Raw genomic sequence first — 72,089 nt, forward strand, 5'->3', positions numbered from 1 at the left:
CCATCCACATCTCTACAAATGACCCAAGTTCATTCATTTTTATGACTGAGTAATATTCCATTGCATGTATGTATCACATCTTCTTTATCCATTCATCTGTCGATGGGCATTTAGGTTGATTCCATGAGCTGGCTATTGTAAATAATGCTGCAATGAACATTGGGGTGCATGTGTCCTTTTGAATTATGGTTTTCTCTGGGTATATGCCCTGGAGTGGGATTGCTGGGTCATATGGTAGTTCTATTTTCAGTTTTTTAAGGAACCTCCATACTGTTCTCCATAGTGGCTGTATCAATTTACATTCCCACCAGCAGTGCAAGAGGGTTCCCTTTTCTCCACACCCTCTCCAGCATTTGTTGAAAAAACAGGATTTTATGAAATATGGTATCAGGCAAAAGATGATTTTGATTAAATGGACTTTCTATTACATTTTAAGAAATTATTATATTTTACCCCAAAGCTGTTTAGGCAACATTATATTTGAAAAGTGAATACTACCATTGAAAGAAGATGTGGTACATATATAAATGGAATATTACTCAGCCATAAAAAAGAACAAAATAATGCCATTTGCAGCAACATAGATGGACCTAGAGATTGTCATACTGAGTCAAGTAAGCCAGAGAAAGACAAATATCATATGATATCACTTATATCTGGAATCTAAAAATAAAGGGTACAAATGAACTTATTTACAAAACAGAAGTATATTCACAGATGTAGAAAACAAACTTATAATACCAGGGTATGGGGGGAGGGATAAATTGGAAGATTGTGATTGATATATACACACTACTGTATGTAAAATAGACAACTAATAGTAACCTGATGTATAGCACAGGGAACTCTACATTACTCTGTTATGGCCTATATGGGAAAAGAATCTTAAAAAAAAAAAGAGTGAATGTATGTATATGATGTATAACTGATTCACTCTGCTGTATAGCTGAAGTTAACACAACATTGTAAATCAACTATACTCCAATAAAAATTTTAAAAAGAAAAAAAGAAATTCTAATTGAAAAGAAAAAAAAAGAAATTCTAGTTGACAAACATAGTTCCCAAGCATCATTTTGAAACCTGAAAATCTATCTTAATTATTTGAAGAAATGTACAATGTTTCAATAATGTCGGAGATACATTTGGCCCAGTGAAGAAAAATGATGATTTATTTTCCAATTTAAAAAGAAAATAAACATTTTATTTTTCTTTTGTAATACTGAAAGTTTCACTAATGTCCTTGCACCACTTCTAGCATCTTATGTTATGCAAGAGAAAGTCAGTGATAAAAGGAGACACAGGAACAATGATAGACATTATGTAATATGTCTTAAAAATAGTTGACACACAGTCACTAACAAAGAAATAAAAATTGACTGGTTGAAAGAGGCTGAAAACCTATTTCTCCCTGAAGTTTAATATAATCTAAACTAGAAGCACGAGGGAAAGCTGGGTTTTTCATCATATCCATACAAACATGACTACTTTCAATGTTTGAAGATAACAAACTACATAACTGTCAGTGTTTGTGGGGTCAGAGGAAATTTGGGTTCAGCAACTATAAAATCAGAGAGGAAGCTTCTCTCCCCATTATGAAATTTCCTAATAGCTATATTTTGATTGAAAATACAAATTTTATATTAATATCTTTGTCAAAACTCATTTAACTGTACTCTTAAATAGATCTAATTTGTTTTAAGTAGATTCTATTTTAATAAAATTCATTATATATTTAAAACTAAAAAGGAAAAAAAAGAGAAATAGTCTCTGCTGTGTGCTAGTTTACTCTGTCCATGATTGGGGCTTCCTGTTTCCATCAATACTTCACCCATCAGCTGAAAATTGAAGGAATGAAGAATGAGTGCATGAATCTCTTGACTTCTCTGATACTGTCCACACACTTTTTCAAGATATTCCCTACTGCAAATCTAGGGCATCTGTAAAAGCAAAAATGAGCCCTAGCTGAAAAGATATAGGAGTTGAAGATGGAGCACCAAACTTAACCTTGGTATGTTTTACAGATACATCTACAGCACCTTCATATATGATAACAAAAGGAAGCATAAAATCTACACAGTTTCTGCCCGTAAAACAGTCATACATTTTCTGGAAAGACCAAAGTAATACATACTAAAGGAGAAGTTCATAAATAAATGCCAAATACATTTATATACCATAGTAACTTGCCACCTTATTGCCAGCAACATAACCAATAACTAGTTATATTGAATTAGAAGGAAGTGTTTTACAAGAGTTTATGAATATATATTATATCTATCTTTCATAAGCAAGATTCAGGAAACATGTTTCTCTAGACAAGATTTATTTTTAAACCCTTCGTCTTATGGAGGAGTGAAAACAAAACAAAAAATAGGATATTTATTTTCATATTTTACATCATGCCATGTAATCAGGTCATATTTATTCAATTAAATAAATATGAGTGAGACATAGCATTTAAAATAGAACAAGAGTTCCATTTTAAAGGTCCATAAATTGACCATGGAATCCTGGAGTAGGGGCAAATCACCTCAGTTATGAGGGACTCATTTTGACACTAAATCAAGATATTTATGATGTCTGAAGTAAATTAGTGAGATACAGCATGCTACATTGGCTGTGGTTTTCCCCACCCATAACTGAGTGGGTATAAAAGGCACTTTGCAGACGGTGACATTCAGACTAAAGATACCTACTTTTTGTTCTTCAATTGAACCTCCCACTCCCAACACCATGTGTTACTATGGCAACGATTATGGTGTCTGATTTATGGTTAGAGTTGCCTGGGCTGTGGCTGTGACTGTGGTTATTGTGGCTATGGTTACAGCCTCTGTTGCCCATTGTGCTGTGGAAGATACTTATCCTATGGCCTCTGCTAAAGAATATTTAGGCTGTTGGCTATATCTTCCTCTTCTATTGTCACTATCTCCAGGTTTCCTTTGCATGAGAAATTTTTAAATGTCTTCACAAATACTAACCTTATAGTAAACTGAGGTAAATAAATGAAATTCAGCATGCCCATTTTGATTCATTATTATCTATTGGATTGTATCAGAGCTTATGGAAACATTTTTCCTTTGATATTGTATTACCTTTATAATGTTATGAAAAATTTAATTAAATTTTATTATAAATTTTACTTTAAAATATGTATCTATTACTAAATAAACTGTATTTCATAGAAAAATATTGCTTTGTTACATTTATACTGAATTGTCTTCTCCAGTTTAGCTTGTATGTTTGTGTATTTGTGTGTGATTATTCACATGTGTGTTGTTGTGGTGAGGGAGCAAGAGAGAATGAGAGAGAGGAAGAATTCTCTCTTTTTTTCTTAATAGATCTTTATTGGAGTAAAATTTCTTCACAATACTGTGTTAGTTTCTGTTATCCCCTCCCGCTTAAGTCTCCCTCCCACTCTCCCTATCCCACTCCTCTAGGTCATCGCAAAACACCGAGCTGATCTCCCTGTGCCATGCTACTTCTTCCCACTAGCTATTTTACATTCGGTAGTGCATGTATGTCAATGCTACTCTCAGTTTGCCCCAGCTTCCCCCTCCCACCCCGTGTCCTCAAGTCCATTCTCTATGCCTACGTCTTTATTCCTGCCCTTCAACTAAGTTCATCAGTACCATTATTTTTCTTTTTCTTTTTTTTTTTTTAGATTCTGTGTATACTTGTTAGCATATGGTATTTGTTTTTCTCTTTCTGACTTACTTCACTCTGTATGACAGACTCTAGGTCCATTCACCTCACTACAAATAACTCAATTTCATTTCTTTTTATGGCTGAGTAATATTCCATTGTATATATGTACCACATCTTCTTTATCCATTCATCTGTCAATGGACATTTATGTTGGTTCCATGTCCTGGCTATTGTAAATAGAGATGCAATGAACATTGTGGTGCATGTCTCTTTTTTAATTATGGTTTTCTCATGGTATATGCCCAGTAGTGGAATTGCTGGGTCATATGGTATTTCTATTTTTAGTTTTTTAAGGAACCTCCATACTGTTCTCCATAGTGGTTGTATCAATTTACATTTCCACCAACAGTGCAGGAGGGTTCCCTTTTCACCACACCCTTTCCAGCATTTATTGTTTCTAGATTTTGAGAGTGGCCATTCTGACCAGTGTGAGGTGATAACTCATTGTAGTTTTGACTTGCATTTCTCTAATAATTAATGATGTTGAACATCTTTTCATGTGCCTCTTGGTCATCTGTATGTCTTCCTTGATGAAATGTCTATCTAGGTCTTCTGCCCATTTTTTAATTGGATTCTTCATTTTTTTGATATTGAGCTCCATGAGCTCTTTGTATATTTTGGAGATTAATCCTTTGTCCATTGTTTCATTTGTAAACATTTTCTCCCATTCTGAGGGTTGTCTTTTCATCTTGTTTATGGTTTCCTTTGTTGTGCAAAAGATTTTAAGTTTAATTAAGTCCCATTTGTTTATTTTTGTTTTTCTTTCCATTACTCTAGGCGGTGAGTTAAAAAAGATCTTGCTGTGGTTTATGTCATAGTGTGTTCTGCCTATCTTTTCCTCTGAGAGTTTTATGGTGTCTAGTCTTACATTTAGGTCTCTAATACATTTGGAGTTTATTTTTGTGTATGGTGTTTGGGAGTGTTCTAATTTCATTCTTTTACATGTAGCTGTCCAGTTTTCCCAGTACCACTTATGGAAGAGAAACTATACTTCAATTAAAAAAAAATAAAAGACCCTGAACCATGCAGTTGCTGATATGCAATCTGAGGACAGATTTGTATGTTCTTGCCTCCTTTGTCGTAAATTAGGTGACCATATGTGCATGGGTTTATCTCTGGACATTCTATCCTGTACCATTGATCTATATTTCTATTTTTGTGCCAGTACCTTATTGTCTTGATTACTGTAGCTTTGTGGTATAGTTTGAAGTCAGGGAGCCTGATTCCTCCAGCTCCGTTTTTCTTTCTCAAGATTGCTTTGACTATTCGGGGTCTTTTGTGTTTCCATATGAATTGTAAAATTTTTTGTTCTAATTCTGTGAAGAATGCCACTGGTAGTTTGATAAGGATTGCACTGAACCTGTATATTGCTTTTGGTAGTATAGTCATTTTCAGAATATTAATTCTTCCAATCCAAGAACATGGTATATCTCTCCATCTGTTTATGTCATTTTTGATTTCCTTCACCAGTGTTTTAAAGTTTTCTGAGTATAAGTCTTTCACCTCCTTAGGCAGGTTTATTCTTAGGTATTTTATTCTCTTTGTAGTGATGGTAAATGGGATTGTTTCCTTTATTTCTCTTTCTAATTTTTCATTGTTGGTGTGTAGGAATGCAAGAGATTTCTGTGCACTCATTTTGTATCCTGCAAACTTACCAAAGTCATTGATTGGTTCTAGTAGTTTTCTGGTGGCATCTTTAGGATTTTCTGTGTATAATATCATGTCATCTGCAAAGAGTGACAGTTTTACTTCTTCTTTCCCAATTTGTATTCCTTTTATTATTTTTTCTTCTCTGATTGCCATGGCTAAGACTTTCAAAACTATTTGAATAAGAGTGGCAAGAGTGGACATCCTTGTCTTGTTCCTGATCTTACTGGAAGTGCTTTTAGTTTTTCACCACTGAGTATGATGTTTTCTGTGAGTTTGTCATATATGGCCTTTTTTGTGTTGAGGTAGGTTCCCTCTATGCCCATTTTCTGGAGAGTTTTTATCATAAATTGGTGTTGAATTTTGTCAAAAGCTTTTTCTGCATCTATTGAGATGATCATATGTTTTTTATTCTTTAATTTGTTATTGTTGTGTATCACATTGATTGATTTGTGTATATTGAAGAATTCTTGCATCCCTGGGCTAAATCCCACTTGATTCTCTTTTGTGGTCACTATATACCTAAAAAGGAAGAGGGCAAAAATATCAATGCTTTCCAACAATGTTCATAATAAGTCCATTTTTAAATATGTCTCTAGAATTTCTTCTACCATATCTGTTAGCTAATACTTTAAGTTTTTTAAATGGTTATTATTTATAATAGTTGTATTAAAACTATTTAATACACATCAGGGCATTAAAACTCACATGTATTTGTAAGTTTTGTGTCTCTTGCAACAATGATGGTTGGATTATATCAGCTTGAGCTCTGCCTCTATGAAATGTTTCTCAAATAAAAAAATATTTTGCCTGTAGAATGAGCATAGGCATTCAAATTTAAACTGTCAGCACTAATAATTACATTCTACCTTACCAACATGGTGGCCAAATAGTACTTTAAAATATTCCAATTTATGATAAATATTTTAGAAAAAAATCATACAATGTGTATAACAAGATAAATTCTTCAAAATAATGAGATATTTTCTCAGTATCAAATTAATATTAGGTTATTTCATGTCTACCTAGGAGTCTGGCCTTTATCAAATATATATGCCTCTATGTATTAACTTTCTCCAGAATCAAATTCATTTTCCACATTTGAAGTAGTTCTGTTTTACTTTGGAAACTCAAACTAGCGGCATCAAGCACAATGGAGAGCTGGTGAAAAACAAAGCAAAACAAATCCAAGAATAAAGGGACCAATATTCTGAAGATTTAGAAACTCTGAAAAAGTGAGCTGAAAAATCTTCAGTTCTTAATTCTAGATGCAAGGCAAGAGACTTCTGAGGGGAAAAATAACAAGCAGAATTTTAGGTGCCCTATCTTTTTTTTCCAAGACTGGCTAAACGCAATTGGACACATAAGATTCTGATAAAAATGTACCAGTAGAACCCTGAGCTTAACACACAGCCACATTTCTCCTTGAGATATTTTCTAAATTCTGAAGTTGCAAAGGTCAATTTCCTAAGATACCAAGCAGGTGTGTTTGAAAATCAGATAGAATTTTTTTGTCCATATTGAAGTGATGAAAAGATAGTCAATACAGTTCAGGAATTTTCAAGAAGAAGTACCTTTAACTGAAAGATTTAAAGGAATACTCCTTTAGCCTGAAGATAAACAGAGGTAGACAAGCCCTTACTAAAATTCCAGGCACCTCATTTTATGTTAGTCTTTGTTTGGATTAAGCCCACCAGATTTTTCCTAATAGCCAGGACAAAATTAAAAAAAAAAAAAAAAAAACTCTTTGTGGTGAAATGCAATATCATTCTGGATCGTCTACAATTTTTATACAAAATGTTGAGCTCATGGAATGTTATGAAACAACACAAAAGAATCAACCAAAACATAAGGTGACCAGAAGGTGAACCATATATTAGATTTGGAAACAAGAAATTTTAAAAGTCATAATTAATTCAGACAAGAAACTTAATGGAAATTTGAAAAATATGTGGTATAATTGCACAGATTCACCAAAGAATCAATTTTAAATTCTAAATCTTAAAAAGAAAGCAAAGGCATGCTATTAAGAACTCACTAGACTAGTTACAGGAAATCTGAATTAGTAAACTTCAAGATAGGTTGATGAAAACTATTTGAGTGAAGTAAAGATGGAAAACTTGTAATGTTATATACAGAAGAGAGTATAAAGAACATGTCAGACCTCATGAAATAATAAAACCTTCATGTAACTGAAGCTCAGCTGAAGAAGAAAAACATAAAGCAGAAGCCATTTTTGGAGAAAAGGTAATCCATAATTTTCCAAAACCGATTAACGATACCAAGTCACATTTTCTAAAAGTTCTGCACTGCCAAGAGGGAAAATTACAATTAAAATCACATCGGCATAACCCAAGAGCTGAAAATTAAATGCAAAGTCAAAATCAGAATAGCTTGAGAAACAGACAAAATACCCGCAAAATGTATCAGTAAATAGAATCTTCAACAGAAACAAAGGAAGCCAAAGGAAAATGTGATGATATTTTAAGGAAGGATGGATTTAAAATAGCTATTTAGAATCTCATGCAGTCAAAAGTGTCTTACGAAAAAATAAAAATAAAAGTTTCTGGACAAATAAATAGTAAGAAAATTTACTTTTATCAAGTATTAATTATAAAAAATAATAGAGTTATTTAGGCAGAAGGAAAAAGATCCAGACAAAAACATGGACACACACAAAAATAAAATGAATCGAAAAATATAAAAAAATATTGATTGTGCACAACTGTTAATAATAATTTCTTTTGAGATTTAAATATCTAGAAAATGAGCTACATGGCGAGTATACTGTAAAAGACTGAATATAAAAATAACTAACTCTAAGGTCCTAGACTTATTAGGAAAGAAGTAAAAGAAACATATTTCAATAGGGTGTAATAAGTCAATGAAGCTGAAGAGGAAAAATGCAAAGCGAGTAGTGGAAAAACTGCAGGTGAAAGAAAAAATTTCGGAAAACTATTTGGTGGTCTCTTTTATAACTCAGCAATTCTGGTTCTAGATATATTCCAAATTGATACGCCTATTTGGATAGATTAATCAGGGTTAGGAAAACTTCTTCTGTAAAGAGTAAAATATTTCAGATTTTGCAGGCCATATGATCTATGTTCCACTACTCAACTCTGTCATTGTAACATGAAAACAGCCGTAGACCATACACAAATGAATGGATGTGGGCGTTTTCCAATAAAACTTTACCAAAGCAGATGGTGATCAAGACTTTGTGGATCCTTGGGTTAGATTATTATTCTGCAGAATATGTTCTTTTCTTTCTCACCTTTAGGGCAGGATTATCCATCCCTTCTCTTTTAAGATTGTCTACGAAAGTCACTCAGTCTGGCTTTACTATGAACAGAGCATATTTTCCTGATCCTTGCCTTTGGGTTTAACCATGCTATTTGCATTGGCCAGTGGGATGTTGGAGACATGCCTTGAACATGGGTATATGCATGCATGTCTAAGCTTTCTTTGTGCTCTACCCTTTTCACCTGAAGAAGATGCTCCCAGTCCAGGGAGAATGAGAGAGGAATGGGGAAGGCTTTAAACCAGCAAACAATCTGAGCCAAAACCACATTATGTTAGCCAAATCCCAGCTGACCTACAAACATATTAACAAGACATAAATATTAAAGTTATACAACACTGAGATTTAAAGGATTTTTAAAGCAACATTTTTACAGCAATAATTAGCTTGTCAGATATACTCATAAGTGTACCAAGAGACATGTACAAGATTGTTTGTGGCAGCACTATTTGTAAAATATTGTTAAACATTCAAAACAATACCAATGACCATCAAGAGTAGAGATAAAGAAATTGTGGTATATTTGCACATTGAAATTTTATACAGCAGTGAGAACTAACACAAAAACAAAATGTATGAATAAAAAAAAAGAAAGTGTGAATCAAAAGAAGCCAGATTAAAAGTCTTATTTGTGTGATTTAATTTGCATAAGTTTCAGAAACTGGTAAAAAAATTCATGGTTTTGGATATCAGGAATGGTTATGCTTAGGAACTTGTACTGAATGGAAAGGGGCATAAGGAGAGTCATCGGAGATGCTAGTGTTATATGATTTTTAAGTACTGATTAAACAGGTATGCTTTGAATATTCATCGAGTTCTACTTTTACGATTTATGCACACTCTGGATGTTATAAAATATACACAAATAAAGGTTTTTCTTCTTATTAAGGAGCATAAAAACAAGTTGAGTCAGTCATGGAAAATATTTTGTAGAAAATATCATCTAGTAGAAAAGGTATGCTTTCATCTGAGAACAGGTGGAGAATTGGGCAGAATTCCAGCATCAAGTAATTTCCCTTTCAAGTTGCCCACACACCCACTAAAAGCAATATAAAATTTCAGATTGTATAATGAGATTTTATAAATATATATATATTATAATATAAAATATATAACTATATGCAATTTTAAATAGAATGGAATTATAATTATAATAAATATGTAAATGTTATAATTTATAATAAATATAAACATTTGAAGAAATCCACAGTTGAATAGAACAAATATTCAAAAAAACACAACTTAGAGGAATGCTTGTGTGTCCCTATGTCATCTCAAGTAATATGGTAATATTTATCAACTGACCAAATCTAGAGCGAGAAAAGGCTTTGAAATAAACAAATACTTCTTTTAAAAGAGTGAATAGAGTACTTGTTGATCAGTTTTAGATTTACAAAAATATTTAGCAGAAAGTAAGAGAGTTCCCATATATACCCTCATCTACCTGTCTCCAGTACCTGCTGTTATTAATTTCTTGTGTTAGTGTGGTATATTGGTTAGAATTGATGAGCCAATAGTGATACACAATTATTAACTAAAGACCATAGTTTATTAGTGTACATTGTATTGTGCATTCTATGAGTTTTGACAGGTGTATAATAATATGCATTCACCATTACTGTATCATGGAGGATAGGTTCGCTGTGCTAAATATCCTAGTGCTTCACCTATTCATCCTTCTTTCCTTCCCCCACAGCACTGGTAATCACTGATCTTTTTATTGGCTCTGTAGTTTTGCCTTTTTCAGAATGCCATAGAGTTGGAATCATTCAGTACATAGCCTTTACAGATTATTTTAGTAATATGCATTTAAGGTTTCCTCGTGTCTTCTCGTGGCTTGATAGCTCATTTTATTTTATTGTTGAAAATATTCCATTGTATGGATGTATTACAATTTGTTTACCCATTCACCTATTGAAGGACATCTTGGTTGCTTGCATGTTTTGCCATTATGAATAAAGCCTCCATAAACATCCATGTGCAGGATTTTGAGTGGACATATGTTTTCAAATCATTTGAGTAAATACCAATGAACATAATTGCTAGGTTACACGATATGAGTATGTTTAGTTTTACAAGAAACTGCCAAACTATCTTCCAAAGTATCCGCACCATTTTTCATTCCAACGAGCAATGAATGAGACGTCCTGTTGCTTCACATTCTTGCCATCATTTGGTGTTGTCAGTGTTTTGGATTTTAGCCATTATAATAGGTGTGTAGTAGTTTTAATTTGCAGTTCCCTAATGACATAAGATGTTGCGCATTTTTTCACATGCTTACTTTTCATCTGCATATCTTCTTTGGTGAGGTGTCCTTCAGATCTTTTGCCCATTTTTTAGTTAGGTCATTTGTTTTCTTGTTGAGAAAACACCTTTTTAATTTTTTTTTTTAATAGATCTTTATTGGAGTATAGTTGCTTCACAATACTGTGTTAGTTTCTGTTGCACAAAAAAGCGAATCAGCCATATGCATACACATGTCCCCATATCCCCTCCCTCTTGAGCCTCCTTCCCACCCTCCCTATCCCACCCCTCTAGGTCATCCCAAAGCACCGAGCTGATCTCTCTGTGCTATGCTGCTGCTTCCCACCAGCCAACTCTTTTATTTACATTCAGTAGTGTATATATGTTGATGCTACTCTCACTTTGCCCCAGCTTCGCCCTCCCACCCCATGTCCTCAAGTCCATTTTCTATGTCTACCTCTTTATTCCTGCCCTGCAACTAGGTTCATTAGTACGATTTTCTTTTCTTTAGATTCCACATATATGCGTTAGCATATGGTATTTGTTTTTCTCTTTCTGACTTGCTTCACTCTGTATGACAGACTCTATGTCCATCCACCTCACTACGTATAACTCAATTTCAGAGAAAACACCTTTTTAAAAGTCACTCCTGTGATGGCAGGAATCCTAATATTGTAGCAAAGTAATCTTGGTTATGAAGCCTTCATTTCACCCTAAGAATCAAGAGACTCCAAAAGTTTTATAGTGACACTTAGTGTGAAATATGTGATAAACACTGCCTGTGGTTTTTCCCATCTACTACTGAAGGTGTATAAAAGGTCCTGTGCAGATGGTCACATTCAATCCAAGGCACTGTTTCCCTGTTTCTCAACTGATCCACCCACTCCTGACACTATATGCTTCTACAACAATTATTATGGTGGTCTGGGTTATGGCTGTGGCTGCCTGGGCTGTGCCTATGGCTGTGACTATGGTGGGTATGAATATAGCTGCTGCCACCCATCTTGTTGTGGAAGATTCTGGCCCTATGGACTTTAGTGAGGAAGTTCTATTGCTGCTCAGACTACTGGACTTCTTCTCCTGTGATTCACTGACTATGTTTCCAGAGATCTTCACATGGAATTCTAGTCTCTCTTCAGATAATGGCCAACCCATCCTAGACTCAATAATGGTATGGAGTGGGGGGAATCTAAGTTCAAATTTGTCATGTTTCACCTTGGTTGATTAAAATTATTTGAAATATGTTATGACATAGAATTTTTAAAGTTATATTTCCATTTTACTTCTGTGTACAGTTTAATTCAATAGCTTTCATGGGTAGAAAATTTTAACTTAATTTAAAATCAACATCTTCATTGCCAGTATTGCTTTATTTTCATTTACACCTCTTCATCTCCATTAGTTTTGGGTGATTATGACTGAAGAAACTGTGTTATTTGCATTCCCAAAATGAAGTGTCAAAAATCTGATTATCATTTCTTCTTAGGAAACAGTAATATAGGTCTGTGCATTCATGTGTATCTACAGCCATTGCTATCATAGACACCTTGATCATGTTAAAACCTTACCTTCACAAGCTAAAATTTTAACACATAATTATCTTAATTACTTAGTAATACTTTTTCCAATGGTAACCTAATTTTCCATGATCCTTTCCTGTTGTCTCTGTTCTTAGCTTTTCCCTGACACTGCACTTTTGGATTGAACCATTCAATGCTGTGCTTCTGTATGGACTGGTTTTCTTTTTTCCACTTCAAATATTTTTCCAATGAGGCTGCCTTTCCCACAGATTCAGCATTGAAATAATTCCATTTGATGATATTTCAGTAAAATACATCTTTTAAATGAAGTCCATTTTTATTTGAATTTCATTATATTTGAAAATTTCACTTAAAATAAGAATATATTAAAATAACTTCAGTCCATTTTTCTGCAAAGATGAATATTCCCCTTATAGTCTTTGGCAATGGCAAAGTCCTCATGGCATGAGTGTGGCAAAATATTATACTAGAATACAAAAGAGTAAATCACATAGTTCAACACATGAAAAAATGGTCTCCAAGTATAAGAACTGTATAGTCACTTTATAAACAGTTTTTAAATGAATGAATTAATTGATGAGACTAACAATCATGAAAATTCTCCTTCTATTTCCATACTCTTTTCTTAAAAAAACATGTGACAAATTCAATTCTTATATATATTTATCAATCTCCAGAATTCCAATGGCTTTTTATGCTATGACATTTTTGTCAATTTATACATTCTCTGCCAAATGAGATATATGAGAGAACTTTGGGTTTCTAAGCAGTGTGATTTATGTTGCTGTAGCAGTCTCTCACTCATCAAATTAACACTGAGATGGTTATGCGCACCTATAATCAGCAAAAAGCCGATTATTCACATTGATCATGGTATTAGCAGGCTCCAGGGGGGAGCTGGGCTTACCACCTCCACTTGGAAGCAATGGGGCAGCTCAATTAGGTACCCCAGGTCAGATATGGGTATTAACATTTTACTCTATACACCTGCAGCAAGAAGGCAGTGTGAGTTAGCACTTCACTTTTACCAGGATGGTTTCAGTGAGTCCAACAGGAAGTGAAACAGACATGCACGACCAACCCTTGTTATCTCACAAGTGTACTGCTTGCTTTAAAAAGAGAGAGATTTGAAATAGAATCCAAGTCTCATAATATCAAAAATATTCAGAACACAAAGTCACCCATCATACTAAGAACTAGAAAAATCACAATTTGAGTGAGGAAAGGCAAACAATGGAACATCAGGATCAATATTGATATTGGAATTATCTGATAAAAATGTTAATACAACCATCATAAAATTGCTTCAGGAAGCAATTACAAGCTCTATTGAAACAAAAGAAAAAGTAGAAAATCTTTGGAAGCAGACATTATTAAAAGAATCAAGTGAAAATTTTGAAACTCAAAAATGCGATAACCAAAATAAAAATAAACACTCACTGAGTTTGATCGTAGAGTGGAGATGACAGTGATAGAATCAGTGAACTTGAGAACAGGTCAATAGAATTTACTCAACAGGGAGAAAATAGACCAAATAAACCAATCAAACAAACAGAGCATTGTGGACTTGTTCCCATAAGGACACTTAAATTCTACCTCTAGTGAATTAACTAATATATTATAAAGAAAATGAATATATAAGTAAGTAGCAAATTGCATGTTGAATTGATATACTCACCTAGACACAAAAATGATAAAAATCTAAATGTGAATGGTTAGATCTATTTATACGAATTTATGGAACAAAAAGTCTATGAGTGAATGAACAGGCATACAGTCCATCATAAGCAAGCATTAGCAATGCATAGATATAGAAGAAAAGTTTGCAATAAAATTTTTTCACTCCAAAAAAGATAATTATCCATTTTGTGGCTTCATTAACTTTTCCCATCCAAAAATCCATATTCATACATAAGGATATTTATAATCCTGCATTAAACATTCATAGTTAGATAAAAATAAACTCCCCAAAAAATATGATAGAAGAACTTTCCATGAAAAGTAATCACAGGTTCTAAACAAAAATAGGATGAGTATGGGCTTTCTAAATACATTAAGAATTGTTTATTAAAGGCATCTGACTTGACTGTGGTAATCCTGACGTAATTGTAAATTATTCTCACTTATGAAAACTTCTCTTCCCAATAAACAGTAGATTCAAGAAATTTTAAAAGCAAATTAGTATAAAATATGAGGCCCAAACTTCCTGTGGTTTACCCCGTTTTCTACTGGGTGGTAATATATAAAAGCCCATTTGCAGATGATGACTTTTGAGCTCAGGAAACTGATTCTTAACTTCTTAACTCAACACACCACTCACCAGAATGTGCTACTACAGCAACTACTCTGGTGGCTTGGGCTGTGGCTTTGATGCCCTAAGTTCTGGCTATGGCTGTAGCCATGTGGGTATGGATGTAACTGTTGCCACCCATCTTGCTGTAGCAGTTGCTGGTCCTATATATTCTACTGAAAAACTCCTATAGCCACTCACATGGTTGGTCTCCTCCACCTGTGTTTTCTGACTTTTTCACTAAGGATCTTCTATTCCCTCTTTCAAAAATGGAAATTTCATCCTAGACTACTTGAAACAAACAAAATAATAACAAAAGTCCCGCAAAATTATATAGTCTTGATCCAATATGTTTCAACTTAGTTGACCCAAATTCCTTGGAATATCTCACAGTTTATAGTAACTCTAATCTTTGATATCATATTGTCATCATACTTCATTTGTTTACTATAACATCTTTATGTCATATTCAATAAGTCCTGTATTTTATTGTAAGTAATGCTGTTTTGAATTTATTCTCATTTGTTGCTGTCTTATGTGTGCATGCTTTATTGTTCAATTGTAAGTATGAAAGAGAAAGAAAGAAAAAGAAAGAAAGAAAGAGAGAGAGGGAGGGAGGGAGGGAGGGTGGGAGGAAGATAAATCATTGCACAAGTTTCCTCCTGCAAGGATGATGAGTCCAAGAGACAAGAGTGGACCAAATGTTCTTTCTTTCTACGCTCATATATATCTGTGCATTCAGGTGGCCTGAAGCCTGTGTATATATATTAGCATCCACATCCTATCAGGCTAAATTCAGAGCCTCATATTGTGTGTTATTGTTTTTGCAGTGCAGTTAACAACTTGATTCTCATGGGCATATTCTGTGACCCTCTCTTTTAGCTGTCTCTGATTGGTACCAAGTGGGCTGCATCTGTAGGCTGATGTCACTGGTCTCTTCTACTTCCAGTTTTAACCTTTCTTCTTTGGGTCATCAGCAGAAGTGTCCAGATTACATTCCACTTGACTCCTTCCTGTTCAGATGTGATTTATAACCGAGGGTCTCTTTTACTATAAATAACGTTTCTTGTAGTGTTGCTGACATTGACCACCTTATCAGGTTACAAGAAGAACAAAACTAGCCAGTTAAACATAAGATTAAACTGTGATGTATCACAGAAAAGGGTTTTGTTCATTACCTTTCCTATACGGCTCAATAGTAAAAAAAGAGTTGAATTAGTATCTCACCAAAAAAAAAAAAAGGATAACTAAAAATGGCCAATAGTATATAAAAAGGTGTTCAACTATATTAGGCATCCAGAATGTACAAAGTGAAATCATTATGCACGTGCCAGAATGGCTAAAAGGAAAAGACAGCTAGTATGACCTGGTAAAAATGTAGAGGAACAGTGTGTGGAGTTATCAAAATATACAACCACTTTGGAGAACTGTTTAATAGAGTATTTATAAAAACTGAACAACTTTATACTCTACAAAATTGCAATTCCAATTCTAGTGATGCCCCCAATAAATTGCATCTGTGGCAGAATAAATTGCTTTTATTCAAATATTCACTCCTTCCACCCTGACCTTAATGAAAAGATTTTATTTCCTTTCTTCATCATTGTTGGCTTAAGTATGGGACATGTGTGACCCCACTCTGAATAGGATGTACATGGACAAAGGCCATATTCCTCACCTCTTGACTTGCTTTGGACAATGGGATTAATGGACATGTGAGTAGAGGTTTGAAAAGTGCTTCCATAATTGGACTAGACCACTTACGCATCTGTTTTCCACAGTGGGAAGGAGATGAATCAGTGAGGTGCTGATCCAAGTTAGAGGACAGTTACATGGCTCTATCCCACTACTTTGTGCCAGGCCCAACCTAGTTCAGCCAAACCATAGACATCGTGTAGACATGTGAGGGTGAAGAAAATGTTTACTGCTACATAAAATGTATTTTGTGTCAGGTTGTTATACAATATTATTGTAGCAATATATGAATGACATATATATGTTTACCAAAAAATATATGAAGAAATATTTGTGAAAGTATTCATAATGGTTGAAGTTAGAAACAAGTCAGCATCAACAGTAAATGGATAAATTGTGGTATATCATACAAGAGGATATTATTCAGCAGTGAAAATGTACAATTTTTTGTTTATTTGTTTTGTTTTGTTTTGTTTTGTTTTGTTTTGTTTGCAGTACGCGGGTCTCTCAACGTTGTGGCCTCTCCCTTTGAGGCCTCTCCCGTTGCGGAGCACAGGCTCCGGACACGCAGACCCAGCGGCCATGTCTCAGGGTCCCAGCCCTTCCGCGGCATGTGGGATCTTTCCGGACCGGGGCACAAACCCGTGTCCCCTGCATCGGCAGGCGGACTTTCAACCACTGCACCACCAGGGAAGCCCTGTACAATTTTTATACAAACAAAATGTATGAATCTCAAAATCACAATGCTGAGCAAATGAAATCAGGTAAAAATTGTACCTACTGTATGAGTCCATTTATACAAAGTGCAAAGATGGTAGAACAGATACATGGTCTCAAAAGGTGGGATGAATAATGCCTGGGTGCAGGGGAGTGATGGGGGGAAGAAGTGTGAGTTCCCCTGGACCTTGGTATTCTACTTTTTATCTGAATTCTGATTAAATTGGCATGATTATTTTGTGAAAATTGATCTATTCCTACACATCATGGTTTACAGTATTTTCCATGTGTATTTTGGATTTCAATAAAAGTTTATAAAGTGGAATGGCACTTTGTCAGCTCATTGTAATCTTCAAAAAATCCTAAACTTGGAGAACCATTATCCCTAAGGCAATGGATAAGCAAATTTAACATATTTGTGATGTCTAATAATTTCTCCTTCCATGTACCCCAAAACTCATTATGTACAATCTGTATTGTCAGAGTGTATGTCTAACTTAAAATTAAGTTTTTCTTAGCAAAAACAAACATCTGGAATATGGCTGTCATGTTTTACGTGATCTCTTTTAACCTAGACATTTTTATGTTACCAAATATAAAATTCAGAAAGTTTTGAAAGTAGGAGAGAAATCACTTTTTAAATACGCACGATGCATTTCTGGCAATCTTGACATAATAGCAAAGTATCTTTCTTTGCATAAGAGATGGATGAAAAGACTCAAAATTTCTTATGCATGTTTAAACCGACACTACCTGTGATTTTCCCACTGCAGAAGGGGTCCTGACAGACAGTGATAGACAATATAAGGAACTGAATTCTCTGCTCTTTGATTGAACCTTGCACTCCTAACACCCTGTGCTACTGCAGACACGACTCTGATGATCTGGGCTGTGGCTATGGTAGATAAGGAGACTGCTGCTGCCACCTATTTTGCTATGGCAGATACTGGTCCTATGGATTCTACTGATAAACCTCCAGTGAATGTGTCCTCCTGAATTCCTTAACTCTACCTCCAGTTAATTGTATTCTCTTTTCAAACGTGGAAAACCCATCTTAATTTCCTGAACGTGAGGTTAGAGAAATTCAGATACAACTTTGTCTCCCTCATTAATGAAAATCACACAGAATATCTTACAATTAATAGGAAATATTTCTTTTAATGTTGTATTACCATTTTACTTCTGTGTAAGGTTTAATAAAATGTATCTCTTTGTTTTTTTCAGGACCCAGAGAATTTTAATAAAATGTTATAAGAAGTCAGTGCTAACTGTGGGGAGGAGAGGAGGTACAGCCTCTGGGGCACCTGCTTCTGTTTTGTTTTGTTTTTTTTTAAACATCTTTATTGGAGTATAATTGCTTTAAAATGGTGTGTTAGTTTCTGCTGTATAACAAAGTGAATCAGCTATACATATACCTATATCCCCATATCTCCTCCCTCTTGCCTCTCCTTCTCATCCTCCCTATCCCACCCCTCTAGGTGGTCACAAAGCACCGAGCTGATCTCCCTGTGCTATGTGGCTGCTTCCCACTAGCTACCTATTTTACGTTTGGTACTGTATATAGGTCCATGCCACTCTCCCACTTTGTCCCAGCTTACCCTTCCCCCTCCCCGTGTCCTCAAGTCCATTCTCTACATCTTCATCTTTATTCCTGTCCTGCCCCTAGATTCTTCATAACCATTTTTTCCCCTTAGATTCCATATATATGTGTTAGCATACGGTATTTGTTTTTCTCTTTGTGACTTACTTCACTCTGTATGACAGACTCTAGGTCCATCCACCTCATTACAAATAACTCAATTTTGTTTCTTTTTATGGCTGAGTAAAATTCCATTGTATATATATGCCACATCTTCGTTATCCATTCATCTGTCAATGGACACTTAGGTTGTTTCCATGTCCTGGCTATTGTAAATAGAGCTGCAATGAACATTGTGGTACATGACTCTTTATGAATTATGGTTTTTTCAGGGTATATGTCCAGTAGTGGGATTGCTGGGTCGTATGGTAGTTTTATTTCAAGATTTTTAAGGAACCTCCATACTGTTCTCCATAGTGGCTGTATCAATTTACATTCCCACCAACAGTGCAAGAGGGTTCCCTTTTCTCCACACACTCTCCAGCATTTATTGTTTGTAGACTTTTTGATGATGGCCATTCTGACTGGTGTGAGGTGATACCTCATTGTAGTTTTGATTTGCATTTCTCTAATGATTAGTGATGTTGAGCATTCTTTCGTGTGTTTGTTGGCTATCTGTATATCTTCTTTGGAGAAATGTCTATTTAGGTCTTCTGACCATTTTTGGATTGGTTTATTTGTTTTTTGGATATAGAGCTGAATGAGCTGCTTGTAAATTTTGGAGATTAATCCTTTGTCTGTTGCTTCATTTGCAAATATTTTCTCCCATTCTGAGGGTTGTCTTTTCAATGTATCTCATGTGCAAAAAGTTTAACTTCATTTTTTAATAAATTCTCATTGACAACATTGCTTTTTCATTTATGTTGATAATTCTCACTATTAGGTTTGTGCTCATGCAACATGTGTATGTGTGACCTGTCTTATGGATTTAAGTGAGGTACATTGCATCTTCATTAAACAGATGTTTTAAAATGTGTCTTTAAAAAAATAGAATGCAAGAAATGCCTTTTACAAGACAACTAGCATATTCAAAATTGAACATGTATATTCATTATTTGAAAATATCTATGACAGGAATATTGACAAATATCTATTTATTCAGAATTATAAAATATATACTGTAGTTTCAGCAAAGTATTAAAATAATTCTCTTCTATTTTTTTTCCAGAGATGGTTAATGTTACTCTAATGTTCTTACAAAGTCGCAGTGTCCTCAAATAGTACTATTTAAGCAATTTCTCTCTGCTATTCAAAGATCATAAAGTTTAAATTTAAAATTCCACATTTATATGTACAACCTATCTGAAACTGATTTTTGCAAATGGTGTGAAATATAGGAAAAAATTTTCAAATGATATTTTCCCTCATCATTTATTTAAAAGATTATCTTTTCCCCCAGTGCACTGAAGTGTACCTATTTTGCATGCTACTAGTATTTCTGAACTCCTTATTTTCTTTATTAATCTCTTTGTCCATCTTATGTCAATAGTGTGCAGTCTTAATCAATGAACTTTAATAATAAATCTTGGTATCAGGTAATGTAAGTCTTCTAATTTTACCCTTCAACATTTTCTTGGTTATTCTTGTCCCTTGCATTTCCATGTAACTTACAGAGTCAACTGGCTAATTTTGACCCCCCTAACAAAATCAACAATAATTTTAAAATCTCTAGCATTTAGAAAGAATTCATGTCATAAAATTTGAGTTTTCTGTCCTTAAACTTGATATATCCCTCCGTTTATTTAGATCCTCTTTAATCTTTGTCATTAATGTTTTGTGATATTTATTTTATCGTAACTATATTTCACTATATTTATTCCTAGATATTTAATGTTTTATGCCATGCTAAATCATTTATTAATTTTAATTTTATTTGTTATTTGCTTCCAGTTTACAGAAATAAAGTTGTTTTTGTACGTTAACCTAGTGTAGAGAAAGATTGATAACGTTACTTACTAATTCTAATAGCTTATTTATAGGTTCTTTTCGATTTTTATCTTTAAATCATAATAATTTTACTTCTTTCTTTGTGTAAATAATACTATTTATTTACTTATGCCTATTTGATTAGACTGTAACCCCAGGACACCACTGGAAAGATATTGTGTTATCAGTCAGGCTCATTTTATTTGTCATCTTAGGAGGAATGCTTCAATATTTCACCATACAGTATGAAGTTTGCTATCAATAGTTTATAGGTATACTTTATCAGAATAAGAATTTGATCTATTTCTAGTTTGCAAAGAATTGTTATTATAAATTGGTCTTGAGTTTTGCTAAATGCTTTCTCTGCATTTTTGTTGAAATAGCGGTGAACTTTCTCTTTCCTGTTATTTTGATCAATCATATTGACTTTTTTCCACTTTACTTTTTGCTTTAAAATAATTTCAAACTTATGTAAAAACTGCAAGAACAATATAGAGCACTATTTTACTCCCCAAGCCATTTGACAGTAATTTGCAGATACGGTATCCCTTCACCCCTCTCAGCATTCATTTCCTACAAATAAGGACATTCTCCTCCATAACCACAAACCAACCATTAAAATCAAGAAAGTAATGGTGACATATAATTATTATCTAATCTTCAGAACACATTCTCCTGTCACCAACTGTTCCAATAATGTCTTTTATGGTAAAATGAGTCAATTCCGGATCACAGGTTGCATTTAGTTACTATCTCATTAGTGTACTTTAACCTGGTATAGCTCCTCAGTCTTTCCTTAATTTTCAAAACGTTGATATTTTTGAGGATTACAGGCCAACTATTTTGAAGAATGTCCCTGGATTTAGGTTTGTCCATTGATTACTCATGGGTAAATTTAGGTTTTGCATTTTGGTAAGAATATCACAGAAATGGGATTCCACTCTTCCCATTACATATTATCAGGTGGTACATAATTTTGATTTGTCCCATTACTGGAAATGTTAACCTTAATTATTTGATTATGGTGGTACCTTCCAGGTTTATTCACTGTAATGGTACTCTTCACTGCTTTGTGATTAATAAGTATTTTGTAAGGAATTATTTTAAGACTATTTAAGTATCACATTTTTCAGAGAGCTTCCATCCACTAGTTTTAGCACCTGTTAATGCTTTTTGGCTGAACCAATTACTACTATGATGTTTGCCAAACAGTAATTTTTCAAAATGTATCACCCTTTCTACATTCATCAGTTGGCATTTCACTATAAGGAAAAGATTTTTCCTCTTCTGCTTATTTATCCATTTCTGCATTTATATCCATAAATATTCATGCATTTATATTTTATTCAATGGATTATAATTAAATTATATACTATCATTATTTAATACAATGCTCAAACTATGGACGTTTTGACCAATAGGAAACCCTTCCTGCTAGCTTCTGTGGCTTTTTGACACATCTGTATGTTCTCATCATTTTCTTGAGAACCTCTCTTGGCACAAAAAGGTGGTTCAAACTTATCTTTTAAATTTTCTGTTCCAACGCTAGTATCAACCAGCTTTCCAAAGAGCTTTGGTTCCTTTTACAGGACAAAAGTATTTAAAAATTAAGACCTGGCAATAGATGTGTTCATTGTCATTGAAAGATGCCAGTTCCTCTCAGTAGCCAAGCTAAAGAACACATGCGTGTATATACATATATTATTTTATGTGCAGATACACATCCACATCTATATTTACTCCATGTCTATCTATATAAATATATTGAAAATCATGCATTTACACCGATACTTGCAATTCCAATCCAACATCACAATGTTCATTCTAGCTTTCTATCTAGCATAGGTGGTTTGTGGCAGCCACTGTCCTTAACATATCTACTTATTTGATCACTCTTTCAATATGTAACCACTTTCCACTGATGATGCAAACTTCAATGACTACTTCCATGAAGACACCTTCTTCACCCTATATGAGGTCCAATAAATCACACCAAAGAGTTACTACAGTCTCTGATCCATGTGGATGCCCTATGCACTCTGCTCAGGCTCTAACACCTGTGCAGGACTAAGTGAACTCCATCCTCACCCAACTCAAACTCCAGCACCCTAAATTGGGCCTCCCCACTCTTCTCCTCCACCAGGAGATACTCTCTTAACCCATCCGGGGTTAAGCGAGCATCCAATACCCTGCTCTGGATAGCAGCCACTTCTATTGTTCCCCTCATGTTACCCTCCTCAACTACTGCCACCCTGCTATGGGCTGTCCATACTTCTGCCCTTCTCCATAAATGGTCTCCATGCTACACTTAGCTTCTGTACTGTACACCAGGCCCTGTAGAAGCCTCTCTACCCTGTGCAGGCTCCACAACCCATTCCAGGCTTTTGTAACTTCCACCCCAGCTTGTAGGCACCCTTCCTCACACTGCTTATGTCCCCAGCCATTTATACTGATCAATATATTTCCTTTTCCTTGGTCTTCAAAACTTCCTGAGTTTCCACATTTCAGCTTGGGATCATTCTTCTGCTGCAGGTCTGCTGGCCACTTTTCTCTAGGAAAAACAAATCTTTAGTTTATGTTAAATTTTGAAGGATACTTTCAGTGGATATAGAATTATAAGCTGGAATTTTTCCCCATGACTGTCATAGAAGAAGCTGATCTTTGAAAACAAAGAAGAAATTTACGTTTAGACACAATAAAGTTGCACATTAATTCACACATATACTGTATGTTATCCTCTGGAGTGATGCCTTGTTCATATGACCACACTATTAGGTGTACCTTTCAAGGTTTGCTTAAAGAAAAAAGAAACCACTTTGTGTATTTTAAGCAGAAAAGGATTAAAGCAGGAAATAAAATGCGTATGAAGCCATAAGAAATGTCATAGAAACAAAGGTCAAGAAAGGCCTCTACAGTCACTCAAATTCACTGTTATCTTTTGATGAGTAAGGAAATTTCTGGAACCATAACAAACTGACACTGAAAGTCACAGCTGTCTGCAGTATACAGGCCAGCATTTCTCAGTGGAGCACAGTTCAAAACCTCACATTTGCCAAAGGTCATATATCTTCTTGCTGATGCCAATTAAATAATATGGCTTCTGTCTGTTTTCCAAGTCCCAGTAGTGCTGAGGAGCCTATGGGCAAATTTCCTAGAAAGCAAGTTGGAAAATGTAGATGCCCATCAATGGAATATATAAGAAAATAGAAAGAGGAAAGAAGAGTGCATAGTTGTCAATAGAAAATCTAGTACTATTTATTCAAACACATTGCTGTTTTCACTCAAACACATTGCTGTGTCCCTATTTTTCCCATGCCACACATTTTCTTTAATACATGGGTCTATGCAGTGTAGACAATGAACACATCAACCATTACATTTAGAATATTCATTTTAAAAATAACATGGAGTGTATTGCTTAGGAAACAGTCCATACCTTCCAAAAATGAGATGTTACCTCTCTACTAAGATCACTGCCCCATATAAATGACTGCCAGTCAGGGCTAGTACTGGGGCAATGGTTTTCATCTTTTCTTTGCCAAAGTTATTCTACTTCTAGAGGGCAACTGAATGGCCAAGGGGAATCCTGGGCCCAGAGAGGGAAGAGTTAGAAAGATCTCATTCTTGTACTTGAATATCAACTGAATCTTCATCAGTATACCAGTTTTGGACACAGGGTTTTGACAACAGTGTGACATACAAATTCACAAAGTAGTATAGCCACCCAAAAGATTTAATTTATACATTTAGAGGAAAATTAATAAATATGCAAATGGAAAATTGTATAGTTCAGTGGTAAGATCACCTAGATCAAGGCAAGAATACTGAATAACAGCAAATTTTAAGGTGAAAGAAGAGATGTCATGAAAACAACAAAAGAATTTATAAGCAGTCATTCTTTTATAAGTAATAACTGGAAACTCATATCTAGGGGAAATTGTTGCTTGCCCCTTGAAAAACAGATAATTTGGCAGGGTTTTTTTTGTTTGTTTTGTTTTTTTACTTCATTAACGTCTCCAGTTCATGAATCCACATACCAACAAAGGGACATTAACAAATTCTAACTACACATTTTATTATGAGATGAAAAGTTTAACAACAAAAATAATAAGTATTCTGGACATGAAAAAAAATGAGCTTCCTACACAAACCTGTCATGGACCTTAAACCAACAAAACCATTGTAAGTAAGGCATTGAAAATATAGCAGAGGTGGCTTATTAAAGTCATCTACTTTGGTAGTGGGAATTCTGACATAACAGCAAGGGATTCTTAGTTATGAGGGCTTCTTTCTGCCTAATAAACTATAGATTCTGGAAGTTTAAAAGCAAATTAATGTAAAGTATGAGGCTACCTGCTGCTTGTGTTTTGTCTCACTCACCAAAGTGGGTGTATAAAAGACCCTGGACAAATGTTAATATTCACAGAAGAAACTGAAAATCTGCTCCTCAACTGAAGCTTCTATTCCCACACAGCATGTGATATGGTGGCCTGAGCTGTGTCTATGGAAGCTGTGGCTATGGTTGTGGCCATGGCGGGTACAGATGTGGCCTCTGCTGCCCATCATGCTGTGGCAGATATTGGTCCTATGGTTTCCATTGAGAAACTTTTAGAGTCACTCATCTAGTAGAACTCCTCCTCCCGTGCTTCCCAATTATCCTTCCAGGGTTCTTCTGATAAGTAATTTATCTTTCCAAACTGTGAAAAATTTATCCTGTATCCTGGGCTACTTGAGCTTCAGATTGAATACTACAAATTCAGCATGTATCATATTGATTGACCTCCGTTACACGTAACACCTCACGATTCATAAAAATGTTTCTGTTTGATTTTGCCTCCCTTCTTCCTTCATTTTAACTTAACAATGTTAATGCAAAAAAGGTTTTAAGTTTATGTTTCAATAAACTTTCTCTTTCATTGCAAAATGCTTTGCATTTATATTCATTTCTCTCTGCCATTTATATGTGTCTGTTTGGGTGTATATATTTCATTTAAGGGCACATATTTCATTAAAGGGACATCTTTACAGATGTACAACCACACATCTAGACAGTCTGGATAGTAAAATTATAATGTTTTATAAAATGGTTTTGCTTGTGACATAAGAGGGAAAACTCTGTTCAGCAGCAATATACAATGCAAGGCTTAGGCATTTTCTGTCCCTCGTTCAATCTTCTAATTACTCTCAAGAGTAAAGATGTACAATTTATACAGGTCACTTTGGCAAAACCTCCTTCAGTTAAAAATAAATTAATGAATAAAATTACTTTTTAATACCCGATAACAATACTAATAACTCAGCAGTAGACATATACAAAACATATTCCTTGAAGCATGCTCTGTTCCTACCCCTCTATATCTGGGCTTATTCAACTCTCATTGTGTTCTTCATTTTTCCTCACCACTATACCTTGTTCCCTCCACCTGACTCCATGGTGAACAATAAAAAAATGTAAAATATTGTATTTTACCTTAAAGAAAATCCCAAAGCAGAATATTTTCTAATGATTTGGACTCTCCATGAATACAAATTTCTCTTCATTTGCATAAAGCACCTCTGTTGTCAAACAAAAAGTGAGGAAGATTAAAAGTGGTCCCATGTCTTCAGTGTGCCCTCAGCTGCTGTCAGAAAACATCTACAGCAATCCCAGGGCAACTGTAAGACAGAGATGACCCCAGAGAAAGGGGCAGAATTGTGTTTGGAGTAGCCCCCATCCTATAACTGAGGTGTCAAAGAGACACTTTTACAGTACCCACATCTGGGACAGTGGCATTCAACAGGATTGTGATACACAGAAATATAAGTCAGATAGAGATAGAGATAGAGATAGATAGATAGATAAAAGAGAGAGAAATGTAGATGTAGTGAAATGTTTATAACTGAGGAATCTGAGTAAAGAGGACATAGAATTATTTTTACTGGTCTTATACCTTTCCTTGTGAGACACTTCAACATAAATTATACCAAACATCTTTAAAAAGACAAAGACAAATGTCCGATAAACAATTTTGTCTAAACTGCCCATATAAAATGCTTTCATGTGACTCTGAGCCACTCCAATCAACTATACTTGATGTGGTTAAATTCTCATTCTCCTACATTAAGGTTTTAAATGATGTATTGCCTACAGAAACAGCACTATTCTCATATATACATACTGCTGGCAGTTTCTTGATGGCACTGTGCTCCTATGTGATTGTAATTTGTTCCTCCCACATCACATCCTTCTGATTGCTCCTCTGTAGTTCAAGGGAAAAGTGCAGAACATCTGCCATACCTCCAGGTTGCTGCTACAGGGGCTCTGCCTGATAACCTTGTGCAAAAATTCCTCCAGGAAAGAGACCTGGTCACCACCTCCTGCATACCAGCTTCAACAACTTACATCATGGCTTTCTTCCTACACCACTGATTCTTGAATTTATTGTCCAACTTTTCCTTTCAAATCAAAACAACTTTTTTTTTTTTTTTTTTTTTTTTTTTTTTTTTTTTTTTTTTTGCGGTACAGTGGCCATGGCTCACGGGACTAGCTGCTCCGCGGCATGTGGGATCTTCCCGGGCCGGGGCACGAACCCGTGTGCCCTGCATCGGCAGGCAGACTCTCAACCACTGCACCACCAGGGAAGCCCAAAACAACATAATTTTTTCACTGATTACAATCTTCACTCCCTCTTCACACAAGGAACAATGGGAAAATGGAATTCCATCTGAAGAAATACCATTCAAGTAACAGAGACAAGGAAAAAATAGGAAATCCAAAATGTCTGAAACCTATTAAAGAAAATCAGCCTGTATTTGAAAACAGTCATGCAAAGAAAATTCCAGGCCTAAGTGGCTTCCCTGCTGAATTATTTATACCACTTAAGAATAAAATAAATGCCAATTATACAAGTATTCTTCCACAGAATAGGAAAAGGGCAACACAAATAGGAAAATTAAAAACTAACAAAGATATTACAAAAAAGGACTGTTTCTTGTGAATGTAGCTATAAAAATCCAAAATGATATATATTATCAAAACCAAATCCCATGAGCTGTATTCTAAGATTACAAAATCCTTCATTGGTTTAATATCTGAAAATTCAGTGTAATTCATCACATTAATGGAAATAGAAAGTCATATGAATGTCTTAATAGATTCAGATGAAATATAGAATTTTATATGCATTCATGAATTTTTAAAATTATCAGTAAACTAAGACTAAAAAATAATTTCCTCAATTGGATAAATGGCTTCTACATAAAATCTACAGCTGATATATTTAATGCTGACATATAAAATAATTTCTATCTGAAGTTAGGAATAAGATGAGGATAACCACTATCACAATTTAATAAAAGTTTGATACAACTTTGTCCCAGAGGTCTTTGACACTGCAATATATGTAAATAAATAAGTACATAAATGCAATATAAAATGGAAAGGAAAATGTAGACCTGCCACTAACAACAAGTGACATAACTATGTGTGTGGGAAGGACAGTTGGTACTGATACAGGAGTAAGCACATGCCAATGGAAAAAAAGATATTCCGTAAACAGACTCAAACATATAGGGTCAGCAGATTTATCCTATTAACATACCATTGCAGTGCAGAAAATGAAAGGATTGACTTCACAATAAATAATGTTAATTTCATTACAATACAAAAGATGAATCTTGATTCATACCTTGCACCAAAATAAGATGTAAGAATGCCTTGATTAATTCAAAGTAGACAATAATTTCTTAAACAGTCTATAAAGAGTACTAGCTATAGAAGAAAATATTAATAAATTGGACTTCATCAAAATTAATTTTTTTTTTTGGCCCCACCGCGTGCCTTGTAGGATCTTAGTTCCCCGACCAGGGATTGAACCCAGGCCCACATCAGTGAAAGCACCAAGTACTAACCACTGGACTGCCAGGGAATTCTCGATTTCTATTTTAAAAAGTGAAGAAGGCACTGATGGGAGAATATATTTACAATGCATGTATCTAAAGGGGGATTTATACAAAAATAAATAAATAAAAATACCCACAAATCATTAGACAAAGACAAAAAACACAATTAAAATTGCCAAAAACTTGAACAAGCATTTTACACCAAATGATAACAAAAGATGACCAACCTCATCAGAGCAAGAAAATGCAAATTATAACCACAATGAAAAACATGGGTATAGCACAACATACTTATCAAACAGCTAAAATTAAAGAGACTGAAAATACCAAGTGATTTTGAGAATGTGCAGCAACGGAATTCACCGACATTACTGGCATACATGTCAGTAGCACAACCCCTACAGAAACTGTTTAGCAGCATCTAAAAATGCCAACTACGCAGATAACCCTAAAATCCATCATTTCTGCCCTACAGAAATGATGACTTTTGTCCACTTCAGTTATTTTATTCTTTCCACAAACTCACAAATCCATGTATGTAAACTCTAAATTCTTAGACTGCCTTTTAAGAAAATAAGTTATTTTTAGAAAATAAGCCAACACCAAAACTTGGAGAAAAGACTATATGCTTTATGTTACACCAAGTAGCCAGAACATGTCATTTCAAATAAATACATATGGGTAAGCAAGGGCAATAAAAATAAGGGGAAAAATCTCTAAAAGCATATAATTTGATTAAGGTCATTCTGACATAAAAGTAAAATATGCTTGGTAATGAGGGTCCTCACACTGTCTAGTGAATCAAAAGATTCAAGAGAATCTCTAATATTTTCTAATACCTCCTAAATCTCATTCAAATCTCTCACTGGTGGCATTTCACGCAGAATCTTATTTTGCAGTGCATCTTGGGAAATGTAGTCCCTGGGCTTCCAGACCTATTATTACTTGGGAGTGGAGAGAAAATGATACACTGATAATTGGCCTTAAATTAATCACATGCAGAGTAATTGCTTTTCAAAATAAAATTAAAATGTCTTTTATTAAATTACATGATTTAATTATGGGACACTTGAAATAATAGCAAAATGATCTTATATCTGAGGAACTCTTTTCCTATGTAAACAAAAGATTTAGTAAATTTTTCTAGCGGAAGTTATTCTAAATTATGAAGTCAACAATGCCTGGTTTGTCCTACCCACCACTAACAGTGTATAAAAGGCCCTGGACAGATGAGGACATTTAAACTGAGAAGAATAATTCCTGCCTCTCAAGTGAACTTCCCACTCTTAACACCATGTACTATTACAGAAACTATTATGGTGGCCTGGGATATTATGGTGGCCTAGGTGCTGGCTATAGCTATGGCTATGGCAGGTATGGATGTGGTTGCTACTATCCATCTTGCTGTAGCAGATACCGGTCTTATGGGTTCTACTGAGAAACTTGTAGAGCCACTCAGCTTATTGGACTCATCCTGCTACTATCAGGGATGAGTTAGAAATTCTATTGTATCTTTAATGCAGAGTAAACTCATGTTAGGCTACGAGGGAAAACATTGTTCAGATTTGACATTTTTTTTGGTCAAAATTATCTCAAAATACCTCAAATTTTATATTTTTAATAGATGCTTTCACTTTGATATTGCATTTCCATCATACTTTCTCATTAATTTTGATCTTGCAGAGGCTTTTGACTTTACCCCTGTAAGTGGAGAACACCATTTGCTTACAGCTGGCAGGACCAGCAATGCTCTTTAACTGCCCTACCTCAGAATTATGCTAACTCTTCAAACCCCAGGTACAACATAGTCTACAGAGGCCTTGACTTTGCATTCTAGTTGTTATCACACTAGTCCTTCACGTTTATAATATGATGGCGATAAGACCCAGTGAGTAGGAACTAGCAACTACCCTGAACATCTTGGTAAAACTCATGAGTGACAGAGGATGGGAATAAGTCCTACAAAATTTCAAGGACCTGCCACCTCAATGAAATTTCTGGGGGTCCACTGATCTGGATGAAGGGACATGTCATTACTTTTGGCGCCTCCTATCACTAAGTAAGGAACACAATACTCAGGAGACTCTTTGTATTTTCATGATAAAGTAATCCTCATCTGGATGTGCCACCTTTTATTCATTTATCCATTGTAACCAATAAAGTGGCTACAAGCTTAGAGTGAATTAAAAGCAAGAGGAAACTCCACAATGGTCACAGACTGCCATACGTACTGCTCTGTTACTTCACTGTACGGAGCAGCAGATTCAGTGCTGCTTAAAGTGTCCACAGAAGATAAGGTTGATGTTTTGAGGTTTTCACAGGTCTGTAGAAGTGAATCATAGCACAGGCTTTTAGGATTTTGGAGCAAATCTATGTTGTTCTTTGCAGATTTATATTATCTTTTGAAGAAACAGCTCATAACTGAGTTCTTTTTTTCTTTTACGCTTGTTTTTTTTCCAGTTTTATTGAGATACAATTGATATGTAACATTTTATGAGTTTAAGGTGCACAACGTCATGATTTGATATATGTATATATTGCCAAATGATTACCACTAGTTAACATCCATCACCTCACAAAATTACAATTTTTTTCTTGTGATGAGAAGTAGATATTTCTTTTAAGATCCACTTTATTAGTAACTTTTCAAATATATAATACAGTTCACTAAGGTCACCATGTTGTACATTACATCCCCAGAACTTATTTATATTATAACTGGAAGTTTGTACCTTTTGACCACCTTCACCCATTTCCCCCACACCAGCTTCCCCCCATGTCTGGCAACCACCAATCTATTCTCTGTTTCCATGAGTTGGATTATTTTTAAGATTTTTCAGTTCTTGTCCATAGGTCACCAAGTTACCATGTGACTTGAACTGCCCACTATGAACTAGATATTGTTTGAATCTGAGCCACAAATTTGAGTATACACAGCAATCTTCCATCAAGTGAAAGTGCTGTATATGAGACTGGGCTTGAGGAAGTCCAGAAAGCACAAACAAATTATAGAAGAAAGTGACCTGAGTCTCATGGCTTCTACTCTACTGAGTGTCTCCTTTTTCTCAACACCCACTGATGGATTTATTCTGATTTTCCTATTGAAAGAAGAAAAAATAGTTCTGGATTACAGATGGTTCTGCCAATCTGATGATACACTTAAAAGTAGGTGGCTGCACTACAGTAGCCCAAATCAGGCATGGCCCTAGAGAACAGCAGTGAAAGAAAATCCCCAATTGTTTTCAATCCTCCTGAGAAATGATAACATCCAAATTTAGTCTGTCTCTTAAAACTTAAGTCTATGTATAGAGGCATGGTACATACAGAGCCACTATCCTTAAGAAAAATAAATACTCATGTACTCTATCAAATTTCAGCCTCAAAAAGTTCTACTCTAGGGCTTCCCTGGTGGCGCAGTGGTTGAGAGTCCACCTGCCGATGCAGGGGACACGGGTTCGTGCCCCGGTCCGGGAGGATCCCACGTGCCGCGGAGCAGCTAGTCCCGTGAGCCATGGCTGCTAAGCTTGCGTGTCCGGAGCCTGTGCTCCACAACGGGAGAGGCCACAACAGTGAGAGGCCCGTGTACCGCAAAAAAAAAAAAAAAAAAAAATTCTACTCTATATTCCTATGAACTTGGAAACAAATAAGACGGTCAATGCTCTTCCTGTATGTGAAGAAATGTGTACAGTCTGGTGCAGGTATAGATAATCAACTAGACAACATTTTTACCAAACAGAAAAAAAAAAAAACTTCACAGACAGCAAAGTGGCATTACTCTCAAGAGAACACAGCAATACAAATCCCATAGAGTAAAATGTGATTGGAATGGGTGGTAGGTCGTACAGAAAAAAATACTGTTTGCTCCTAAGATTTATATAGATAACATCACAGCTGTGTTGATTAGGTTTTAAATCTGTGCATGAGATGAAGGGTATTATTAGCAAAATCACTGGAGGAAGAAGGCATTCGTCTCCTCCATGTGATGTCATGCAGCATGGTTACAAAGGTTAAATTCAGCATCAGTGTCAGCAAGGTCAGTGAACTCAGCATTTTGTTTTTTTATTTAAAGAACATGGACTATTTGGGAAGATCCTAACATACCAAGCAAATAATCTCCACTTTAATGAGTATGTGGAGTTCTTTTTGTCTAAAGAAATGTGATTAATGAGATTTTTAAATACAAGTTGGTCTATATGAGGATGTCAGAAGTGTCTGTGGTTTGCCACACCTACACTTAGGCTGCAAAAAAGACTCTTAGCATTTAATGTTCTCATTCACTAAAATTTACTCTTTGCTCATAGGCTAAAAACTTAAATTCTGATACAGTATGCTACTACTAAGGCAGATACTATAGAGGACTGGGCTAAGGCTACAGCTGTGGATATGGTTATGTCTGTTGCTTTGGTGCCTTTAGAATCTTGGAATGTGGCTACAGATGTGACTGCAATAGGTATGGACTTGACTGCTGACACCAATATTGTCACAGGTGACACTTGTCCTCTGGCACCAACTGAATACTATCTGCTACTGAGTCCATTCCCTTGTGAGATGGCAATTCTTTTCATTGTACCTGTTATACTCAGTTTTAACTGTTAATAATCCAAACTAATCCTAGGCAATCAGAATAGATTATTAAATTGACAATACATCCATATCAGTGTCTTAGATTGACTACATTTTTCTCTTTCAGTTAATGTTTTTTTCATGATAATATACCAGATAAATTACAATTTCGGCATGTTTCATGAGTAGGCAACTCTAGGTTCACTTTTCATTACTCTGGCTTGGCCAATGTTGTTATTTGTTTCTCTTTTTTAAAATGTATTACTTATACATGTGTTCAAAAATGTTTGATGAATAATTGTTCCATAAGTCTCCCTGTTAAGTCTTAGGTGTTACCAATGTGAAAAGATAAGTTAATTTGGAAAGCAAATATGTAAACAAACATGATAGATGATGTAATGGTCAAGTGGAAACACAGAGGGGAAGGCTCATGTCTGATTTCAAAAAAGAGAGATGCTAGAGAAAAAGGTCGGACCAAATATGTTCTCCTTAAAGGTTACATTCAAATTAATTCTTGATGGAGGAGAAATATAATAGAGAGGCAAACTGTATGCTAAGCAGGAGGAACAGAATATGTGCAGGAATTGGGAAAATATTGCATTACAGAGTTATAAGTTGGTGTCACACCTAGAAAGTGCACAGAGCAAAGCAAGTGGCTAAAATGAGGCCCCAGGCAATTAAGAGAAACCAGAACATCAAGATCATATATATCTTGCTATGGGTGCACTAGATACTGTTTTAAAAAGTCGTAATGTTTTCCTTAGAAATTTATGTTTTATAAAAATCATTATGGCAGCTAATTGAAAGGAAGTTCACCAAGGGCTGTGACCACTGACCAATAGACCATCAAGATGCTATTCAAGTAGTCGATGTGAGGTCTTAATGTAAGGAAGCAGAAACTAAGATTTTCAAGAGGACCCAGATCAAATATATATTTAAGTGACAGAATTTAAAAGGCTTGTTTATATGATATGGGGGTGAAGAGTAATAAAGAAAAAAAGGAGCACACATGAACTTCCAGATTGGAGGTCCAGCAATTGATGGATTGTGATGCTAATAGCAGATGTGATATGAGACAGGGGGGCATTAGGAGGATGATCAGGGTAGAGATCTGAAAATTTGTTAGAGTTCAGATAAATTTAAGTAAATTTATATAGTGGCAGGTTCTTATAAAAATCTGGAACTCAAGAGAGAACTGGGTTTGACATTTCAAATAATTGGATAAAGGTGTAATAGCTTCACAAATATAGTATTCCAATATTTAGAAGTGAGCAGAAGAAAAAGAGATTGCAATTCAGGTAAGGAGTAGGAAAAAGATAAAAGGTGAAACAGAAGACAGTTGTATCAGGGGAATCAAGGACATATAAACTTTCTAGGAGGGAACTGTCAGCAATTGCACTTTCACTCAAGCGTTTATTCTTTCACCAAGTATTTCTAGAGTAACAACAAATTTTGAAACTAAGCTAGATGCTGGCAAATAGTCAATGAGATTGGCATGTTACAGAAGTTGCAATCAAGAGAGGCATGACAGAACATCATAAAGTCAATTACTGTAAAATAACAGAGGCTTTAGTGATTACTTAGAGTCTCTTCAGCTCCCGATGTCTGGGGAATTGACCCCAAACTCCATCCTCATGATAAGAAACAGAAACAGCCATTTTATTCTTCAATTTGTTAATATGATATATCACATTCATGGATTTGCATATACTGAAGAATCCTTGCATCACTGGGATAAATCCCACTTGATCATGGTGTATGATCCTTTTAATGTCTTGTTGAATTCTGTTTGCTAGTATTTTGTTGAGGATTTCCGCATCTATATTCATCAGTGATATTGGCCTGTAGTTTTCTCTTTTTGTGACATCTTTGTCTGGTTTTGATATCACGGTGATGGTGGCTTCATAGAATGAGTTTGGGAGTGTTCCTTCCTCTTCAAGTTTTTGGAAGAGTTTGAGAAGCATGGTGTTAGCTCTTCTCTAAATGTTTGATAGAAACTACCTGTTAAGCCATCTGGTCCTGGACTTTGGTTTCTTGTAAAATTTTTAATCACAGTTTCAACTTCATTACTTGTGATTTGTCTGTTCATATTTTCTACTTCTTGCTGGTTCAGTCTTGGAAGTTTATACCTTTCTAAGAATTTGTCCATTTCTTCCAGGTGGTCCATTTTATTGGCATAGAGTTGATTGTAGCAGGCTCTTATGCTTTGTATTTCTGCAGTGTCCATTGTATCTTCTCCATTTTCATTTCTAATTTTATTGATTTGAGTCCTATCCCTCTTTTTCTTGATGAATCTGGCTAAAGATTTATCAATTTTGTTTATCTTCTCAAAGAAGCAGCTTTTAGATTTACTGATCTTTGCTATTGTTTTCTTTGTTTCTATATCATTTATTTCTGCTCTGATGTTCATGATTTCTTTCCTATTAACTTTGGGTTTTGTTTGTTCTTTCTCTAGCTCCTTTAGTTGTAAGGTTAGATCGTTTATTTGAGATTTTTCTTGTTTCTTGGGGTAGGATTGTATTGCTATAAACTTCCCTCTTAGAACTGCTTTTGCTGAGTCCCATAGGTATTGGATCATTGTGTTTTCATTGTCATTTGTCTCTAGGTATTTTTTGATTTCCTCTTTGATTTCTTCTGTGATCTCTTGGTTATTTAGTAACATATTGTTTAGCTTCCATGTGTTTGTGTTTTTTACATTTTTTTCCCTGTAGTTGATTTCTAATCTCATAGAGTTGTGGTCAGAAAAGATGCTTGATATGATATCAATTTTCTTAAATTTACTGAGGCTTGATTTGAGACCCAAGATGTGATTTATCCTGGAGAATGTTCCATGTGCACTTAAGAAGAAAGTGTAATCTGCTGTGTTCGGATGGAATGGCCTTTAAATATCAATTAAATCTACCTGGTATATTGTGTCATTTAAAGCTTGTGTTTCCTTATTAATTTACTGTCTGGATAATCTGTTCATTGGTGTATGTGTGGTGTTACTGTCCCCCACTATTATTGTGTTACTGTCGATTTCCATTTTTATAGCTGTTAGCATTTGCCTTATGTATTGGGGTGTTCCTACATTGGGTGCATATATATTTATAATTGTTATATCTTCTTCTTGGATTGATCCCTTGATCATTATATAGAGTCCTTCCTTGTCTCTTGTAACATTCTTTATTTTAAAGTCTATTTTATCTGATATGAATATTGCTACTTCAGCTTTCCTTTGATTTCCATTTGCATGGAATATCTTTTTCCATCCCCTCAATTTCAGTCTGTATGTGTCCCTAGGCCTGAAGTGGGTCTCTTGTAGACAGCATGTATATGGGTCTTGTTTTTGTATCCATTCAGTGAGCCTGTGTCTTGTGGTGGGAGCATTTAATGCATTTACATTTAAGGTAATTATTGATATGTATGCTCTTATTACCATTTTCTTAATTGTTTTGGATTTTTTTTTGTAGGTCCTTTTCTTCTCTTGTGTTTCCCATTTAGAGAAGTTCCTTTAGCATTTGTTGTAGAGCTAGTTTAGTGGTGTTGAATTCTCTTAGCTTTTGCTTGTCTGTAAAGCTTTTGATTTCTCCATCAAATCTGAATGAGATCCTTGCCAGGTAGAGTAATCTTGGTTGTAGATTCTTCCCTTTCATCACTTTAAATATATCTTGCCACTCCCTTCTGGCTTGTAGAGTTTCTGTTGAGAAATCAGCTGTTAACCTTATGGGAGCTCCCTTGTATGTTATTTGTTGTTTTTCCCTTGTTGCTTTTAATAATTATTTGTTGTCTTTAATTTTTGTCAATTTGATTACTATGTGTCTCAGCATGTTTCTCCTTGTGTTTACCCTGCCTGGGACTCTCTACACTTCCTGGACTTGGGTGGTTATTTCCTTTCCCATGTTAGGGAATTTTTCGACTATAATCCCTTCAAATATTTTCTCGGGTCCTTTCTCTCTCTCTTCTTCTTCTGGGACCACTATAAAGTGAATGTTGGTGCATTTAATGTTGCCCCAGAGGTCTCTTAGGCTGTCTTCATTTCTTTTCATTCTTTTTGCTTTATTCTGTTCCACAGCAGTGAATTCTACCAGTCCATCTTCCAGGTCAGTTATTCGTTCTTCTGCCTCAGTTATTCTGCTATTGATTCCTTCTAGTGTATTTTTCATTTCAGTTATTGTATTGTTCATCTCTGTTTGTTTGTTCTTTAATTCTTCTAAGTCTTTGTTAAACATTTCTTGAATCTTCTCAATCTTTGCCTCCATTTTGTTTCCAAGGTCCTGGATCACCTTCTCTACCATTATTCTGAATTCTTTTTCTGGAATGTTGCCTATCTCCACTTCATTTAGTTGTTTTTCTGGAGTTTATCTTGTTCCTTCATCTGGTACATAGTCCTCTGCCTTTTCATTTTGTCTATCTTTCTGTGAATGTGGTTTTCATTCCACAGGCTGCAGAATTATAGTTCTTCTTGCTTCTGCCGTCTGCTCTCTAGTGGATGAGGCTATCTAAGAGGCTTGTGCAAGCTTCCTGATAGGAGGGACTGGTGGTGGGTAGAGCTGGGTGTTGCTCTGGTGGGCAGAGCTCAGTAAAACTTTAATCCACTTGTCTGCTGATGGTTGGGGCTGGGTTCCCTCCTCGTTGCTTGCTTGGCCTGAGGTGACCCAGCACTGGAGCCTACCCAGCTCTTTGGTGGGGCTAATGGCAGACTCTGGGAGGGTTCACGCCAAGGAGTACTTCCCAGAACTTCAGCTGCCAGTGTCCTTGTCGCTGCGGTGAGCCACAGCCAGCCCCCTGCCTCTGCAGGAGACCCTCCAACACTAGCAGGTAGGTCCAGGTCAGTCTCCCATGGGGTCACTACTCCCTCCCCGGGTCCTAATGTGCACACTACTTTGTGTGTGCCCTGCAAGAGTGGAGTCTCTGTTTCCCCCAGTCTTGTCAAAGTCCTGCAATCTAATCCCGCCAGGCTTCAAAGTCTGATTCTCTAGGAATTCCTCCTCCCATTGCCGGACCCCCAGGTTGGGAAGCCTGATGTAGGGCTCAGAACCTTCACTCCAGTGGGTGGACCTCTGTGGTATAAGTGTTTTCCAATTTGTGGGTCAACCACCCAGGGGCCATGGGATTTGATTTTATTGTGATTGTGCCCCCTCCTACCATCTCATTGAGCTTTCTCCCCTGTCCTTTGATGTGAGGCATCTTTTTTAGTTAGTTTCAGTCTCCTCCTGTCTATGATTGTTCAGCAGTTAGTTGTGATTCCAGTGCTCTCACAAGAGGGAGTGAGCTCATGTCCTCCTACTCTGCCATCTTGAACCAATCCGAGAAACAGCAATTTTAAATGTGATTCCCATGTTCTAGTCAAGGTTAATGGGTGCAGATCTGGCTGCTTGAACAAGATGAACCAGAAAATCACCAGGATTTATGAAAAAGAGCCTATATTTTTTTCTACTTGATGAAGCTCTAAGGAGTAACACTTGGAAACTATTAGCTATGTTTTACTCTTTGTAGAGTGCACTTTAACAGTTCATTGTAAATCACCTACTTAAGTAATCTGCTGAATAATCTCTTATATGTTCTGCTCAGAGACAACTCATGGAAAATCTTTTTAACTTTTCTAGATTGCCCATCTCAGTAATTGATATTCTATCAAATCTAAGAGGCTCACCATCCTAACAAAACCAGGTGAGTAAACTTGAAAATCATTATTCTCTAGATCTACACATTGACCTCAAATGCTATTCTGTATTAATTCATTATTTGCTTATTTACATCAGAGGTACAAAAGCCTGACTTGGTTGGCTTTGCATGGAAGTGGACGAAAATGTCGTTATAACTGAGCTGTCTTGCAGAATCTATAAGCCAAAGAGGGTAAATTGTGGCAGAATATTAAAATTTTCTGATAGTGTGAAAATATAGAACCATCAGATGTCAGAAGGGGTATTTTCACTAAAATTGTGGTAGTAATGACAGCTTGAAAAAGGTCTGTGAAAGAAATTACAAAATACATGACAGCATGGAGCAAAATTTCTGACCTGATTGCTGAAGATAATGGCAAAAGTTAGTTAGACCTTAACTAGTAGATTGAAAGAAATGTAATAATGACCAGAACATTTAATTATTTCCAGTCCCTCTTAACAGCCTTAAAATCCTAAATATTTGTGGAATTAAGTCATGTTTGGCTCCTGAACAGAGAGATTTTACTCCAATTCCCTATATGGACCAAAGGGCACTGCAGCAAGATCAACAGATCTGTAACTCTAAAAAGAACAATAGCCCATAACGTAATTAAAACATTGAATGAAGTATTTATCTATATATGTATCTATATCAATACATATATAGAAGTACTTAAATGCATATGTTTATATATTGAATATGTATATTGAATACATATATTGAAAGAGAAAGAGAGGGACAGAGAGAGAGAAATATACTAGATAATTTAGCATATGGTTATCTAGCTGAGATAGGGGTAGGGAGCTGATATATAGTATTGGGTGAATGGGTAAGGATGGAAGATGGTAAGGGGTTAACCAAAAGGTAAAGAATAAAGATAGAAACTGTATTGAAAAATATCTTAAAATGAAGAATATATTATTTTTATGCTAAAATTTATGTGTGTGATATATAATAGGCAAAGAGATTACATCTATGGACTAACAGTGTATCCATAATAAATGACAGTATAAAAGGCAAGAGCTCAATAAATATAGTATGATTCCTTTCTGTTTGAAACCACAAACTTCAAAGCTCCATTTTTGCATAACTATGGGTAGAGACAACACTGCCTATGTATGTATGAGGGAAGAGAGAGTAATTGAAGGTTCTCTGAAGGGGGTAATATGTGTATGCAGTAAGATCAGAGATCATTAACTTGATCTTATACAAATTTACATTTCTTCACTCATTATTACAGGAATCTGTTGACTTGTGAATAAAGATAACATCAAATGAAGAAAACATTTGAAAACTGAAAGGATGTTTTAGATAATAGAAAACCGAATCATGGATCCATAGAATTAGAAGCTTTAGAGAGTTGGCTTTATTTAACTTTTGCTTGATTTGAAATTGATTTGTTAGTGTTTACTGTAGAAGATTTTAACATGTCTTTACAAAGAGTTGGCATTCTATTTTTAATTTATTTAGCTTGGTTACATGTCCTGAAGAGAAAGGACTACTTGTTCACAGCTCTCCAAATAACTGTCAGCATATAATAGTCATAAAATCTAAACAAATGAGATTATGTGAAATGTAATGACAATGTAAGTATACATTTTTTTAAAAACATGCTAGATTTTAATCCCTGGAGAGATATCTTGCTTTTATAAACACCTAGATCCACCGTGCCACAATGGCATATAATGAGACCCAAGATTATTTTAGGACACATAACACAATAATTTGAATTATATGCAGCCAGAAAAAAAATAGGTTGAATGTGATGCAGTGTAAAGTCCTCTGAGGAGCTGCCTGATATTATTAGTCAGGTGCAATGGCAGTTTTCTTTACTGACTAAAAGCGTTTCATATTCTGGGACCCTAATGACCACAGTTATACATGCTTTATTATTTTTTTCTATAAATCTTATAGAGAAAAAAAAGGAAGGATGCAGGAGAAAGCTCTGGACAAGTGGGAGAAAAAAACCCCAGTGAACTTCAGCTACCTTCATCCTTCCATGGTATTGCTTGGATAGGGAGAGGAAAGAGATGCACCACCTCAACAGCTTTTGAAAACTGCATCTGCTTCTAGTGCAGCTAAGTGCTTTGCTGTGAAGTCTTTACAGATAACTCATTGTAGAATATTTTTATTGTAGAAAGTTGTTGGAGAGGACTACTTAAAGAGATTTCTAGCTGCTATAATAATCAGTAATGTTTACTCAATTTAGAAAACATTCTTGACATAAGATAGCAATATTTCTCACAATGTGAGAAAATCCAGCACTCATTCATTTGGGGGACAAATATCCATTGAGTATGGTCTACATTGCATGGTCTCAGTACTTATATGGTCTGCATGCATGGTCTTTGTACCTACAGTTATCCCCATTGTTGCCTGCTGCCTTTATTCTTGTCATGTTTGGTTCCTATTAAAACAGGTGGCATAAACAAAGAATACTTTTATATTTAAGTTTTTCCTTAAAAAAATGAAAAAGAATTCATGTTTTTGTTTTCTTTGGATATATACCCAAGAGTGGAATTTCTGGATCATATGGTAGTTCTATTTTTAATTTTTTGAGGCACCTCCACACTGTTATCCATACTGGCTGCACCAATTTACATTCCCACTGACAGTGTATGAGTGTTCCATTTTCTCCACATTCTCACCAACCTTTGAAATTTGTGGTCATTTTGATGGTAGCCATTCTGAATGGTGTGAGGTGATATCTCATTATGATTTTGATTTTCAGTTCTCTGAGGATTAGCAATGCTGAGCATCTTTTCATGTATCTGTTAGCAATCTGTATGCTTTTTTTGGGAAAATGTCTATTCAGGTCTTCTTCACATTGTTTAATCTGGTTATTTTTTTTTTTGACTTGTAGGATCTGTTTATATATTTTTGATATTAACCTCTTATCTGTCATTTCATTTGCAAATATTTTCTCCCATTCAGTAGGTTGTCTCTTCATTTTGTCAATGGTTTCCTTTGCTGTGCAAAAACTTTTATGTTTAATTAGGTCCAATTTGTTTACTTTTGCTTTTATTTCTTTTGCCTTAGGAGACAGATCCAAAAAAATATTTCTAGGATTTATGTCAAAGAATGTTCTGCCTGTGTTTTCCTCTAGGAGTTGTATGGTTTCAGGTCTTAAATTTAGGTAAGCTTACATTTTGAGCTTAATTTTATATATGGAGTTAGAGAGTGATCTAATTTCATTCTTTTATATGTAGCAGTCCAGTTTTCCCAGCACCACTTATTGAAGAGACTGTCTTTTCCTCATTGTATAGTCTTCCTCCTTTGTTGTAGATTAACTGACCATAGGTGTGTGGTTTTATTTTGGAGCTTTCTATTCTGTTCCATTGATAATGAGCCTGTTTTTGTGCTGCTCTCATGTTTCTTTGATTACTGTAGCTCTGTAGTATAGACTGAAGTCAGAGAGTGTGATACCTTCAGCTTTGTTATTTTTTCTCAAGATCGCTTTGCCTGTTCAGGGTCTTTTGTGATTCCATATAAATTTTAGGATTATTTGTTCAAATTCTGGCAAAAATCACATGGATATTTTGATCAGGATTGCATTAAATATGTAGATGGCTTTGCATAGTATGGATATTTTAACAATATTAATTCTTCCAGTCCATGAACACTTAGTGGAATAACTCAGACCATGAAAGACAAACACTATATGTTATCACTTACATGTGGAATCTGCAAAATAAAACAAATGAATAAATATAACAAAACAGAAACAGAATCACAAATACAGAGAACAAACTAGTGGTTACCAGTGGGAAAAGGGATAAGGGGAGGGACAGGAGAGGGGTATGGAATTAAGAGGTACAAACCACTACATATACAAAACAAATAAGTTACAAATATATATTATAGGTCAGCAAATATAACCAATATTTTATAATAACTTTAAATTGAGTATAATCTACAAAAATATTGAATCATTATGTTGTAACCTGAAACTAATATTATATTGTAAATCAACTATACCTAATTTAAAAAGTGAAAAAAACATGAATAAGTAACTGTGGAAACAGCTATAAAATCATAAAACCTATAAGTGAAAACCTACAATATTCCCATTGACAAAGGGAAAAACACGATATGTGGGAATTGACTCATAGTGACCTGCAACCTATATGAACAGACCAATTTAACACAAAATAGAAAATGTACTTAAATTGGTACATAACATAACATAAATATAAGTGTGAAATACTGTAAAGACCATAATGTCACAGATAATCAGAGGAGGAGGAAATCAATGAACTCTAGTGAAGAGTGTGATGCTTTATAGAAGGTGTGGAAGGACCAGGAAGAGAATTGGAGGAAGGAGAAATATTTAGATGAAATATTTAGATGAAAAGAATTTTATAACAACTGGGCAATATGGGCACACTGATGACACCGCATCACCCATGAAGTATTCTCTCCAAAGCGTTAAACCTGGATCAAACCAAGACATAAGGTCTAATCTACAATTTTTACAACAATTCAATAGTATAAAAATAAGGGCTATTCTTCATTCAAAGAGAAGAAAAACACATAATAGATAAATTCAATATGTGGAACTTATCTGATTTTAAATAAACAACAGCAACTAAAACACCTGTTTTAAATAATCAGGGAAACTTGATTATTGCATTAGTTGATAAAAAATTAATAATAGTGTTAGGTGTGATAATGCTGTTCTGATAATGTAAGAAAATACTCCATTTTTAGATATGCATATTGAAACTTTTTGAATTATGAAATATCTGTGATTTATTTTAGAATATTTCATCAAAAATGATGATTAGTGTATCAAAATGTTACAGAGTGTTAAAATTAGGGGGTAAATAAAAAGGTTAATACTCATTTTTCTGCTGAGGAAATGTTGTTTAATAAAAAGTTTATAAAACTGATAGCAAGAGCAGAGAACATTCATGAATGAGACTAATAAAATGAGCAATGGCCCACGGGTGAGATTGTGCAAGACCTGACTCAAGACCATAAAACTTTTACTGAGAATTTGAGAAAAAGAGTTAATGAGAGCTAAACTGGGAAACATAGGTTGGAGTGTCATTATTGAAGGCCCTAGTTACTGAATATTATGCTGTCAAACATAAAAAGGGGTTAGATGAAGCATAATGGAATTTTTGAGCAAGACAATGATAAAAGCAGTAAGATTTGTTTATTGGTTGGTTTGTTGGTTGGTTCGTTGGTTGGTTGGTTGGTTTGGTGAGATCCTCTTAGAAAGATTAAATAGTTTAAGGGTTTGTGGAATGCATCAAGGAATAAGGAAATGCAAAGTTGAAGAATAATTAAGGGACTGCTTTAAGAGCTCATTATGTTTTTATTGAAGCAGAGGCTGTGAGAACATGCATCACAAGAAGGATGAAAAGACATAAATGATAAATTAACAGGACTCAGGTGTGAGAGGGAGTGGGAATAGCAAACAGAAAGTGGCCATAAATAATTCTGAGATTTCAAGATATTAGCCATATGAGAAGGAAAGGTGATGAGGTCAGTTGTTTGTAGTGAGGTCTGGTGCTACATATAATGCATCTGGTTTTAGGCAATGAAATATGAATGTCCTGCTGAACTGAGATTGAATATCAGCCACTTGGTTTTCAAAAACTCTGAGAAGCAGCTTGTTATACTTCTATTTAATCAAACTTTATGTCAGCAAGTAATAGAAGTCAATTCTCTTATAATCTACCATCATTATATCATCTAGATAAAATTGAAAAATATATAATAAACTATAAAAAGTGATTTTAATTTGCATATAATTGACCAAAAACATAATAAATCAATTTTGGGGCAATCATAATTTATTGTTTCTGAGATTTTAATTGTATGTGAATGTTCTGTGTTATTGTTGCCTTTGAATATTATAAAATTGTAGTTACTTAATTCATTTATTTTCTTAAATATATTTTTACACCATGTCTGACCCAGTACTGGGATATAGATGAGAAATATGAATAGGACATGATCCTGCCTCTGTCCCCCAGAAACATATTTATAAACAGTTGATTGCAAATGTGTGTTAGGTGGCAAAAGAATGATGTGCACAGTGGGAACAAATTTTTAAAAATCAACCTTTCTTGAGATGTCATGGTAGACTTTACAGGGACTGGGCTCTTTAAAGATTATTAGAATGTCACTTCACATGTAAGGGCATTAAGAACGTTTTAGCTCAGTAGCATTCACTATTTTTATGTTTGCAGCACATCTGACAAATCAATAGTTCATCTAATAGATATGACAAGATAAAGATGTATCCTCAATTAAGGTCATAGTAAAGGTTTTCTATAAATTAAAATTAGTCAACCTGTCTGGGATGGGTATGCAGTGCATATTGTTCTGGGACACATTTATTGAGAACCCATCCTATCTATAAAGACAAGTGAGTTATCAGGACATTAAGGGAATGAAGAAAAAAATAATAAAGAAAAAAACTTCATAGGAATCTATAAGAAACAGAGTTATCCAAATTAGCCTGTGAAGATAGAAATGTCTCCCCAGAAGAAGTAACCAGTCAAATAGATAGATATGGATGCAGGTACTGGACAAATTAAAACAGAGAGGCAGTTGAGCCAAAGAGAAAACCCCATTGAAGATATGAAACAGAATGCTATGGACTGAATGTTTATGTCCCCCAAATTCATAATGTTGATATCACAGTCCCCAATGTGATGGTGGAGAATTTAGCAGGTGATTAGGTTATATGGGTAAAGCCATCATGAATGGGATTAGCACCCATATAAAAGTGACTTCAGAGAGCTCTCTCACCCATTCTGCCATGTGAGGACACAGCAAGATGGCTATCTATGAACTGGGAAGCTGGCCCTCACCAGATGCTAAAGCTGCTGGCATCTTGATCTTGGATTTTCAGCCTCCAGAACTGTGAGAAATAAATGTGTGCTGTTCAAACCACCAGTCTATGATATTTTGGTTATAACATCTTAAATGGACTAAGGCATAAACTAAGACCGAAAAGTCAGGGTGCTGTTGTAACAAATACCTAAAATGTGTAGGCGGCTTTGTATTTGGGTAAGGGGGAGAAGCTGGAAGAGTTTTGATATGAATGATAGAAAATACTACATTTTTGTAGATGGATCATTACAAACAATTCTGATGAGAGCTCAGAAAGAAGAGAGTTGCAGAGAAAGCTTCTGTCTTCTTAGGTAATACTTAAATGATCACAAATAGAATGTTGGTAGAAATGTGGATGGTAAAGACCATTCTGATGAGGTCTCAGACAGAACCAAGGAACATGTTATTGGAAACTGACCTGTGTAGGACTCATAGTGCAAGGGGTCAGGGTGGGTCAGGCCAGAATGCTCCTGCCCAGGGTATGAAGGGAACCTACAAAAAGCTGCAGTGGAGGTTGCACTTACCAGAGCCATGGGGGCAGAGCCACCCAGAGGCATGGTGCAGGGACTCCAGCCTGGGAGAGCTGCAGAGGTGGGACCAGCACACTAGTTAGTTCAGAGGGCAGAGCATTGAGCCAAAGAGGATTATTCTTGAGCCCTTAGGTTTAATGTTGTTTGCCCTATTAGGTTTTGTATTTACTTGGGACCTGTGCCCCTAACTTCTTTCTTATTTCTTTCTTTTAGGGTAGGAATACCTACCTTGTGCCTGTCCCACAACTGTGTTTTGGAAGCACATAATTTGTTTGGCTTCACAGGTTCACAGCTAGAATTTGCCTCAAGATGAATCTTACCTTGCATATCACCTGTATCTGATTTCAATGATATTTAGATAAGACTTTGGACTTTAGACTTTCAATGCTGACATGAATTAAGACAAACCTTTACATTAATGTCAACTGACTTTAAACAAGAGTGCCAAGACCTTCCCTGGGAAATAGTAGGCTTTTCAACAAAATGTACTGAAACAAATGGGTATCCACATGCAAAAGAATGAGGTTGGACCCTGTCTCATATCTCTCACCTTATCAAGAATTAACTCAAAATGGATCAAAGCTCTAAGTGTTAGAGCTAAATGTATAGAGCTAAAGGTATATATATATATAGCTTAGAAGAAAAATAGGCGTAAATCTTCATGACCTTGGATTTTTCAATCATTTCTCAGATACAACACCAAAAGCACAAACCACAAAATAAATAAATTTGATTTCATCAAAATTAAAAGCTTTTTTGCTTTGACAGACAGTATCAACAGAGTGAAAACACAAACTATACGATGGGAGAATATATTTGCAATTCAAATATCCCCAAAGGAACCTGTAATCAGAATATTTTAAGAAGTCTTACAACTAAACTGTAAAAAAAAAACCTATAATTAAAAAGTGGACAGAAGATCTGAATGATATCTATTCAAAGAAAATATACAAATGGTTAATAAGCCTGTGAAAAGATGCTCGACATCATTAGTCATTAAAGAAAAGCATATCAAAGCCATGTTAACTTCATGCTTTATATTCTGGGAAATTAATGAACATATAGAACAGTTGTAGCTTGGGTAAGGGTCACTGTGCTGGTTTTTTATGGATTCATTTCTTCTTTGAGTGTTTGCTCTTAATCACTCTTCATCTCTTCAAAATGCCATGTTCTATATTTCAAGTTTATTCACATTAATTCTCATTAAACCGATCAATGCCTTGTATCATTTGCAACACATGATAGAAATGCACTGGCAAGCACTTTCTTAGTTTTCAAACATCATTGATTCACAAGGTCTCCAGAGCTCTTTATTACTCTGATTACTGTTTTCTTGCACTATGTGACTCTGAGTGGTGGTGGAATGTGAAGGTGATCACTACGTTCAGAAAAGCATTGAATTGGGTTGTTTGTTTTTTTATTATTGAGCTGCATGAGCTGCTTGTAAATTTTGGAGACTAATCCTTTGTCAGTTGCTTCATTTGCAAATATTTTCTCCCATTCTGAGGGTTGTCTTTTGCTCTTGTTTATGGTTTCCTTTGCTGTGCAAAAGCTTTTAAGTTTCATTAGGTCCCATTTGTTTATTTTTGTTTTTATTTCCATTTCTCTAGGAGGTGGGTCAAAAAGGATCTTGCTGTGATGTGTTTCATAGAGTGTTCTGCCTATGTTTTCCTCTAAGAGTTTGATAGTTTCTGGCCTTACATTTAGGTCGTTAATCCATTTTGAGCTTATTTTTGTGTATGGTGTTAGGGAATGATCTAATCTCATACTTTTACATGTACCTGTCCAGTTTTCCCAGCACCACTTATTGAAGAGGCTGTCCTTTCTCCACTGTACATTCCTGCCTCCTTTATCAAAGATAAGGTGACCATATATGTGTAGGTTTATCTCTGGACTTTCTATCCTGTTCCATTGATCTATATTTCTGTTTTTGTGCCAGTACCATACTGTCTTGATTACTGTACCTTTATAGTATAGTCTGAAGTCAGGAAGCCTGATTACTCCAGCTCCGTTTTTTGTTCTCAAGATTGCTTTGGCTATTCAGGGTCTTTTGTGTTTCCATACAAATTGTGAATTTTTTTGTTCTAGTTCTATGAAAAATGCCAGTGGTAGTTTGATAAGGATTGCATTGAATCTGTAGATTGCTTTGGGTAGAAGAGTCATTTTCACAATGTTGATTCTTCCAATCCAAGAACATGGTATATCTCTCCATCTATTTGTATCACCTTTAATTTCTTTCATCAGTGTCTTATAATATTCTGCATACAGGAGTTTTGTCTCCTTAGATAGGTTTATTCCTAGATATTTTATTCTTTTCATTGCAGTGGTAAATGAGAGTGTTTTCTTGATTTCACTTTCAGATTTTTCAACATTAGTGTATAGGAATGAAATGCAAATCAAAGCTACAATGAGATATCATCTCACACCGGCAGAATGGCCATCATCAAACAATTTAGAAACAATAAATGCTGGAGAGGGTGTGGAGAAAAGGTGTGTGGAGAGGGTGTGCACTGCTGGTGGGAATGTGAATTGGTACAGTCACTATGGAGAGCAGTATGGAGGTTCCTTAAAAAAGTACAAATAGAACTACCATATGACCCAGCAATCCCACTACTGGGCATATACCCTGAGAATACCATAATTCAAAAAGAGTCATGTACCAAAATGTTCATTGCAGCTCTATTTACAATAGCCAGGAGATGGAAACAATCTAAGTGTCCATCATCGCATGAATGGATAAAGCTGTGGCACATATATACAATGGAATATTACTCAGCCATAAAAAGAAATGAAATTGAGCTATTTGTAATGAGGTGGGTGGACCTAGAGTCTGTCATACAGAGTGAAGTAAGTCAGAAACAGAATGACAAATACAGTATGCTAACACATATATATGGAATTTAAGAAAAAAAATGTCATGAAGAACCTAGGGATAAGACAGGTATAAAGACACAGACCTACTAAAGAATGGACTTGAGGATATGGGGAGGGGGAAGGGTAAGCTGTGGCAAAGTGATAGAGTGCCATGGACATATATACACTACCTAACGTAAAATAGATAGCTAGTGGGAAGCAGCCGCATAGCACAGGGAGATCAGCTTGGTGCTTTGTGACCACCTAGAGGGGTGGGATAGGGAGTGTGGGAGGGAGGGAGACGCAAGAGGGAAGAGATATGGGAACAGATGTATATGTATAACTGATTCACTTTGTTATAAAGCAGAAACTAACACACCATTTTAAAGCAATTATACTCCAATAAAGATGTAAAGAAAAAGAAAAGCATTGAAAATTTGCCTGTTACAGATTCTTCAGGGACATCTTCCCTCCCTCTACTGCTATGGCCAGAGATGCTTTCTGAAGATTACAGTGGTGTTTTCCACAGGAGGGAGGCTACTTCCCAGCAGGATTCATGCTCAAAAGGACATTCCCTATCACTCAACTTTTTCTGATTGCTTCTTTACAATGACAACAGCAACAAAATCTTATCACTTTCTTGTTACATGATTGAATATTTTCTACCCAGAGAAATTTTTTTTAATACACTTATCCATGAACCATGTAAGCAATGATGAAAAATGCACATCAACTCTGATACAACTTGTCATCTTATAGATTCATTAAGTACTTATTTTTCACAGCCCATTGTTGTTGGCAACTATGCATTTTGACTGCAGAGACCTTAATACACAAATAAATGTGTGTCTAGCTTCTATGTGCCCTCATCCATGAGTATTTCTGATAGGTCTTAAGCTAAATCACTTTGTTTTCAGCTTTAAGCTTCTTACAGAGAATATGTATTCCCAACATCTTAGCTTAGAAATGCTTGATTTTGTATTCTCTTCATATTCTTTTCTGTACATTTTAAAAATGTAACACCTCTGAATTCTATTGTGTGGAGCTGGAATCATTATTTTTAAGGAGAGCATTTCAACATAAATGAAATCCAACCATCTCAGCTGAAGCACATTACAATACAGCCCCAGACGATTCCTTTCATTGATGTCATGAGAGAGTATTGAGAAGAAGTGTGAGAAAAACTACATTTGAAAATGCTTATCTTTCTACTGATGTAAAGAGGTTGCATCTGCTTTGAATATAAAGGAAATGGCAGTCATATTCCTGGGTTTAGCTGAATTCTCCAGCCCTGGAAAGGAATATGTTCAGTTTATATATGAATCTCTAGATTCCTATATAGGTTATAGATTTTTCGTTTTGAGTTATATGATAAACAATGATTTCTAAAGCTATCTTTTTTTTCTAATTGGTCAAGAATTCTAACTTTGCCACAAGGATTCCAATAGCATCTTAACTTTTTTTCACTTATATGCACCACAGTTTGCTAACATTTTGACACTAATTAGTATATGGAATTAGAAATTGGAGTCCTGGAATTTTCCACAGCCACGCTTAGTAGTATATCAAGCTCCTACATATAGTGAAAGTCACACTTTGGCCACTCATCATTTGCGTCCTTACCCATCCTCATCTTCCAATACTCTATGCTGCAGCTATTATGGGAACTACTTTGGGAGCCATGGTGGTGGATGCTGTGGCTATGGAGGCTTAGGGTGTGGCTATTTTTGGGACTTTGGAGGCCTGAAATAAGTCAGTGAGCATGGGTAGGGTGGATATTGATGTGGCTGCTGTCATCCATTGTGCTGTGAGTAAACGTCTTATATCTTCTTCTGAAAACCTTGATCATTTACACAATTTCCTAGAGAGTCATCAGTTCAATTTCAAATGATAAGAAATCCTCTTCTTTTCACCCACAGTCTATAATTGTTATCTCCTTTCCATTGCTAAGGAACCCACCACTGCTGGTCACCACACACCCAGAGGTCAGCCTCTGTCCCACTCATCACAGGGACCAAATGCCCCTGGCATCTCCAACAACTGAACACTTGAACTGCAAATGTCAACATTCTAATTGCAGCTCCTCTTGTCAAATTTATTTTTAACTCTGATATCAACACTTTCTCCTGTATCCCATGTCTCACAGTGCTTACATTTTCACTCTTTCAGTTAAAAATTGCTTAATCTTCCCTAGCAAATATTGTTTGCTATTTGTGTTTATTCAGTTCAATAGGTTTCATGCTATAGGTGTATAATTTTTAATCCATACTTGAATTTTTCTCCACTGCAGCTGCAGAAGATTTGTGCCCCAGGAATAGCTGAGTATATGTGTGATGAAATTGAGCCCCTTAGCATCCTATAGCTTTTTTCAGAAGAAAGAATGAAATCTGATTTCTTGTTTGCTTTTGCTTTTTTCATAAGAAAAAGTATTTCCCTCCCATTCTTACCTCCAAACACATTAGACACATAAGATGCTCAGATTTTAAAAGCCAGAGATTGCTGAAAAGGAAAAGAGTCCTCTACTATTTTCCTATGTTTGCCATAGCAAAGTACCACAAACTGGGTAGATTTAAAGACAAATTTATTCTACAGTTCTGGAGGCCAGAAGTCCAAAATCAAGGGGTCCACATACTCATGCTCTCTGAAGACTCTAGGGGAGACTCTTTTCCATGCCCTTCTCCTAGTTCATGGTGTCACCAACAATCCTTGAGGATTCTTTGACCTGTAGACACAACACTCCAATCTGTGCCTCCGTAGTCACACATGTTCTCCCTGTGTGTCTCTGTGTCTCTTCTTATATGGACACCAGTTATATTAGATTAGTGCCCACCCTAGTTGATTATGACCTTATTTTAACTTGATTACTTCTGCAAATGCCCTACTTCCAAGTAAGGTCATATTCAGGTATTGTGAGCTAAGACTTCAACACATCTTTTGGGGGAGTGTGATCCACTCACAAGTCCCAAATTCAAAGTTTATCTAAGTATTCAACCCATAAATGGACTAAAGGGTGAGGTCTCTCCTCTTATACCTGACCCTGTGAGAGTTTAGGGACTGCTTGTTCCATGGGTCACGAATAAATACAGACCTTAAGACATTAGGAGAGAGGAGCACACAACATTTGTCTTGGAAAGTGACAATGCTAGGAAGTCAAGGTCTACTGATAGGAAAACTGAATGACTACAATCTTGTGAAGGATGCACTGGTCAGTTTAGCCAACTACTTCAGAGCATGAACTTTGGAATCAGACAGACCTGGCCTTAAGTCCCAACTCTGCTGTCTAGTTATCTGTGTGACTTAGGGAAACCACTTGGTTTTTCTTCTTCATTGTTAAGATGGTGATGATATGACATCCTCATAGAGTTATTGTGAGAAATAAATAGGTTATTACACGTAAAGTGTTTAGTACAGTAGCACATAAAAGTGCTCAATATGCTCAAGTGAATTTTTATTTATATTCCTATTGAGCAACAGATAAGCAAAGGAGAATTCTATTGTTCAAACAAAGTTCACAAAGAGATTTTAAATAATCTAGAAGTGTATTTCAAATTATAATATTTCTTATATATTTTATGTTAAAATCTTCTGTTTCATCTTGGCTGTACATATCCATGCAAAAGTAACAACTTCCTTCTGCAGCATTCTAGAAAGCAGACTTACAGTCTTTTTAAATGCAAGGTACACACCTATGACTGAATACTCTGTATCACTGAAAAAATGAAGATATATTCACTGGTAATTGAAAAGGATTATTTGCTGAAGTTAATGAAGATGGTGAAATCAGGAATTTCTTCATAATCAAATAATTGTCATATGACAAGCCTAGATGACTTATATCACATCAAAACAATTTGTACCCTGATTTCTTATTAAGATGGTCCATCCACTGCAATAGAACTTCACAAGAACTTGACTATTCAGCATCACCATGCATAATTTGACTTGCTATGCACCTAAGTTTATGAGCCATTTAATCTATTCTAGTGTGCCAGGGGGAGATTGGAAAACAATTCTCAAACGTACTTCATACCTGAAACTTCTTGAAGAGAAAAAACTTCAATACCTAAGAGCAAATCTGAGTCAACCCAAACCGATATTGGCAGTCTATCAAACGCTATAGCAACACATAGAAGCAGTACTCATCCCATACATGGGAGTCTGTGATGCTTTCCCAGGAGAGATGACACATGAACTAACTCTTAAATGATGAACAGCAGTTAGCCAGGTAGGAATGGGAAGGAATACAGCATGGCAGCCGAGGGAGCAGCATACACAAAAACCCTGAAGAAGGGAATTCATGGTGTTTCTAGAACTATAGTTTATTCAGAAAACTGTAAAATAGAGGATGGTAAGGAGAAGTTAAAGGTGAAACTGGAAGATTAAAAACCAGGTCAAAAATATTTTTTATGATGTTAAGGAGTTTGCACTTTATTCTGAGTGCTATTTGAGTTATTCTCACTACAGAGCAGAGAATAACTTATTGGGGCTGAATTTGAGGCTGGGAGACTACTTAGGTTACTATGGCAATAATCCACGCCAAAGAAGATTAGGACGTGAATTCAGATAGTGGAAATGGAGATAGAGAAAAGTGGACGGATTTAAGAGAAACTAACTGGGACTTCCCTTGTGGCTCAGTGTTTAAGAATCCACCTGCCAATGCAGGGGACACGGGTTTGAGCCCTGGTCTTGGATGATCCCACATGCCACGGAGCAACTAATCCTGTGTGCCACAACTACTGAGCCCACATGCCACAACTACTGAAGCCCACACGCCAAGAGCCCATGCTCCACAACAAGAGAAGCCACCACAATGAGAAGTCCGAACACCGCAACAAAGAGTAGCCCCTTCTCGCCGCAAATAGAGAAAGCCCGCGCACAGCAACGAAGACCCAACTCAGCCAAAAATAAATAAAGTAATTAATTTTTAAGAAATAAGAGAGACTAATTAAGCAAAGTACACAGGACTTGGCAGGATGGATTTATTGCAAAGTTTATGGATTAGGCATATGGGTGAAAAATATTACCTTTCACTGTGATGAGAAACACAGAAGAAGAACAAGTTTTTAGAGGAAGAAATTTGAAGCACATTGACTTTGAGGCCATCTAGATGGAGATAACACTTAGATGATGATGATAAAAGAAATAGAGAAAGAATGAAAGAAAGAAGGAGAGAGGGGGGGGAGAAAGGGAAGGAAAGGGGAAATTAAAGAAATGTATTGATTTGAGAATCATCAAAATTCAGGTATTATTTGATGCCATGGGCATGCATAAGATAGAAGAGGGTCAAGTACAGAATAATGGGAAATAATTATATTTAATGAGAAAATGAAGAGGGGGAAAGAGAAGGAAGAGTCAGATATAATCATGTTACACAAGAAAATAGACGATAACCTGTCCAGATACAATGTTAACAGAATGGCCCAAAGGGTCAATAATATAAGGTCAAGAAATACCCATTAAATGTTGCCACAGAGAGATTATTGTTAAAATCTGAGTGAGCGGTTTTCAGCAGACTAGTGAGTTGAAGAATAAATGAGATGAAAAGAAATGCAGACAGCCTGTCTGCTCTAATTTTTCAAGAAAGTTGTTAAAAAGGGAAAGAGATGATGCATTACAGAAGGAGACGTTGGAGTGTTTATTTTTGTTTTGATTTTTCAAGGTCTGGGCTTGTTAAACTTACATGGGAAAGGGTGAGGGAAAGAGTGTTGGATTTTTGAGGGATAAAAGTTGCTATAATGCAAGAGATGTTGGAATCCAGAGCTTGGACAGAAAAATAAAAGACAATCCCACACTAAGACAGGAAAAAAAAAAAAGGAGGCAAGCAGGAGTGAGCATTTCAGTTCATAAGAAGCTGTAATAATTATCTTTTAGTAAATTTTCCTCCTTTTTGTGAAGTTTGAAGGAAGTCTATACTGTAAGAATGAACTGTGTGGTATGTTGCATATAGGGAGGAGGATGCCTCAAGTGTATGATAAAGGTTTGAAACAGATATTATGATTTGGGTTTTCTGGAAAGCAGACTCTGAGACACAGTTTGGTTTTCAGGATGTTTATTAGGGCATGGTCTTGTGAACAACACCTAGAATGGAGGGAGGAGAAAATAAGATTGGACAGAGGGAGAAATCAAACTACAATGTAGGATGTACAGCCTCAGCTCATCACATGGGGAGCTCTGGCACTGAAACAGCCCATCAGATTTATCCTCATTTGGACTGAATGGATGACCTTTATACCACCCACTTTGATTAGTCATGGAATATGGGCACCTCTGGAAAGGTGTGACCTGAAACCTCATGCAGCTGAGGCATTGCCTGAAGGAGCTGAGAGCTAAGACTGTCTGCTGATAGGACTCCCAGTAGCCAGGGCAACAAGCCTTTCCCTGGTGTGGGTTCTGGGTGAAGCGGTTCCAAGTTATCACACCTTGTACATCATACTTTCCAGAGAGGTACAAAATTAATATGCCATACTGAAGATTCCTGTCATGTTGGATGTCAGTAACCCAAGCAATATTGTGATTTTCTAAGGTAGTAACTTAAAATCATGATACACAAATACACATATATATGTGATGCAATTCTTAGTTTTTTGAAAACAGGAAAAGAGTTATGAGAAAAGCCTTTATGCAGTGGCCGTAGGAAGCATCATCCACCCTTCTTCATACTGAAATTTTTGTAAACACAATCATTAAGGCATTTGGGTTTGTGATACTAGAGCATTTCCATAACCATCCTTCAATAGGAAATATGCTGGTATTTGTTAATGTTATTTGAGTAGTTTAAAATCCCCAGATTTAACAAATATAAATAGAAATATAAAATCTCAATAATCATTTATGGAACACAAGATAAGAGACTGTCATATTTTGACCATAATCTCACTGTAGTTAGCTGGGATTGAAACAGAGTCCAGCAAAATGATGGGACAAATAATCAGGAGCTAGTCAGAATTTAAGCCACACAGTGACAAGTGGTGATAAAGTCACCATGGACCTAAAATCAGACAGAACTGGGTTACTCCCTCATATTATTTTTTTTTCCTAAAATAGCATTTTTATTTTTTCCATTTTATTATTTTTTAACATCTTTATTGGAGTATAATTGTTTTACAATATTGTGTTAGTTTCTGCTGTATAACAAAGTGAATCAGCTATATGTATACATATATCCCCATATCCCCTCCCTCTTGTTTCTTCCTCCCACTCTCCCTATTCCACCCCTCTAGGTGGTAACAAAGCACGAAGCTGATCTCCTTGTGTTATGCGGCTGATTCCGACTAGCTATCTATTTTACATTTGGTAGTGTATATATGCCAATGCTACTCTCTCACTTCATCCCAGCTTACGTTTCCCACTCCCCATGTTCTACAGTCCATTCTCTACGTCTGCATCTTTATTTCTGTCCTGTCCCTAGGCTCATCAGAACCAATTTTTTTTTTTAGATTCCACATATATGTGTTACTATATGGTATTTGTTTTTCTCTTTCTGACTTACTTCACTCTGTATGACAATCTCTAGGTCCATACAACTCTCTACAGATAAATCAATTTCGTTTCTTTTTATGGCTGAGTAATATTCCGTTGTATATATGTGCCACATCTTCTTTATCCATTCATCTGTTGATGGACACTTAAGTTGCTTCCATGTCCTGGCTATTGTAAATAGAGCTGCAATGAACATTGTGGTACATGACTCTTTTTGAATTATGGTTTTCTCAGGGTATATGTCCAGTAGTGGAATTGCTGGGTCGTATGGTAGTTCTATTTTTAGTTTTTTAAGGAACCTCATACTGTTCTCCATAGTGGCTGTATCAATTTACATTCCCACCAACAGTGCAAGAGGGTTCCCTTTTCTCCACACCCTCTACAGCGTTTATTGTTTGTAGATTTTTTGATGATGGCCATTCTGACCAGTGTGAGATGATACCTCATTGTAATTTTGATTTCCATTTCTCTGATGATTAGTGATGTTGAGCATCCTTTCATGTGTTTGTTGGCAATCTATATATCTTCTTTGAAAAAAGGTATATTTAGCTTTTCTACCCATTTTTGGATTGGGTTATTTGTTTTTTTGATATTGAGTTGCATGAGCTGATTGTATATATTGGAGATTAATCTTTTGTCAGTTGCTTCATTTGCAAATATTTTCTCCCATTCTGAGGGTTGACTTTTTGTCTTCTTTATGGTTTTCTTTGCTATGCAAAAGCTTTTAAGTTTCATTAGGTCTCATTTGTTTATTTTTGTTTTTATTTCCATTTCTCTAGGAGGTGGGTCAAAAAGGATCTTGTTGTGATTTATGTCATAGAGTGTTCTGCTTATGTTTTCCTCTAAGAGTTTTATAGTGTCTGGCCATACATTTAGGTCTTTAATCCATTTTGAGTTTATTTTTGTGTATGGTGTTAGGAAGTTCTAATTGTATTCTTTTACATGTAGCTATCCAGTTTTCCCAGCACTACTTATTGAAGAGGCTGTCTTTCTCCACTGTATATTCTTGCCCCCTTTATCAAACATAAGGTGACCATGTGTGTGTGGGTTTATCTCTGGGCTTTCTATCCTGTTCCATTGATCTATACTTCTGTTTTTGTGCCAGTACCATACTGTCTTGATTACTGTAGCTTTGTAGCATAGTCTGAAGTCAGGGAGCCTGATTCCTCCAGCTCCATTTTTCTTTCTCAAGATTGCTTTGGCTCTAAGGGGTCTTTTTTGTTTCCATTCAAATTGTGAAATTTTTTGTTCTAGTTCTGTGAAAAATGCCAGTGGTAGTTTGATAGGGATTGCATTGAATCTGCAGATTGCTTTGGGTAGTATAGTCATTTTCACAATGTTGATTCTTCCAATCCAAGAACATGGTATATCCCTTCATCTGTTTGTATCGTCTTTAATTTCTTTCATCATTGTCTTTTAGTTTTCTGCATACATGTCTTTTGTCTCCTTATGTAGGTTTATTCCTAGATATTTTATTCTTTTTGTTGTAATGGAAAATGGGAGTGTTTTCTTAATTTCTCTTTCAAATTTTCATCATTAATGTATAAAAATGCCAGAGATTTCTGTGCATTAATTTTGTATCCTGCTACTTTACCAAATTCATTGATTAGCTCTAATAGTTTTCGGGTAGCATTTTTAGGATTGTCTATGTATAGTATCATGTTATCTGCAAACAGTGACCATTTTACTTCTTCTTTTCTGATTTGGATTCCTTTTATTTCTTTTTCTTCTCTGTTTGCAGTGGCTAACACTTCCAAAACTATGTAGAATAATAGCAGTGAGAGTGGGCAACCTTGTCTTGTTCCTGATCTTACAGGAAACGTTTTCAGTTTTTCACCATTGAGAATGATGTTGGCTGTGGGTTTGTCATACATGGTCTTTATTATGTTGAGGTAGGTTCCCTCTATGCCTACTTTATGGAGAGTTTTTATCCTAAATCAGTGTTGAATTTTGTTGAAAGCTTTTTCTGCATCTATTGAGATTATCATACGGTATTTATCCTTCATTTTGTTACTATGATTTTTCACATTGATTGATTTGCATATATTGAAGAATCCTTATATTCCTGAGATAGGTCCCTCTTGATCATGGTGTATGATACATTTAATGTGCTGTTGGATTCTGTTTGTTAGTATTTTGTTGAGGATTTTTACATCTATGTTCATCAGAGATATTGATCTGTAGTTTTCTTTTTCTGTGACATTTTGTCTGGTTTTGGTATCAGGATGATGGTGGCATCATAGAATATGTTTGAGAATGTTTCTGCCTCTTACATATTTTGGAACAATTTAAGAAGGATAGGTGTTAGCTCTTCTCTAAATGTTTGATAGAATTTGCCTGTGAAGCCATCTCATCCTGGGCCTTTGTTTGTTGGAAGAATTTTAATCACAGTTTCAATTTCAGTGCTTCTGATTGGTCTGTTTTTATTTTCTATTTCTTCCTGGTTCAGTCTTGGAAGGTTGTACTTTTCTAACAATTTGTCCATTTCTTCCAGGTTGTCCATTATATTGGCATATAGTTGCTTGTAGTAATCGCTCATGATCCTTTGTATTTCTGCAGTGTCCATTGTTACTAGTTTTTCATTTCTAATTCTGTTGATTTAAGTCTTTTCCCTTTTTTCTTGATGAGTCTGGCTAATGGTTTATCCATTTTGTGTATCTTCACAATGAACCAGCTTTTATTTTTTTATTTTTTATTTTTTAAATTTATTTATTTATTTATTTAGGCTGTGCTGGGTCTTTGCTGCTGCATGCTGGCTTTCCCCAGCTGTGGCGAGGAGGGCTACTCTTCCCTGCGGTGTGCAGTCCTCCCATTGCTGGGGCCTCTCTTTTTGCAGAGCATGGGCTCCAGGTGCACGGCCTTCAGTAGTTGTGGCACATGGGCTTAGCTGCTCCGACGCATGTGGGATCTTCCCAGACCAGGGCTCGAACCCATGTCCCCTGCATTGGCAGGTGGACTCCCAACCACTGCACCACCAGGGAAGTCCCTGAACCAGCTTTTAGATTTACTGATCTTTGCTATTGTTTCCTTCATTTCTTTTCCATTTATTTTTGATCTGATATTTATGATTTCTCTCCTTCTACTAAGTTTGGGGGCTTTTTGTTCATCTTTCTCTAATTGCTTTAGGTGTAAGGTTAGGTTGTTTATTTGAGATGTTTCTTGTTTCTTGACATAGGATTTTATTGCTATAAACTTCCCTCTTAAAACTAATTTTGCTGCATCCCATAGGTTTTGGGTCATCGTGTTTTCATTGTCATTTGTTTCTAGGTATTTTTTGATTTCCTCTTTGATTTCTTCAGTGATCTCTTGGTTATTTTGTAGTGTATTGTTTAGCCTCCAGGTGTTTGTATTTTTAAAGTTTTTTTCCTGTAATTGATATCTTGTCTCATAGCATTGTGTTTGGGAAAGATACCTGATACAATTTCAATTTTTTTAAATTTAGCAAGGCTTGATTTGTGACCCAAGATATGATCTATCCTGGAGAATGTTCCATGAGCACTTGAGAAGAAAATGTATTCTGTTTTTTTTGGATGGAATGTCCTATAAATATCAATTAAGTCCATCTTGTTTAAAATGTCATTTAAAGCTTATGTCTCCTTATTTATTTTCATTTTGGTTGATCTGTCCATTGATGAAAATGTGGTGTTAAAGTCCCCTTGTATTATTGTGTTACTGTCAATTTCCCCTTTTATGACTGCTAACATTTGCCTTATGTATTGAAGTGCTCCTATGTTGGGTGCATAAATATTTACAATTGTTATATCTTCTTCTTGGATTGATCCCTTGATCATTCTGTCATGTCCTTCTTTGTCTCTTGTAATAGTCTTTGTTTTAATGTCTGTTTTGTCTGATATGAGAATTGCTACTCCAGCTTTCTTTTGATTTCCATTCACATGGAATATCTTTTTCCACCCCCTCACTTTCAGTATGTATGTGTCCCTAGGTCTGAAGTGGGTCTCTTGTGGACAGCATATATACGGGTCTTGTTTTTTTATTCATTCAACCAGTGTATACCTTTTTTTTGGAGCATTTAATCCATTCACATTTAAGGTAATTATCGATATGTATGTTCCTGTTACCATTTTCTTAATTATTTAGTGTTTGTTATTGTTGGTCTTTTCCTTCTCTTGTGTTTCCTGCCTAGAGAAGTTCCTTTAATATTTATTGTAAAGCTAGTTTAGTGTTGCTGAATTCACTTAACTTTTGCTTGTCTGTAAAGGTTTTGATTTCTCTGTCAAATCTGAATGAGATCTTTGCTATGTTGAGTAATCTTGCTTGTAGATTTTTCCCTTTCATCACGTTAAATATGTCCTGCCACTCCCTTCTGTCTCTCAGAGTTTTTGCTGAAAGATCAGCTGTTAACCTTGTGAGGATTCCCTTATATGTTATTTGTTCCTTTTCCCTTGCTGCTTTTAATACTTTTTCTTTGTATTTTTTTGATCGTTTGATTAATATGATTGTTGGCATGTTTCTACTTGGATTTATCCTGTATGGGACTCTGCATTTCCTGGGCTTAGTTGACAATTTCCTTTCCCATATTAGGGAAGTTTTCACCTGTAATCTCTTCAAATATTTTCTCAGACCGTTTCTTTTTCCCTTCTTCTGGGACCCCTATAATTGCAATATTGGTATGTTTAATGTTGCCCTAGTGGTCTCTGAGACTATCCTCAAGTCTTTTCCTTCTTTTTCTTTATTCTTCTCTGTGGTAGTTATTTCCACTCTTTTATCTTCCAGGTCACTTATCCATTCTTCTGCCTCAGTTATTCTGCTATTGATTCCTTCTAGAGAATTTTTAATTTCATTCATTATGCTGTTCATCATTGTTTGTTTGCTCTTGTTACTCTTACCTCATAAGCTTTCTGTGAAATTTAGATGAAGTAACCTTTGCAAAGTGGCTTTTTTATCGTGCATTTTCACTGCACACCAGCACTCCCTTCTCCTGCATATGTTCCCAAATCTATGAATGAGAAACAAACTGATTAGAACCTGAAGGTTCTTACAAAATATTGCATATAGATGGCTCTTTTGGACTACTTCAACCAAATGAAATTGCTTCCAAAAAGGGTGTCCTGAACATTGATGCATCTCTGCTGTGAAGTTGGTCTATGTCATTATCCAGTATTGCATCTGGAAACAACCTGAATGATGACTATGATTCTATTGTGAGCTGTGGGTTGAAAGGAAAGTACACACCTGACTCAGGGCTTACCCTAATTCTGAAAGCACATATTTACAAAAATAAAATGTGAATAATCTGGAACAATAAAACTTCATCATCCAGTGCCATTGTTCCTTTATTTGGGAGAACAATAGATTCCTGTGGGAATTTCAGGGTAAAATATAATATAAAAGACTGAAGTTCTTGATGTGTGTTAATGAAAAGAGTGTCAGGCTTGTTAATCAGATAAGTTTATTAGGAAATTGATTTAGTTTCACTTTCTCATGGATGGAACAGAAGACAAATGCTCTATCTCACACAACTGGGGGGTTATAAAAACCAACTTCACTTATTTGAGAATAGGTCTTTGAGGCAATCTGGTTTCAAAGTATGACAGAGTGACATTACATTTGTGGTCCTGGCTTCATTACTTGTGGTCCAGTTTAGAAGGTCTTCTAATAGATAGAATACAGCAATGTAACAGGATGTCAATTACAAGATTTAATTATAAAAATCCAGAGCTTTCACCTTGCTGGCATTCTCCTTGACTCTTTTCACACTTGCCTTGATGGACACATGGCAAGGAACCATGGCTACAAGTCAGTTAGGAACTTATGCACCCAGGTCAACATCCTTTGAGGAACTTTTTCCCAGAACCGTGTGAGTGAGCTTGGAAGAGGATTCTTCCCCAGTTGAGCCTTCATTCGAGACTCTAGTCTCAGCCAAACCCTAGTTAAAGCCTCATAAGCCCTGAAACAGAGAACCTAGCTAAACCATGCCAGTATTCCTGACCCCCCCAGACACAATGAGATAATCTATGTCATTTTGGGTTGTTACATTTTGGGGTAATTTGTTACACAGCAATAGATAACTAATAATTTTTCATAGTTACAATGCATGATGTCAAAAGTAGAAATTTCAGTTGGACAACAAAGAATAAGCTGTTTGAGTTAAAATGCCATATTTTCAAAAGGTCATATATTTATCTTCAAAAGTGATTTTCATGCTTGAACAGTCACTTTGCTCTGGCTAGGATTAAGTACTTTGTAAAATTGCAATACCCTAGATTAATGGTGGATAAGCCCCATTTCTGGAGAAAGACTGGAGAAAAGCTCAAACCTAACATGCTACTTTCTAGCTTCTTAACCTTTTTGTCCCTCATTTCCTTCAGGTTCTGCATTACCAACAACAAAGCTATGGCTTTCATATTATTATTTTCATTTCTTTATTATGGCCTACCCCAGCTCTAGCCATTTTAAGAGGTCCCTCCTGGACTTCCCTGGAGGTCCAGTGGTTAAGAATTTGTGCTTCCACTGCAGGGAGTGCAGGTTCAGTCCCTGGTTGGGGAAATAAGATGCTGCATGCTGAAAGGCGTGGCCTGAAAAAAAAATTATGTGAATAATAACAGCATGTATTATAAGATTTATTAGGATTCAATTGCTCAGTACATGAAACATGCTTAAAACTCTGTCTTTTATGTATCAAGAGTTCAGAAAGTGTTTGCTAGTTTTATGTAGAAATATCTATCTTCAGTACAGGCACCACAAGTTCCTTGTCATTGCTAGAGAGTTTCCCAATTTATTTTCAGCTAATTTGTGAAGGCTTTTTTTCCTGAAGTTACTATAAAATGAGAGAGGAGCACATCATCCCAGTCGCGTTCAGTATTAATGATTAATCTCTCACATTTAGTATTCATGACCTTAGTAGAACTCTCCGCTAGTTCAGCAACAAAAAACACTTATTGAGGCCCTGCTATGTACAAAGAATCATTCTAAATGCTCAAATAAATTAATGGAACAGCTCTTCTTTTAAAAAATGTAACCAGGGGCTTCCCTGGTGGCGCAGTGGTTGAGAGTCCGCCTGCCGATGCAGGGGACACGGGTTCGTGCCCCGGTCTGGGAAGATCCCACATGCCGCGGAGCGGCTAGGCCCGTGAGCCATGGCTGCTGGGCCTGCGCGTCCAGAGCCTGTGCTCCGCAACGGGAGAGGCCACAGCAGTGAGAAGCCCACGTAATGCAAAAAAAAAAAAAAAAAAAAAATGTAACCAAAAAAATAACTTAGACTTGGAAGAAATTTCATTAATCTAGTACAGTGATTTTTCAAACCTGGATGTTCATTAGAAATACCTGGGAAGCTTAAAATATGGGTATACCAGTGCCAGTGCACACGTAGAGTATAAGTCAGTTGGGATGGGGTCTAAAATTAAATGCTTTTTAAAAGCTCTCTTGGGGATTACGATATACAAAGAGGCTTAAAAACCACTGATTTAGCACAAACCCTCTCATTAAAATATTGACTTATAGAGGCTTATTTCAGGTGACATGGATAGTTAATGTTAAAGCTGGGACTAAAATTCAGAGCTTCTGATTCTGGGTAAGTGATTGTTCAACAATCAGGTGGCTCCAAGCTTCTCTGTATTTATTCACGCATTTGATATTCATTTACTGAGCATTTCTCTGTTGCGAGAAATGGAGATACCACAATCCAGATTCACACAGTGATTTTTTTTGAAGATTAAAATTTTGTGAAGGAGGTAGGTAATAAAAAATAAAATGAAAATAACAAAATAGATGTCTGCAAGGGTATGATTGCAACCTTGAGAGTGCACTAAAGGCAGAGTATCAAATTCATTGGCATGTCTGGTTGGAGACCTGGTTGAGTTTGGGAAGAAAGAGATTTCTCTCAAAAAGCGACTCTCAATCTAGGGATTATATTATATGTGACTGGATTTCAGAGATAGGCTGTTAAAAATTATACCCTCAGAGGTATTTCTTTCTTCCTTTATCCCTCCACAAAAAGATCAGTCTCGATGAGGTTTGTGAGAATATTCCTTAAAGGATGACTTAAATGATAAGGATGATAATAATAACAACAATTGTTTTCAAGCACTTGACTAAGTGCTTTGCATGCATTATTTCATTTGACCATCACAGTAAAACTGATACTGTAACTCTCTTTGTATGTCAGCTCTATCTAAAATACCTTGAACCAAATAAGAATAGTAAAATAGTTGGTCTTCCCTCAGCACATTATCCTCTCCAGCATATTTTTCAGTCATTAGAATGAGGTGATGATTCACTGAATGCTCAACCTAGATAAGCATCTTCACAGAATTCTATCCTCACACCCTCCTTTCACAGATGGCATTTGCAAGGAGCTGGGCCTTCTGCCACAGAGTGTGATCAGCAACTTGCATGATTTCCTTCCTGCAACCACTCCCATGGTTGATCTTGCAATCTATGCGTAGCATCTGAGAAGCATATAAAATAGATAGCAGTCAAATTATGAGTGACATTATTGTATAAATTTAAAATGATGAGCGAATACCAAGTGACGAAGGTAGCAACAAATCATATTTCAAGAAACTGTAGGCAGAAGCAAGGACCCAGTTTAATAGCTAACTAATGCCATCTTGAGAACCCCCACCTTTGGGCTGCAGACAGCCAAGAAAAAGTGCGTCAACAATTAAGCCAAACTGTGATAAACTAGAACTGATTATTTAGTTAAGGCTATTCATAATTAACAACTTCTTTTAGTTCTATCAGGTTCATTATATATACAGCTGATTTTCCTTGAGTGTTACAGTTTCTCTCCAAATCACAGAGGATATATCTGAGATGATCTAGTTTTGATAGGTGGAAACATGTCCTGAATTAGGAACCAGTCTAGAGGGAAGCAAGGGACACTGATATTGATTTATATAAAGATAACCTAGAGTCATAAAATATTCCCTAATAAGAGTGTGTTTGCATGTGTTTTGGGTCTCGTTTTAGGTCTTATAAAAATAACTACATGGGTTTGTGTTTTCTTACATGTATTCAAAGTTTTGAACCACAAAACTGTGGTTCTCAATAGGTTTTATTTAATAGATTATATTGCATTGTATAAATTAAAAAAACATGCAAATAAATGTAAAGAGTGATGAAAGACTTTACAAAGGAGGTAGAGTCTAAACAGGACTTCTTGTCTGGCAAAAGAAAAAAGATAATTTGGGGTGATGGGAAGATAGGAAGAAACAAAAGAAGATAGGGGCAAAAATATTCAGATTGTGAACAGATCAGTTTGGTTGTCATGCAGAACTAGAGGAATAGAAAAGCATGACCATGTATGATGGCAAGAATGAAAAGTTAAAGTGGTATTGGAACCTGCTACAAAATTATTAGGGGGCTTCCCTGGTGGCGCAGTGGTTGAGAGTCTGCCTGCCGATGCAGGGGACACGGGTTCGTGCCCCGGTCTGGGAAGATCCCACATGCCGCGGAGTGGCTGGGCCCGTGAGCCATGGCCGCTGAGCCTGCATGTCCGGAGCCTGTGCTCCGCAACGGAAGAGGCCGCAATAGTGAGAGGCCTGCATACCGCAAAAAAAAAAAAAAAAAAATTATTAGGTGAATCACATGATGATCCTCGTATGTGGGAGAATTCCATACTCGTTTTACAGAAACCCTGGCCTCAAGATAAAGGCCAAGCCAGTGTAATCTTTTGGGAACATTTACTTGACCTGAATCAGTAGAGTCTCTACAAGGCTGAGCGCATGAGGGGCAGAAATAAGTGGCCAGGAGCTCTGACAGGGACGTGGGAGATGCAACACTGCTTAAACTAGGAACAGCAATGGGGGCGGTGAAGCAGCTCATTCTTACCGCTGTCAGCAGGGAAACATGAGATTGAGATCAGTTGGGAGTTTCTTGTTGTAGTTAAGTTATGATAAATCACAGAGCCATAGATAAAACTAATGGAATATTGAATTCAGGTGTCCCTCTTATTCTCAATTTTCCTGAGACTCTGTGACGATGAAAATTCCAAAAGATGCCCAGTGTCTTGGGTGCTCATATTCACTCGAGAGACTCATATAGGAAGGATGTAAAGAATGTAATAATGAACAGAAAAGATACATTTGACATGAATAAATGTGTCTGGTGCAAATGGATTTCTTAGGCTAACAAATACAACTGTAGAAGAAAACGAGGGTTGTCAGATAAGTATCAACTGACAATAAATACAATGATGAAAAATAAACACATTTGCCATAGATTCCTCTTTTAAAAGCATGATATATTTGTTTGGTTGGCAGTTTTTCTGCCACTTGAGATTATAACAGTGTTCTGCCATTTTCTTCCAAAATTACGAGATCCATAAAATCGAGCCATCATTCTGGCATCCTGGAATATTTGTTCAAGAACCACAGAACACTAAAGGTTTCAACTACAAAGTATGTAGCTCAGAGGAAGCCAGATTATTTTATGGGAGGCAAACAGATTTCCTGCAGAATGGGTTCAGCATCCCCAGGCCACTTTGGCATATAAGAGATCCAACCTAAGTTTTGGACAGTTTAACCAATTAAAATGTAAAGGAACTGCCCAGAGGCCAGTGTTCTGTACTCATCTCTCAAGTATGACATAACAGGGCCTTTAAGGAATATATATGATTCTGCCCCCTTTGATCTTCAATGCCAGGTTTCTCATTTGAAAGGCCTAATGTTCTACGTTCAAAACAATGTGAGATCAAAAATTTGAAATTCTCTGATATTCTCTGTTTACCACTGATGAAACTTTGATTACCTACTTTTGATCTTTATAAAGCACTTTGATGGTAGGTCATCATATTATTACCAGGTGTATGCTTTTACTTCTTGGGGATTGAAAGGAATTTAAGAGCCTCTATTTGCTCATGTCCTCAATCCTTTCAATGAACCTTATTTTATACGTAGGATTAAGTAGTGTACTATATTCCTAGAACTAGGAATATGAAGGTAAATTAAGGTTTATAAGAAAACAAGAAGATGCTGGGGAAAAGACTAGGAAGTGCAATAAGCCACCAACTGCTGATTTCCTTCTCTTACTTTTTTGAGATATCTACTCATGATCACTTGGGAGTTTACCACTGGGACAACCCACAGTAGTACATTCCTTACCCCCAAATTTCTCTCTACTTGAAATGAGAGGATAAGGATGAACCATTTTTCAAACAACCTTGCCCCAAAACAGGTTAGGTCTAAGGGGGGGACTTGTACATATAAAGGATGCAAAAATTCAGTTTTCTACTAAATCACAAAAATGAAATAGACCTAAAAGATGATAGACCTAAAAATAGACCTTAAGATGCTAGGCCAAAATTTAGATTAACATTGAAACCCAAGTCCAGGATTCATGGATTCCATCACCCACTTTGAGAATATAAATGGGTTGAGAAGGGAGAGAAAAAGAGACATTTAGAGAGAAATTTTCTAGAAATTTCTGTTGATGTGCTGTGACTTTTCACCCCTAAATCACAAAGAGAGAGGGATTTATCTCTCCTTTACTTCACAGTGGTGAGGGGATAACTGGGAAAGGTTGAGTACCTTTTTCTGTAGGTGGAAGATAGAGAGAGCTTGTCCTTATACACCTTTGAGAAAGCAAAAGCATCATGGGGCAGCAGGTTGGAGATGGATGTTTGGGGATCTGCCTGCACTCTTAGAATTTGTTAAGAAAAGGAATTGTGTTCTACATAAACCAGATAATGGATACATGGGGAAAATCTTTTCTTGTGTCATCTGTCTAATTGGGTCATGGGAAGACACAAGAAGAAGTTGTAGATGAATTTTAAATTCCTGAAGGCTGAGGAAGGTTTAACAGTCATCACCATGACATTAATGGTTTTGCCTGGGTCAGGGAATTTCAAGAGAACATTCCCCAGCAATGGCCATCTCCAAAGAGCCCATGAATTTATTGTTAGAAAAAGTCAAGCCCATAGACTAGGAAGAGGTTTGAAGATGGCAGAATTCAGGCATACTCTTTCCTATGCTCTTATCATTTTATTTGCATTTTAACATATTTTTAATATGTTAGACCCATTTTTGGTTAATACCTCAGATTTAATATTTAATCAATAATTTAAAACACTTTGCAAATACTCTATCACCTTTTTCTGGGTGGGACAATTTATCTGGCACTTTTCATCTAGGGGCAGAGGAAATTTATCCATACTAAATAAATCTTAACAGACAACAAGAGACAAAAATGAAGTTGCGTGTTTCAAATTGCCTTGAGTTTTTCTTCTCAGCATCCTGATTGCACATATAGATTTTTACATATACTCACTTTCTAATCTATGAGTAGAAAAATTGAGCTAAAATTTTGAAAAATTTAAAGTCAACATGCTCTGACATAATTTGTAGCTACCCACATAATACTCAATAACTTTGACTTAAGAAATGCCTGTCTTTATCTGGGAAGTTTTCTATTTGAGAGAAGACATAGCTTCAAGAGTGATGCTCTTGGAGTCTTGAGGAAGGGAAAAAATGACTGTAGTAGACTGCAGACCGATTCCAATTTGTCTCTCATCCCTGTATTCATGCCTTTTTCCATATATATATAATTTTTAGCAACCTCCAAGTCTAAGGACTCAACTGTGTTATTTGCTTTAGCTAATAAAATGAGGTAGAGGGATAATGCACAAGTTCTGAACCAAAGCTCAAGAGCTCATGTGTCTTTATTTTTGCTTTCTGGTGCTTCTGCCATTATAGAGAGATCATTCCTATGCTAGCCTTTGCAAGATGAGAGACATGCAGAGCTGAGCTGAGTCATCCAATCATTTCCAGATAAGACCAATCTAGATAAACCAATAGACTTCCAACCCCTAGACATGTGATCAAACCCAGTCCAGATCAGCAGAACCCCCTGTCCAACACTCAGATGACCCCAGACAATGAAGTATAAGCACGTATTGTTCTTTGCCACTGAATATTTGTGGTTACCCATCACACAGCATTATTATGACAGACAGGTGGTATATCTGCATAGTCAATTAAACAAAAGAATCCATTCTACCTATTCAGAAATAATGCGGTCACAGCCACACAGCTCCAATGTCTAAGACATATGATGTTCTGTACTTAGACTTATGGAGTCCTTTCCCTTTCATTTAAACAAAGACTAATATAAGAACCTCATATCATTAGCTACTTGATATCTATACATGGATAAATTTTCTACTAAGCTACCACACCATATGCTGAATCCTGAGCGTAGATCACAATTGGAGTCTTGGTGAAGAGTTACAGAACAAGATGACACAAAGACTGTGTGATGGTGAGCTTATCATCATCATGTTTTTCATCAAAGAATAAGAAAGTCTGTTGAAGGAATGTGATGTTTGCAAAGGCAAAAATACCATGAAGAAAATAACAGCTAAGCTCCAGGGCTCTTCATCTGAATGAGTTTTTCCAAAAGACCAGAAAGTAACTTTGTTTTTAATTTTTTTTCAATTTTAAATTATGAAAGTGACAGCTAGTCTCTCATATGGTCCTCAATGGTGCTCACCTTCTGGCATTCATGTTTCTGTAGAGTCCCCTTCCACATAAATAGAGAGGACCTGTATGGCCAAAAAGATATTGAGAAAATGATGAAATGTGACTTTTGAGGCTAGGTCATAAAACACATTGTGTCTTCCACCTTGCTCTATCTTGGATGCCAATGGTCATGTCATGAGTACACTCAAGTAAATCTGTGGAGAAGTCCAGGTGGCCAGGAACCACTCAACTAATCCACTTCCCAAACCTTGACCCACAAGAAAAGTGTGTGAAATAATAACTACTTATTGTTATTTAAGCCACTAAGTTTTGGTGTAATTTGTTGCATAGCTAGTGTAACACACTAATACAATGAGACCTTTTTTAAATTTTATTTTTTCTAAAGTGGCCCCTAAATTGTTTAACCACCTGGGCCCACAAACCTGGCTCTTACCCCTAAATGTTTACATGGTTATCTCTCCGAAAAGATTTTCAAACAGCCAAATCTTGATGTATGGTAACCCCTACTGCTTGGGATAATATAGCACTTTTCCAGACTACAAAAGAAAAATAAGCAAACAAACAAACAAAAAATGACAAGAGACTTTTTGAAAGTCACTCTTTCTAACAGATGAGTGCAATTCTCTGGTCCAGATCTCTCTTGCCTGAGGCTGCTTTGGTCTGGGTCCATTCAAAAACAATCTAGAAACCTTAGTGAATAAGTAAGGGATTTTTTTGTTTTGTTTTTTTTAATTTTTCAGCAGCAGAATTACTATGGTCTTACATATGTGATGCCTAAAAGAAGTTTCTAAAAGTAAATAAATTTCATTATTTATCTGTAATCCCAACATTCTCTTGTTAATGTATCTTTAAAATTTTAGAATGGAAAGAAAAAATTGCAAAAATAACCATGAAAAGAAAAGCAATGAATAGCCCACAGATTAGTAAGGAAGCAAAAAGAAGCAAGATAAAAAAACACTAAAATGCTTATTTTTAAATGAAATATGTCATGAATTTCTCAACTTTTTAAAATTGGGCTGTCCAGAGAAAAGTGTGTGAAGTGTATATGTGTGTGTGTGTGTGTGTGTGTGTAACAGGGGGGAAAGAGAGAGAGACAATACAATAATATGTTTATAAATAGAAATATATATGTGTGTATGTTTATACAGAGAAAAGTAATGCATGAAAATATTTAGTATGTATACACAAACATTAATCGTCTAATCATGTAACTATTTATCCAGCAGTTATTGAGCACCTACTATGTATACTGTGTTGATATACCAAAACATAGTTCTATGCCTATAAGAAGATAACAGTAAAGTTATATATAAATATATAAATCATACATATACTAAAAGTCAAACAAGTGAATCTGACTGAATGTTATGTTGCATATGAATGTTTAGCATACTCTGAAAGTCAAGTGGGATGTCAGATATTGGAGTAACTTGAGGAGGTAAGGCTTAAACTGAGACTTTTTTAAGAGTCAGTTAACTCGAAATAAACCTACCTAAGGAAATAAAAGACCTGTACTCAGAAAACTATGACACTGATGAAAGAAATTGAAGACAACATAAACAGATGAAAAGATATAGCATGTTCATGAACTGGAAGAATGAATATTGTTAAAGTGATCATATTACCCAAGGCAATCTACTGATTCAATGCAATCTCTATCAAAATACCAAGGACATTTTTTCACAGAAGTTAAACAAATGATTTAAAATCTGCATGGAAACACAAAAGACCCCAAATAGCCAAGACAAATCTTGAGAAAGAAGAACAGAGCTGGAGGAACCATGCTCCCTGACTTTAGACTATACTACAAAGCTACAGTAATCAAACTAGTATGGTACTGGCATGAAAATAGACACATAGATCAATGGAAGAGAATACAGAACCTGGAAATATACCCACAAACTTTTGGTCAATTAATCTATGATAAAAAGGCAAGAATATACAATGAAGAAAAGACAGTGTCTTCAATAACTGGTGCTGGGAAAACTGGAAAGCTACAGGGTCAGTTAACTAGATGAGAAAGTAGATGATGTCCATTCCAAGCCATGAAGGGACAACCTGAGGAATGCATGAAGGCTTCAGTAACTATGAAGCAGTCCAGAAAATCCACAGGTATGTATGTCTGGTTGGTGTGAAGCATG

At 35.8% G+C, this 72,089-nt stretch overlaps 1 protein-coding gene across 1 annotated transcript; it reads left to right on the forward strand.

Annotated features, from left to right (window-relative positions):
• Nucleotides 1-29,880: 29,880 nt before the first annotated feature.
• Nucleotides 29,881-30,024, forward strand: LOC307053955 (uncharacterized protein; the record flags this gene model as incomplete). Its single annotated transcript, XM_079705425.1, has 1 exon — nt 29,881-30,024. One exon carries the CDS (start codon nt 29,881-29,883, stop codon nt 30,022-30,024), a length of 144 nt encoding a protein of 47 aa, XP_079561551.1.
• Between the last annotated feature and the right edge of the window lie 42,065 nt (nt 30,025-72,089).

This window comes from Hyperoodon ampullatus (genome assembly GCF_949752795.1).
Source record: "Hyperoodon ampullatus genome assembly, chromosome: 5".
In the NCBI taxonomy this organism is placed as follows: domain Eukaryota; kingdom Metazoa; phylum Chordata; class Mammalia; order Artiodactyla; family Ziphiidae; genus Hyperoodon; species Hyperoodon ampullatus.